General features: G+C 40.4%; 1 protein-coding gene across 4 annotated transcripts; it reads right to left on the bottom strand.

Moving 5' to 3' along the window:
• Positions 1-33,948: 33,948 nt before the first annotated feature.
• LOC148040959 (uncharacterized) lies at positions 33,949-60,245 on the bottom strand. Of its 4 annotated transcripts, none has more exons than XM_087675117.1 (8): positions 59,535-60,245; positions 59,161-59,428; positions 58,862-59,048; positions 51,042-51,209; positions 50,591-50,818; positions 38,357-38,587; positions 34,707-34,935; positions 33,949-34,279 (listed from the first exon to the last, which is right to left on the bottom strand). In XM_087675117.1, the coding sequence occupies exons 2-8, from the start codon at positions 59,415-59,417 to the stop codon at positions 34,101-34,103; spliced, it is 1,479 nt and encodes a 492-aa protein (XP_087531243.1). In that variant the 5' UTR covers positions 59,418-59,428; positions 59,535-60,245; the 3' UTR covers positions 33,949-34,100. The 4 variants fall into 4 exon arrangements, 3 of the variants coding, with proteins under 3 accessions (XP_087531243.1, XP_087531263.1, XP_087531257.1); XR_015690379.1 differs by adding an exon at positions 34,365-34,577 and having other exon boundaries at positions 34,142-34,279; positions 59,161-60,239; XM_087675137.1 differs by lacking the exon at positions 59,535-60,245 and having other exon boundaries at positions 58,862-59,014; positions 59,161-59,299.
• Between the last annotated feature and the right edge of the window lie 11,844 nt (positions 60,246-72,089).

Raw genomic sequence — 72,089 nt, 5'->3', positions numbered from 1 at the left:
TAGAGTAGGATCAAAAAAATTAAGTGGTATACAAAAATCTTGATCATATGGTGCCTGAAATGAAGTCATCTGAATACTTCGATGATAGGAGGCATTATAAGCAAATCCCACTAAGGGTAGATACTGAGGATCTACCTTTTAGGTTCCTTGCTACAATCTACACGAAGAATATCCTCAATCACTTGATTAACTCATTCTGTCTGCCCATCAGTTTGTGGATGATAAGCAGTACTAAAACAAAGTTGGGTTCCAATGGCTTCAAATAAACTCTTCCAGAAATGTGATGTGAAAAGAGAATCATGATCATCACTGATGATCCTTTTAGGTAACCCATGTGACCTAAAATTTTCTTTTACAAAAATTCTTGCAATATCTGAAGCTTTGTAATTGGTTTTTGTTGGAATAAGATGAGTGACCTTTGTTAGCATGTCTACTAACACCATTATTGAGTTATATTCTCCTTGTATAAAAGGTAACCCAACTACAAAGTCCATGCTAATAAATTTCCATTTCATCTGGGGAATGCCAAGTGGTTGTTTTCTTGGTAATTTGACACGCTAGATTTTACCCTTTGGCAATTTAGACATTCAGTGACATACTTAAGTGCATCACCCTTGAGTTTTTGCCAATAATAACTTTTCTTGAATAACATTAAGAGCTTTTGCATATTCGGGGTGTCCTGAAAAAGGAGAATCGTGTGCTTCCCAAAGTATCCTTCTCTTGAGAGCTTGACTTGAAGGAATGCATAGTCTCATTCTGAAATAAACAAGTCCTTTGTCTTCATTTGTAGAGAATTTTTGATACTTAGTCTTGAGTTTGGGGTCTTGTTCTTTATTCTGAACTTCCCAAAACAATTGTTGATAGTTTGGGTCCTTATTTGCTTCATTCTTAGTTAACTCGATGTATGATAGGATTGGTTGGCATTGATACCATTGTAGCCAGAGTTTCTGCCCTAGATGGTTCTTCAACGATAAGAGAATTAAGGAAGGCTTTACGAGTAAGGGTATCTACTACTACATTTTCTTTACCAAGTCTGAACTTAATTTCAAAGTCATACTCCTACAAAATTTTGATCCACCGTCGTTGCCTCATATTAAGATTAGGCCGAGTAAAAATCCACTTAAGACTTTTATGATCCGTGACTAAGGAAAACTTATTTCCAAGCAAGTAATGTCTCCATAATTTGAGAGCATGAATCACGACTAACAACTCCATGTCGTAAGTAGCATATCTCTTTTCATGGGCTTTCAACTTTCTTGAAGAGTAAGCTACAGGATGACCTTCCTACATTAGTACACATCCCAATGCAAGAGAGTTGGCACCTGTGACAACTTCAAATTCCTTGCTTAAGTCAAATAGCCTTAAGATAGGAGCAGTTATATCAAACTATGGTTTAGTTGTTCAAAGCTAGACTGTTCAATTGGCGTCCAGTTAATGGCAACTTGCTTTTTGAGTAGGTCTATAAGAGGTGCTGCAATTTGGGCATAGTTTCTTATGAATATCCTATACCATCCTGTTAGACCTAGAAAACTTCTCACTTCCTTGATAGTGGTTGGGGGTGGCCAATCTTGAATATCTTTGACCTTGGCAAGATCAACTCATATACCTTCAACACACACTATGAATCCCAAGTATTCAATTTTCCCTTTGAAGAAGGCACACTTCTTCTTCTTGGCATACAACTTGTGTATTCTCATTGTCTCCAGGACAATGTGAAGATGCGGTTCATGATCTTCTTCCTCCTTAGAATAAGTTAGGACGTCATCAAAGAATACAAGAACAAAAGTCATCAAGATGAGGTCTAAAAATATCTCGCATTAACCTATTGAAGATAGCTAGAGCATTTGTCAACCCAAATGACATCACAATGAATTTGAAATGACCGTATCTTGTGTTGAAGGCAGTTTTAGGAATATCTTCATTCTTGACTCTGATCTGGTAATATCCTGACTGAAGATCGATCCTAGAAAATATCCTTGCTCCTTGTAGACGATCAAGAAGCTTGTCTATCCTCGAGATCAGGTACTTATTCTTTATTGTTACCTAGTTTAGCCCTCAGTAGTCAATACAAAGATGGAGAGTTCCATCTTTCTTCTTTTGGAATAATACTGGGACTCCCCATGGTGAACTACTTAGCCGAATATACCCTTGTTCTAGCAATTGTTTGAGTTGCTCTTTTAGTTCGATGGCTTCAAGAATAGACATTTTGTAAGGTATTTTTGTAACTGGAGCGAGTCCTGGAACAATTTTGATCTCAATATCAACTTCTCTTTCCGGAGGTAACTCAGTTAGCTCTTTGAGAAATATATCGACAGACCCTTTTAACCAGGATGCTTCTTCTTCTATCTGACCATCTTGATTGACCTTGTTAAGCTTGATCAAATAAATAGATAATCCTTTCTTCAAGCCTTTCACAATTTGAGAAGCTTTTGCTAATCGAACTTTAGGTTTCCCTATTTCACCTTGTGTAGTTGCTATTTCACCATTCAAATCCTGAAATGTGACTTGACCTTTTCCATAATGGATATGACCATCATTGGGAATCAGCCAATCCATTCCCAGTAAACATTCATAAGCTCCTAAGTTCATTATTCTGAACCTCATACTTGAAAGGTTTTCTCCTAGGTTAGACTCTACCTTGGCAGTTTATTGTGTAGAAAGTACTTCCTTTCTATTTGCTAATTCCACAAGCAGTTTCGATGCATTTACTGCATCTATTCTTAACTTCTTTGCACACTTGGGAGAAATAAATGAGTGTGTACTTCCACAGTCAATCAAAACTTTAAATAATTTACCTTGATGACTAGCTGGTGTCTGTATTACCGAATATTGACGATTTGGACCTTTCCTGTGAAGTGCAGCATGAACAGTTTCTCTTTCAATGTCTTTTTTCATAGTAGGATCTTCCTCCCTATCAGTCTCTTTTAGGGTAATATTTGACATTCTTCCTCTTGCCATAACTACTTGATCACAGCCTTGGGCAGCTCTGCCTTGACCTTGAAATTGGCCTTGGTGATGGTTTCCACCAAGCTTTGGACAATCTCTTCTAAAATGTCCTAGCTCATTGCAATGAAAGCACCTAATACCATCCTTGTTTCCTTGGGTAGGAACAAAATTTCCAATTGCATTGGATTTTTGCCTTTTTCTTCTGACCTTGGTAAAATTGGTCTTGGGTTCTTTTTGCTTGACCTTTGAATCCTACTTTGTTCAGGTTATTGTAGTTCTAGAACTTATTATTTTTAGGCTTTAATTGTACTTCCCGCACAATAGGAGCAACTCAAATCAAAGCATATTGGAGGTCTATTGGGCACATTAATTCCAAACGAGTGTTCAGAGGATAATTTAGCCCATTGTAGAACTTGGACACTTGTTGAGCAGTATCCATGGAGGGTGCATATTTAATAAGTGAAATAAACTTGGAGTAATATGCCTCCAAGGTCAGTCCCATTTACTTCAAATTAAAGAACTCATTCATTTTTTTGGTGTGATAAGCTAGAGGTAGATATCTTCCTCTTATAGCTTCTTTCAGCAAATCCCAAGTAATGGTATTTTCAGGGACACCTTGATCTCGACACCACTACTTTCACCAGAGTTAGAGCTTCACCAATTAATTTTAGCTTAGCTATCATGGCTTGGTTGGCTGGGACAATTCCAGCAGCACTAAAATAATCTTCCATGGATTCGATCCAAATTTTTGCATCCGCTTGCACATTCTCACCTCTCCTGTCGAAGTTTGGAGGTTTGACTTGCTTCAAAAGATTCCTTTTCTCTTGAGCTTCATTGGGAATTATTACGGGTGTAAAATTTTGGGAAGTTTTCAATAATTCCCAAGTTAAATTTTACAAAATTTATATAGCATTTATATTAGAGTTTGATATTCAAATTATTTCTTAAGCTTAGGTCGTATTCTATACTAATGTGCGCTCTCATACCAACTATGAGAGGTGTCTGCCAGGCTCATTCCAAGGTGCATCTTTTTGTAGTCCATCACTAGGTTTTTCAAATGATGTCGTCCGCTCCCTTAGAACATCATGGGGTTTGTCACTTAGGCCCTACTAAGTCTACTTCACAACGGGAGAGTTCCGGCCAAAAAACACAAATAGCCAGCTAGCATCAGTAATTTGAAGTTCCCATTTCTATAGGATTCTCGATCTGAAGAGGACTTGCCATTGCACTTGGTTCAAAGAGAATGGGAGATGGAGGGGAGTACGGTACATCAACCCTCCTACCCATAAGGCAAAATCCCATTCCGGCCCCCTAAAAAAATGCAAGTTAGTTCTGCCTAATGACTAGTTGGTCAATTTATCATCTTCCTCTTTCAATTGCCAATTTAGAAAAGCTCCTAGCTAACTGGGACCACCGTACCATTCGACAAACCCATCGGGAGGTTTTTCCCACCCACTTTTCTTTGATGACAGAATCATTTTTAGTTTTTAAATTACATATAGAACATTTATTGGAACATATACAACCAGCTTCCTTAATTAGTCCATTAAATCATATGTTTCTTCATGTAATTTATCTCACGGACACACATACAATTCAAATAATCCTTCAATAAAACAAACTTCTTTATTATATTCGAAGCTTATTTCAATTTCCATCTTTCCAACCCTGCGAAAGATACACAAAATTCCACAAGGGTATTCTGCCCACCAAGATTCCACCCATGTAACTAGTATTTAGGGTTCCAGGATCCCATAATCTTGGGTCACGAAGGGGCTCGTCAAATTCTAGGAACAATGCAGGATTTACAGCCAGAGCCCCCATGGCACCCATATTTCCTACTGCCCAAGACTATCCCTACTGATAGACCTTTCACTAACAGAGCCGGTCTAAGCCTCATGAAGCGATAACCATGACCCCCTTGGAATAGGGTCTCGCAGCTAGCTTGGGGGTAGCCTAATGCGATCCTTCCTTTTATCCTGTTTGTTAATAATTTCAATCAAAGATCTAGATTCTAGCAAACACAAACAGTCCTTTCAAATGTATATCAAATGATGCAATGACAATCACACCATCATGCAATTCACAGCTTTCACAGCCAAGGTAGACCTTATCTCAAGGTAACCTTACATTCTAATGAGGATTCTCCTCCCCATAAAGAAGTGTTGAGTACATCTCTTACCACATGTTAAGCAAGGCATGAATTTTCCCTTTGGGCTATCTTATCCAACATAAGTGAAATTCCTTAAAGAAATATATTGTGCCAATAACTTAATTAGATGACTTACAAAGCCTTTAAATAGAGTTTCACCTTTTAAGTGACACTTAATCTTGTCACGTTTGACAATAATCATATTAAGTTATTTTACTAATCTCGAGTGCGTATAAAGTCATATGTGCAATAATCTCTTGTAACTCTTTCCATCATGATTCCATGATTTAGAATCTCACTTAGTCTAACTATAAATCATAGCGATTAATTGTTCATGCATGTACTAGTATGATTTCTAGATGAAACTGTCAATTCATGTAAGTGTAAAATATAGAAGCTAATATTTTATGTACTTATTTTATGTGTCAAAATAATAACCTCTGGTGCAACATCATGTTTTGTGGAACAGGCCCTTTTTAGTAGCAACTCACGTTTTTCATCTCCTACAGTATATCTTCTTCATTGGGCAGCAATACAAGTACTTATACACTTGGTTTTGATGCTTGGCAGCTTGCACCAATAGCAGAGTCGATCCTCATGGATGTTAGACTGGATGTTGAATAGGTAGCACAACCTGCATCCTCCCAATCATTACGAGCCCTCCATAAATTATGTCTTGGTTATAGATGCAAGAGAGCCTCTCACATATGATGAGGCTATGCGTAGGGGTAATAGTCACCCCTGGGAGAGGGCTATATAGTCTGAGATTGAATTGTTGCATAAGAATCTTATGTGGGTTTGGTTTCCTTCTACTACTGGCAAGCAGGCTTTGCCTTGCAAGTGTGTGTACAAGTTGAAAAGTACCCCTAGACACCCCAGGTCAGCATACAAGGCTAGATTAGTAGCAAAAGGTTTTAAGGATGAGCATGGTGTTGACTTTAATGAGGTCTTCTCTCATGTGGTTAAGATGACCACCCTACGCTTAGTCTTGGCTTTGGCTGCATAGCTTGACTGGGACTTGTATCAATTGGATGTCAATACAACTTTCTTACATGGGGACTTGCATGATGAGATATACATGGAGCATCCTAAGGGCTTTGCAGATCCTCGCAAGGAACACCTAGTCTGTAGATTGAGGAGGAGTCTTTACGAATTGAAGCAGGCACCTAGGAAATGGTACCACAAATTTGATGCATTCATGCAATCACAGGGCTGTAGCCGTAGTGCTATGGATTCGTGCTTGTACACGAAGAAAGCCAGTGATGGTTCATTACTGATTTTGGTACTCTATGTGGATGACATGCTTTTAGCAAGGAAAGCTCATGATGAACTAGATGATCTTAAGGCTCAGCTCAAGAAGATCCTTGAGATGAAAGATCTAGGATAGGCCTCTCATATACTTGGTATGTCCATTGCCTTCTCATGTGAAGGTATCACAGGCCGATTGTCCACAGACAGATGAGCACAGGGCCAAGATGGTCAAGATTCCCTATGCATCCATAATGGGCAATCTTATGTATGCCATGATAGCCACCCATCTAGTTATTGCATTTGTAGTTGGTGTTATGGCACGTTATATGGCTACACTTGGCAAGAGGCATTGGGATACCATGAAGGGTATCATGAGGTACCTGAAGGGTACTACTGATATGTGCATATGTTATGATAACCAAGATATAGGAGTCATGGGATACATTGACTCTCTCTAACTATGCAAGACATGTAGATAGTAGGAAGTCCACTTCTGGCTATGTGTTCACTTTTACTAAAGGTGATGTTTCATGGATGTCCAAGGTGCAGAAATGCATGGCCCTTTCTACTGTAGAGGCCGAGTATGTTGAAGCCACATTGAGGCTTGCAAGGAGAGCATTTGGTTGGGTCGTTTAGTTGCTGACCTTGGTATTGCAGATGCTATCCCTACATTGCATTCAGATTCTATGAGTGCTATCGAGTGAGCCAAGAATCTGGTCTTCCATGTGAAGATGAAACACATTGAGGTGAGATATCACTTCATTCGTGAGGTCAAAATCTTGCAGACTTGCTCATGAAAAGCCTCTCTACAGTGCGCTTTGCCTTCCTTAGGAGGTTGATGGGCGTTGGATGAGATAACATCTTTCCTCATCCTATTGTATCTATGTATATGTTGTACTATCTTTTTTCTTTTTTCTTTTCATTCCTCATTGAGGTAGATTCGCCTTTAAGTGGTAGCTTGTTGGGGGTAAAGGCGCCTCTGCCTAGCTGCTCGTGTATTACTACACTAACAATACCCGCACCTGCACACTATAGACAGCCAGGCGCCCATCATTGTCACTTCATTCTTTATTCTTTCAATGACATTTGAATAAAGGAAAGGCCAATCACACATTGTGATTGTTGGAGTTCCCACATTGTGTTTCTCTCTCTCTCTCTCTCTCTCTCTCTCTCTCTCTCTCTCTCTCTCTCTCTCTCTCTCTCTCTCTCTCTCTCTCTCTCTCTCTCTCGCTCTTGCTCTTGCTCCTTCCACCATAGCTCTTACTTCTACTCGTGCTTCCACTTCAGGGCTCACCTCCCTTCATGTCTTTACTTGCAACACTAGTAGATGCACCTGAAGATGTGGGAGTACTCCTTAGTCTCCCAGACCAAGGGCAGACCAAGGGCTAACTATAGATGTAGTATGAAATGATTTTTCTAGTCCACTAAAGATCCATGATTCTTGCTTTTCTTTTTGTACATAACTATCATGGCCATCTTCAATATCCAATGCATCATCATTAGATGCATACCAACTGCTCATCTCATAAAAAATAACATTCATGCTCACTTTGAACTCACCTATGATAGGGTTATAATAACAATACCCTTTTTGCTCTAAAGACTATCCAATAAAAATACATTTTTCAGCCTTTGGATCAAGCTTCTTTTGCAACTCATCTAGTACAACATGGACATATGCAATACAACCAAACACTTTCAAGTGTGACACATCGGGCTTCTTACTTGTAAAATATTTTTCAAATGTTTTGGCAAATTCTTTTTAGCCATCAATGCATGTGCAACTTCTGCAGTATGTCTATTTTTCCTTTCTGCAACCCCATTTTGCTATGGGGTATACCTACAAGTAAATTGTCTCTTTATCCCATGAGACCTTAAGAAGTCACTAAACTCATTAGAGAGGTACTCTCCCCCTCCATCTGACCTCAAGCACTTAAATTTCAAGCCTGATCTGTTTCAACAGTAGCCTTGAAAGTTTTGAAGTAATCAAACACATCACTCTTTTCCTACATAAAATACACCCACAGCTTTCTTGAACAATCATCAATAAACATGACAAAATATTTACTATCATCATCAAGAGATATGTTTTGTGTAGGCCCCTAAACATCTTTATGCACAGTATCAAGTATATTCGTGCTCACATCTCTATCATGTGAAAAACATGCTTGCTTACCAAATCAACATGCTTTACACACTTTATGAAATTTTGCAACTCTAAAGTAGGCAACCCTATAGCCAACCCTTTGGACTGCAACTCTAAAATAGCCAACCCTTTGGACTATATTAATTTCAACCTTTGCACATTTGCATGTCCAATACGCCTATGCCATATTTCAATGTCTAAAACCACTCCTTTGCCTTTTTTAGCACATCTAACATGAACATGTGTCCAACTCTACTTTCTTTTTTTACCAATATGTACTTATCATTAAAGTCTTTCACAAAATAACATTTTGCATTAATAGGCAGAAGGATAAGCTCAAAGGAAGTATATAGTTTGATTAAGCAAGAAGAAAGTCTTGGCTTATGAGGAGTGAGCTCGATAGTGAGATAAAAGAGGAGATATGATGGATTGGAGGGTTTTGATGTATTTTGGGTGAACTTAGGATAGAGAGTAGGAGATATATCAAAATTAGAGGTGGTAATTGGACAAGATAGCAATAGGGAATGGAGAGAGGGTTGCACTAGATAGTTGGGAGTCACTTGCATTAAATTGGGAGTTTACAGATGGAGTGAGGAGAGTGGCTTGTAGAGGATGAGGAAATCTATGAGTAGCTTGATCTTTCAAGACTTGGGTATAATCCTCATCTCCTTCCATATCTTGGATAGCTCTCTTTTCCTTTAATCTCCCTCTCTCTCTCCTCTCTTACTCTCCATCTCTATCTCCCTTCTCTCTCTCTCTCTCTCTCTCTCTCTCTCTCTCTCTCTCTCTCTCTCTCTCTCTCTCTCTCTCTCTCTCTCTCTCTCTCAATATATTCTCTCTTTGTATCTTCACACACACACACACACACACACACACACACACACACACACACACACTCTCTCTCTCTCTCTCTCTCTCTCTCTCTCTCTCTCTCTCTCTCTCTCTATAACATACTAAAATTCACAAGTAGCCTATAAGCCTTAAGACTAAGGCTTATATAGCCTTTATATTTCTCTCTACCTCTCGTGCTTTTCAACTCCGCATCTTGGCTTTACTTGATTTCTCCTAATTGGATTGATCTCGATGGTGACAATTATAGATCTTTTTGTGGTCATGAGTAGCTTGTGGATTCTGCAGTGAGTAAGAGGTAAAGTTTTTCTCTGTGACATCAATGATGATAATCAAGGTGACAATGGTGATGGTGACATTAACGATTGACCCTACATAAATCTTCTCAAGATTTTTTTTGAATTTAGATTATTACATCCTCTCACTCTTAGACAAATTCAAATGTTCTCATCTTGAGAGAAACTAGGAATATTTTTTACATAATCCAAGTAGCATCCTCTTCAGGATAGTCCTTTCACTGGATACGGTATTCGTTTAAATTTCTAGTTCTAAGGATTCTCTCATTCACATCAAGTATTCTCTCAAGCTAGAGATCAAGGACCCCTTAACTCAGCATCACAATTTGTTAATCATCTAGTACATGATTAGGGTTAGATACATAAGCCTTTAGAAAACTAACATGAAAACCATTGTGAAACTTTAATTGTTCAAGGAGTTTCATTGTATGCATTGGCCCCTATGTTCATCCATCTCCCCTAGCATCTTCTTCAAGGCTTTTATCTTTAATGTTAGATCAAAGAAGTTGAGCAGGGTGAGACAATCTTGCCAATACAAGGCTAGAATGGCGTCATCTTGATGCTTTGGTAGTAAGAGGTATTGTAATAAAATTCCACTAAGGGCAAATATTGCATCCACTACTTAGGTTCTTCTCAACAATATTCCCTTAGGGTGTCCTCTATGACTTGATTGACTCACTATGTTTGGCCATTGGTTTGTGGATGATATGATGTACTAAAGCATAATTATGTACCAATAGCTTCAAATAAGCTCTTCCAAATTTGAGAAATAAAGAGGGAATCTAAATCACTGAAGCTTAAATATTTCTTTGACAAAATTCCTTCTGATGTCTGAAACCTTGTAGTTTGTGTTGACAAGAATGAGATGATGAACAATCTTCATTAACATATACACAATCACCATTATAGAGTTGTATCCTTCCTTGATTGAAGGAAATCTTATGACAAAATATATGCTAATGAATTCCCACTTCATCTAAGGAATGTCAAGGGGTTGAAGTTTTCCTAACATTTTAACATGCTCTGCTTTCACCCTTTGGTAGTTTAGGCATTCAGTGACATACTTAAGTATATCACCTTTAAGCTTTTTCCATGACAACTTTTTTTGACTGCATTGGATGTCTTGGCATAGCTAGGATATCCTTAAAATAAAGAGTCACGTGCTTCCCAAAGTATTGGTTAACTTTGTTCTTCATGACTAGGAGTGCATAATCTATTCTTAAAGAACACAAGCTCTTCCTCAATGGAGAAGTCTCGGTACTTAAGTTATAACTTAGGATCTTGATCCTTAATTTGAACATCCCTTCTAAACTATTGATATTTAGGGTCCTTTGTAGCTTTTAATTTTGTCATTTGGATGATGGGGCTTGTAGCTTCTTCTTTTGTCCTTTGGATAATGGGGCTATTTTAGCATTGGTACTAGATTAGCTAATGGTTTTTCCCTTGAGGGTTCTTCTACAATTAGAATATTGAGGAATGCCTTGCCACTTAAAGCATCCACCACTACATTTTCCTTGTTTGGTGTGTATTTAATCTCGAAGCCATGCTCTTGTAAGAATTCAACCCACCTTTATTGTCTCATGTATAGATCCAATTGGGTAATGATCCATTTGAGGCTTTCATGATTTGTTACCAAGGTGAATTTATTTCCAAGCAAGTAATGTGTTCACAACTTGAGAGGATGGATCTTGATGTATGATAGCAAGGTGACAAGTATCTCTGTCTTATGGCCTTCTTGTCATCTTCCCAACTTACAAGGGTTTCGGTAGTAGCATTGTCTCGCTACCAGTGCTTCCACCATAAGTATGCTCCACCTGTCAGCTTCGCCTTGGCAATCATAGCCTTGTTATCTATGCTTATTCTTGTCACATCAAAAGAATCTTCAAGGGTTTTAATCCAAACTTTTGCATTAGTCTCAACATTGGATCCTCTTCTCATGAACTCAAGCGGCTTGATTTGCTTCAAGATAAATTACTTTTATTGGAGATCAATGTTTATGGTTGTAAAAGGTAACTATTGGCAACCAAGAGTATAATGTTTAGAATATTCCTTTAGGGTATCTTTAGCTCTCTTTTCCTCAAATTTGTAAAACACATAGTTCTTTACTCCTCCACTCATAATTTTTTGCTCTAATACCACGTGTAACATGCGTGACTGAGAAGCCATCAGTGATACAATTTAGTGGCCCATCAAGAGATATTCCTAAGTGAGATCGCCTACTAATCCTTAGAATAACACAAGGTTTGTCACCTAGTTTTGTTTGAGTCCACTTCACAACAGAAGGTTCTAGCAGTAACCCACAAGGATCAACCTAAATCTAAGTTCTTAGAGTAGAGTAAGGTCACCTATCGGTTCATCTTGTATTGGCTTTCAAGCGTCCACTTGCACTAGATCATCTGAATCAAAGCCAACCCATATCACACTTGGTTCAAAGAGAGTGAGAAACAAGGGGGAGTGCAAGACATCAACCCCTCCACCCATAAGGCATAATATCACTTCAATCCCCCTAAAATGACACACAGCCAAGGTTTTATTTAATCTCCTAATTGGATCAATGCATAATTTCTATTTAGTGCATTTTAAAGAAGCTCTCATCTAATCAAGACCAACCTACCTTAGGATGGGCTCGTCAAAGATCTTCCCCTCCCACTTCCCTCTTTGGATCATCTTTAATTGTCTAATTATGTACCATGCTTATGTTTCAAGACATAAAGATAACTTTCTTAATTAACCTTTAAGGATATTGGGTTCATTCACTAATTTATATCATAATGCTCAAACAAGATAAAACAATCCTTTATCAAGTAGTTCCAAATAGTTCATTTATTCATCTTCTTATTATAGTTTCTTCTCTTACCCATACATGAGAATATTACAATTTCTCCTTTTGTCTATATAGAAGCAACAACCCAAAGGTTCAATCCCACCAAGATTCCATCCTTAACTAGTATCAGGGCTTGCCAGACTAAGAGTGGAAAAGCCCAAAAGTGGCCTAGGAGGCGTAAAAGAGGCAATTTTAGTACAAAATGAAACGGTTGTAGATCAAGGAGCTAGAGTTCTCCTAAATGCATTTCGACGCAAGGAATCCAACGCAAGCATCTGCTCATCAATTGTTTTCCATTTGACGCCCCATTTAATGGTCGCAAGGTTTGGCGTTATGAACCAACTATTGGATCCGAAAGCCGAAAAGCATGTGACCGAGGCTAGGGTAATAGATTTCCATGCCAAAAAGTCGCCCATCCAATTGGATCACAATTCCGAGATTGTTTGTCCCCTCAACCAAGCCAGAATCACTTCGGGTCATGTATGAAAAGGCCAAAATGAACTAGATAATTTAAAGCATATAGTTAAGCTTGATTAGGAAGAGACAACTTCAAGAAATCAAATGACAGGGGGAGCCTCCTTCTTTCCCCCTAAAAAATGGATTTTTCAGCTGTTAGCAATTTCTCTTCTCCCTCCTTGGCATTAGTTGCATCAATTTTTCACTCTTCAATGCTTTGATTCTTCTCGCGAGAAATGATGTAGTATTCAACAAGATCAAAAACCAATCTTTCTCTCTCCTCTTTCTCTCTTGCCATAAACGCGGTTTAAGTACAAGTCTTTTTGCCATATTCCCATAGATAAACACAATAACCTAGATTTGAAGTTTATCAAATGCATCCTTCTTGGATATGGTGATGCAGGTGAGATGGGTTATCGCCTTTGGGATCTACATGCTAGGAAGGTTATCTTTAGCCATGATGTCATATTCCATGAGAAAAAGATACATATGAGATAAGAGTAGGTAGTTGAGATGTACAAGGTCATCTTTCAGGAGGAGTCTCCACTTAAAGTATAGCTAGCCCTAATTAGACAATGTCTTGTATCTATTAATGATATAGTAGCCCAAGATCTGCATGTTGTGTAGGATCATGATGTTAGATCTGCAAATGTGATTCTTGTCAACTAGGGTAGCCATAGACTACCTCTTTCCCAATTCTTCCGTTTGGAATAATTTCAAAAGTGGGGCCTTGATTTCGTCAATTTGATCAATTCGGCAGCAAGCTGCACTAAGAATAGTTATATTTAGATAGCATATATTATTATACAAAGTGGGTGGAGGCATGGGCTTTAAAGGATAATTTGGCCAATTCCATAGCCTCCTATCTTTTAAGGATATTCTAACCTAGTATGGATGTCCGGTGGAGATGATGAGTGATAGGGGTAGTCATTTCATTAATAAGATGATTAAATGTTTGATTACCTTTTTCTTGGTGATCTATAAGAAATCCTCCCCTTATTACCCTCACTCAAGACAATGGATCAGTTGAATCTATTAATAAAACTTTGTGCAATGGATCATCATCGAAAGGATTGGGATAGTAAACTTTTGGTCGCATTATGGGCTTATCGGACTTCATGTAAAGTGGTCACTAGTCTTTTTCTATATAAATAGGCTTTCGAGATAGAAACAATTACTCTCTGAAATTTCAAGTTCCTAGCATACAAATTGCGGACTTGAATTGGCTCCTTCTAGAGGAGCCTCTCCCTTTCCATCTAGAAGTTCTGGCCCAATTGGATCAAGACTAGATATGGAGTTCTTATCTTCTATCTGAGATGCAACTATAATAGACATACCAGAAGTACTGTCTACTATCCAAGAAGCGGCTCTTCAAATGGAGTCAGACAATCCTAGTTTCCAAAAGTCAGATAGGGACACTTCTATGGAAACTCAAATTCTAATGGATTGGACCATTGTAGGTTTTTTGTAGCACTGGGTCCAATGCCTTTTACCTCATTAATCTTCAAGGAAATTTTATTTCTCATACAATTAATGCATTATGGAATTACCTTGCGAATGGACTACTCTATCATTTTCCCTTATCAGATGGTTTTGAAGAGTCTTTGGACTCTCTGGTTCTTCAATCTATGGATACATCACTTGATATCACATTTCCAATGATCGGCTATTTAGGTCCAAATGGCCCATCTTACAAACTGTGTAGTCTATGTGATATGCATCAACATCAATTACTCATTACTTTGGGTGGTCATTAATTTGCCACAACAATGGAAACATAAAGAGACCAATAGGTACTTAATGAATTTCTTTGTTTTTGGTTGAAATATAAGGAGTTCAATTTGAAGTGTTGCATTTTTATTGAGAGCTAGGGTACATGATGACTTTATTGAACCCTTGATACATTTACCTTCATGGGAGAGTCTTGATAGAGGTTTATTTGTAAGCATTTCCTATGATTGTCTAGTATAATGCTCTCTTCTTTTGGAATTATTCTTTTCTCTTTTACTTCTACAAGGGACTAGTCTATACACCTTGTACATCTTGTCGTGTGCCCCTTGCATACTCTCTTGCACATGCAAGTCAAAATTGTGATCTTGCTCTCTATTCATTTGGGTCGGTGATTATATATCTATGGGTAAAGATTTTGCATCTTCTATTATAAATGAGGATTTTGGCAAGATTCATAGCTTCTTTTTAGGCATAGATAAGCTTAGCATTGAGTATAAGAAGAGAAGAAGTTTTATGGCTTGGGCTGCTGATTTCAATCCTCCTAGATCTTTCTACGAATGCATTTTTAGTTAGAGATGGTATTCCAACATGGAATAAATGACTAAGGACCACATTTGTCACTTCAAATTATGGAACCAAAGTGACAAGACTCTAGCTAAATCATTTTGAGAGATACAACGTACTTGTGGAGGTATGGCGTGGGGTCGAGTTTGCTTCAGCATGTTTGGCAGACTCAATATGGGTCATTTGTCTTGCATCTATCTTAAGTGGGCTTTGGGTGGTTTGGAATGCTTGCCTTAAGTGCTATTATTAGTTAGTGTTCACCTTGTTATTTTGTACTGATTTCCTTTGGTCTTCTATGATGTGCATCGAAGGATCTTCACTTTCATGGATAGAAAGGCATGCAACCCCCTCAGATATGGAGATTGTGCATAGATTCATAATGGAGGACATTGTTTATATAGGGGTGATGGTGGTTGATGGCATCTCCATTCAGGTGATTTTTAGATGTTTGATTTATTTCTCAATTGTGTCACTAGACATACATACAAGAATCATATATGAGGCAATGGCTATTTGATACCTTGGTCACTCCAGCTTTCATGCCTAGCAACATTAGTCTGGACATAGATAGAGAGGTCCCATATTATCTTATTATCACAAATGGTACACAGAAAACCCTTGGTGTTAATGAGATTATTAGAGTAGAGTTTGTTGTACCACCCATGGAGGTAGGGCTCTCCTTCATATCATTACTTTTATATAGAGGCTGCAAAGCATAACACCTAACAAATTACCATGGAGAGAACTAGTGGCTTCCTGATGTATGGCGTGTGAGGGATGTGAGAGCTCATGGTACTTTTTCCAAGTGGAGGTGCTACTTGCCAAATATGATATTGACATGATGAGCCTCCCCCCTTCCAACATTACCTCAACTCACATCAGCACAAAAGAACATGATCATCATGTAGCATGACCTGTGTCAGAGACATATATATAGGAGCTGGGTGGCACACCCATCCCCTCTTCCCACAAAGATACAATACTAAAAATATCATTTCATGAGCCTCATCAAGGATGAATTTATAATCCTAATACATGGATTGTTACACATGCAAGTTGCCATAGGCTGCCTTTGAGTTTCATCACACCACTGAAGATAGAGAGAGGTAGAGTTGCACATTTCCCTAGGGAGGAGAGGATATGTAGATTGTCCCATGAGGAGGTAAAGGAGCATTTCTTATGTAAATGAGTCCATGTGCCTAGACATGAGAGAGATATCACACATTGTTCCAAGGGCAGCAAATTGATTGTTGGGGGTTAAAGGCCACCTCTGCCTAGCTGCCTATATTTATTCTATACAGAATTGCACACCTATACATTGCAGGTGGCGAGCACCCATCACTATCACTTTATTCTTTATTCTTCTAGTAACAAATAGAATAAGGGAATACATGACACACATTGTGACTATTGGAGTTCCCATACTTGTCTATCTTCTTCTTGATTGAATCTCCATAGCCCTTACACTGTTCTTGCTTCCTCTCATGCTTCCACCATCCACTCACCTTTCAATTGGTATCAGAGAAAGCATTCAAGGATCCTCATCTTCATTTTCTTTAGCCTAGATTCAAAGCTTTAGCTCAAAGTTTCATGGCAACCATTGCTTCTTCCTTCCAAGGTATGCATTGATCATTTTCCTTCTCCCAGCTTGTTCCACACTTGTCAACCTTGTTTTAAGGATCTAAGAAGCTTCATTGAGTCTTGCTTGAGGCTCAATAGTAGCCAGCATGAGTACCAAAGATGCTAGCTAGCTTAGTGTGTTTTGTGCCTAATTTTTAGGCCTCTTTCCTTCATCTGCAGTAACCATCAATCACTCCCCATAGCTTATACTTGAGCTCAACACTTGGCAAGTACTTTGGATTTATCCATGCATCATTTGCCTCCATTTGGTTGTCATTAGGAGTGTTCTCATCGTCTCAGAGCTATTGGCTGGAATATACAGTAGACCTACTATAGATAGATTTGGAACAGCCATTCCTTCATTGTTTGAGCTTCATTGATCCATGTATGCTCATGTATTGGTGTTGAATCATTTGTGGATGCATTGGGGTGATATTTGTGATGTTTTGAGCTTGCATTAGCTTAGTTTTGACAAGATATTCACTATTCTAATAGTATGGACAACAAGTTTTTTACTGAGAAGGTTTATACCTCTTGTGTCTACTAGTCTTTCAGGTGTACTACCTATCTACGGTGGTGTCTAGAGTTTATGTATGCACTTGGATATGCTTGTGACGTACTTTGGTACTTGGATTTGAGGTATACTTCATGTACTTTGTCTTTGTTAATTTCTTTGAGATTCTGTGCTTACTCACTTATGGGCATTGAAACTTCATTGGATAGTTATGCTCCCATATGTATTTTTAATACACTTGGGCTTCCTGAATGCTTTGATGTATATATCTTGAGATTTGCTTGCTCACTTTGCATTCTAGATTCACTTCTAGTGGGAGACGCTTGTACTTTCTTGGTAGAGCTTGGTTCTTTGAGACAGTGAGACTCTTGATTCATGTATATGTTCTCATATATGCCATTGGATGTAGTCACTTCTACTTGTGGGCTCATTCGATTCCATATGCTTTGGACATCGACACTTATCTCTATTTGAAACTTGTCAATGATGTATACATGAATATTGGCTATGTACTGAGTGTCATTGCTCTTTCCTTAGTCAATTGTGCATTTGGAATATCTTGCAGCTACTATTGTTGAGATCTTCTACATGCATAATGGATATGCTTATGGGATGTATGGTTTATTGAAACTTTGAGTTCGTGATAGTCTTTGGTACCAATGGTTTGTGGTCATTTACTACGAGCTACAGTTTTTATATATTGGTTGCTACTTGGATATCCTTGACAGTGGGAGCTTGCTTTCTTGTCTATTTGTCTTGACATACACTATTGCATTTATTTTTAGCATTGTTGTAATTATTTTTTACGCATTCTTTTTGGAGATAGACACTTTGATGGATAGTTATATACTCTTGTATTTTCTCATGTCTACACTTGTTCTTGGGTTAGTTTTGGGACTTTTTTGCAATAATATAGCAGCCCATATTCTTGTACTTTGTAATTATCTACTATCATAATGGCTGGTGGTTTTCATGACAATGCTATCTTTAATATTAAGAAGCTTGATGGCACAAATTTCAACTATTGGAAGATACAGATATGGCAGGTGTTAGTACAAAAGGTTCAAATTAAGCCATTGAAAACCAAGAGTGTAAAGCATGAAGGCATAGATCATGATCATTGGGATGAGTTGGATGAGCGATGTAAATCCACCATTATACTATCATTATCTAAACATGTCTATTTTAATGTTGTTACACCTGAAGATGATGCCTAGAAATTATGGGAGAAAATATGCAATCTTTATGACAAGTAAAGTCCTATATCACAAATGTATTGGTTGAAATAACTCATGGACCTTTGCATGAAGGAAGGGACTTCTGTGTCCACTTATTTGAATGAATTCCATGTGATTTTCAGCTAGTTGAACTCATAGGGTATTAAGTTCAAAGAAAACCTATCCCCATTGTTCTTGCTTGTTACACTTCCAAAGTCATGGGATACCTTTCATATAGCCATGTATGCCAATACTCCTAAAGATGACTCGAAACTTTAGGACATTGAGGGTACTTTACTCATAGAGGAGATAAACAGAAAGAATGTAGATACCTCCCATACTTCTCATGCATTGACTACTAGAGGCAAACATGATGGCAAGAGCGGTTAATGATTGCCATGGTAGAGACTTTCAGTCTCAATCTCGCAAGCTATCACACAATAAGTTCCACACTCATAAGTCCTCCTTGACATGTCACCATTGTGGGAAGTAGGGTCATATAAGACTGCAATGTCATAATATGCGTGATGATAAGTGCAAGGAGGAAGGCAGAGGAAAAGTACAAGACAATGCAAAGTCTAACAATTGTAGCATTGTCCCTACTAATAAGTCCAATATGAAGATTGAAGTGATCAATGTAGTGCAATGCCTAAGTTTGATGATGACTATATCTCTTAATTTCTTTGTTTCTTGATGCTACTCAGTTTGTTGACAAATGCTTTGTCTACTTAGCCTTAGTGTTAGCTGCTTGATTCAAGGGTTTCTTTCTATGTTACCCTGTTTGGGATTAGTTTCATACCTATCATAGCATTAGAGGTTTTATGAGACTAGGAAATGACACTACATTGGATATCATTGGTATTGGGGATGTTAGAATGCAATTTGCTTTAGGCAGCTCTTTTGTTTTGCATAATGCACATCATGTATCGTCTTTTACCAAAGGTATACTCTCTGCTAGACAATTGGATGATGCATGGTATCATGTCTCTTTTTGTGATGTGCAATCACTATAAGGGACTTCTCTACTTGTCCTAGAAGGAATGCATGCATAGAGTATTTGAGTGATTTCATATGCAAGATGGTAAGCCTATTTCCTCTTCTTTACCTTTTCATGTGAAGGTTAGTTAGACTAATTATCTACAGTCAAATGATGAGATGGCCAAGATTTTGTATACATCGATAGTGGGGAGATTGATATTGACATAGCATTTGTAGTGGAAGTTGTGGCACATTATATGGCTACACTTGGTAGGAAACATTAGGATGTTGTGAAGTGAAAATAGACAAGAGGGGAAAGGGTCAAGCATCCAAGAGCACACACACACAAAAGCAATGGAGACTTGAACACATAGAGAGATAGGGTTGAAATCTTCTTCTTCTTCTTTCTTCTTCTTCCATACAAAAGAACTAAGTCTATAGCATGATAAAATACTAATATGAAAGTACCAAAATGTATATACACATGGTCACTAAGTGTGAACCTGCTAGGAGAGAAGAGGTGAAACAATAAATGTCCCATAACCAAGGATGGACTACGCAGGTGCTAGCTATAGAATCACTGGCATATCCTCATGCCGGTCATTTAACATGCTAGTGGATGTAGTCCAGCTATAGAATCACTAGCGTATCCTCATGTCAGCCACCTAACATGCTAGTGAATAATACCATGCCACATCACCAAGGGTACATAGTGGATACCAACTCATGTAGAGCTCAACATCTCAACACTCCACCTTAAGCTCAACATGAGCTCATGAACTCCAAGCATAGTCCTAAATTCTTGAAGCTTCTTAACTCCCAAGCCTGTAAAAATATTAGGAGTTTCATCCTCTGTGCTGACATACCCAAGTCAATATCACCTACTAGAACCCGCTCTCAAATGAAATGATAATGGACCTCTATGTGTTTGGTTTGCACATGATACACTGGGTTCCTAGCCAATTGAATGCTACTAAGGTTATTGTAGTAGATGATAAACTTTTTATCCACCTGCTGCATCCCCAAATCACCAAGTAGCTTGCATAACCAAGCTACCTCATGGTGCAATTCCAGCATCTTTGTACTCTACCTCTATACTAGACAAGGCAATTATCAGTTGTTTCTTGGTACTCCAAGTAACATCACTACTACCAAAAGAAAACATAAAACCACTAATAGATCTCCTATTTGCAATACTATCATCCCAGTCTATATCTGTGTAATCATGCAAGTCCAATGGTATACGTGTACCATAGAATAAGGCATAGTCCAATGTGAACTTGACATAGTGTAATGTGCATCGCATTGCATCCAAATGTAGCTTCCATGGAAGTTGCATAAACCGACTCTCCAAATCAACTGTGTAGTTTAGGTTTGGCATAGTAATCATCAAATAGATAAGGTTGCCCACAAACTTCTGATACATGGTGACATCCTCAATCAAGTCACCCTCATGTATACTAAGCTTAGCATTAATGTCAAAAGGTATAGAAATAGGCTTGCAATCAACCATATCATACTTTTTTAACATATACAATGCATATTTTCTCTGTGATAACCATATACCCTCTGGAGTCCTAATTATCTCTATGGCAAGAAAATAGCGTAGCTCTCCCAAATCCTTCATCTCAAATTCAGTCTTAAGGAGACCCTTCACATGGTCAATCTCTATCTCACTATCACCTACAATGATCAAATCATCCACACATATAGTAATGACCACAATATTTGCATCACTCTCACATACATAGAGTGAGTGATCAACTTGTGCTCTGTGAAATCCAATGTTGACAAGGTCTTCTGCAATCTTATAATGCCATACCCTAGGTACTTGCTTCAGCCCCTATACTAGGCCTTACAAAGCCTGTAGACATAATCTGGATGATTCTCATTCACATAACTAGGTGACTTCTCTACATAACCTTCCTTTTGCAACTCCCCCTGTGAAAATGCATTCTTAACATCCATTTGATGCATGATCCAATATTTTGTTGCAACTACTACTATGACAGACCTTATAGTAGTCATTTTAGTCATTGGAGCAAAAGTCTCCTCATAATCAAAACCATGAGTTTGCACATACTCTTTGTTGAGATGGCAAGCTCAACACATGCGAACATTGATGTGATGGATTGCCTAGCTAGATGGGTACATACATCTATACTTAGCATATCGGTAGTCATTATGATCTTCACATAGCCACTAACTTATCACTTATTATATTTAGCTTGTTGCACCTACCTACAGCTGGTGGCATAATTATAGCCTCAGTTGATTAGTATAGTCAATTAGCCATGTTTGACTTAGTAGGCTACTTTTCTTTATGTTGTATCTTATCTATACTTTATTTACATTGTATTGTGTGAGAAAAGAAGAAGAAAAAACTAATAAGAAAACATTTTGGTCTCCATCTCTCTTCTTGTATTCTTTTTTTGAGTGAGCTTCCTCTTGTGTGTATTGTGTGTGTTTGGCTAGTGGATCAAGCAAGTCCCCCTACCATGTGATTCATGACATGGTATCAAAGCAACACCACTAAGAAAGGCTAGTTTTGAAGGATAAAATAAAGGAGAAGAAGCAAGGATTTGAGCAAGTAAGAAACAAGTAAGAAGCTCTCCCATTCTTTAGCTCTTTCTCTAATATAGTGTTTGTCGAGGCACTGGAAGTAGGGCGAAGCAAAAATCTTAAATTGCTATGAGATTTGGCATGCAAGCAAAGCCCATATGAGGCTATTTAAGGCCTCGTTTTAGAGCTACAAGGTTACACATATTAGTTTCAGGGTATATTACAATTTAGATTGTGTTGATCGACAGTGGATGCACAGGTTACAGATTTCAAATATGTAAGTCTTGAGGTATTTATCAGGGAGAAAGTACAAGTATTATTTGTAAACAAGTTGTAGATTACATGTACTATTGAGCAATCAGTGAAAAAGATTGCTTGGTGTATTGTTGTGCACTTGTTGTGAAAGAGTGCAAAAGACTTGCCTGTTGTTTTGCATCGATAGTGTGACAATGGTAAAGAATAGTGAAAACAAAAGGCCTCTAAGACCATAACACACAAATATCACACAGAAAGGACAGCTGGAGTGGAGCGAACAATATCCAGGCAAGGAGCAGCAATGTCAGGAAGAACCAGGTCAGTTTAAACCATAGAGGAGATCTGCCATAATAATAAACCACGAACATGGGCCACATGACCATGGATACCAGAGGTAGAATAAAAAATGAAGGCATTCCAAGTATATCAAATATACCACAGAGCTATCCAACTAAGGAAATGGAAAAGGTAGGAATGATTTGATTGCAAGGTGGACATAAAAGGCATCCCCTCCTATAATTCACAAACGAGTTGATATTTGTTGTTGGGTCACTGAGGACCACATGGGAAACAAAACTCCAAATTTGTCAAGCAACAGGACAAGAGACGAAGAGATGAAGCAATGTCTCATCGTATGTAGTGCAAAATACACAACAACCATGGGAGATCTTGTGAGCATGCAACACATCCCTAGTTGGAAGATCCCCAATAAGCAACTTTCATATGAAAACTTTACCTTGATAAGGAATCCTGTACTTTTAGAGTTGGAGAAATCTTTCTTGCCACTTCTTTTCGTTGTCTCAAATATGCTATATTTTATTGGCCTTTCTAGTGATCCATCTCTTGACCTTGACTATTTGATGATAGATTTGATTAGCTGACTTGTTCTCGAAATCATCAGGTAGCACAAACATCCAATCTTGCCAAGGAGATGAGGGTTGTAAAGTAGATAATGGAGAGTACCTCAGTAGTTGCTTTTGTAAGGACGATTAAATGTCATGATAGCCACAAGGCACCTGAAAGTGCGAACGAATGCATCTGAAAGAATAAAGATGGGGCTACCAGGAATGATACCATCATGGGCTGTTTGCAACCCTAAGTGAGCCATCTGATTAAACTTATCTCGTTGCAAGTCTTTATCAGGCCAGTCCAACAACTTGGAGGTAGCCAACATTTCTCCTTGCAATGAATTCTCCTCCTTACGAAGATTAGGAGGGTGCCAAACTGTGAAATGTAACATCATGTGCTAGGATGCAATCAAATGACAAAGGAGAAAAGATTGGGAGACCTTAATAGGCCTCGTGCAATTCAGTACATGCTACCAAGAAACTTGAATAACCATACAACCATGCGAGATACTAGTTTTTTCAAGGAAAACGTTTGCAATATACACACATAAAGCCTGCAAAAGTGCCAATCTCAAAGCAACTATATGGAAATTAATATCCAATAAAGTTGCTTCCCCATCCTTTTAGGAGTAGTTACATGCTGCCAAGAAATCCACACCTGGCCCAAACAATTCTTTTTCTTTTTTCACAATATGATGCGGATAGGCTAAACCAGTTTCAAAAAGCATAACAACCTGCTAGCCAGAGGCTTTGGTATAACCAATCCCTAGTTGAATACTCAAAATGTTATGCATGATATCTTGTCCCTTAATGAAACCATACTAATGTGGGTGAACCAAGTGTAGGAATACTTTTTGCAATCTATTGGTAACGATTTGAGAAAAGTATAAAGAACCCATAATAGAAATGGATCTCCATTGTTTCAAGAAAGTCCGAGAAGGAACCTTGGGCAATAACTGAATCACTGCAATCTTCCAATCTGAAGGCATTAAACCAGAGTTCTAGACTTGCTGACACAGGCGAGTTAACGGGTCCTTAAGCTACTCAACATGGGAGGAAAACAACTCATTAGGAAGCCCATCCTAGCTAGGGCTTTTCCTACGTGGTAAATGAGACATCACATCCTCCACTTCAACCTCTGAGATATCAACCTCCATCAAATCAACCCATTTAGGCTTAAACCTGATTACTAACCAAGCCACAAATGTATTGACGAGAGCAGAGAGAACAACATAAAAAAGAATCTCCTGTGGACCCAACAAAGATTTATAATGCTTTTCCTACGTGGTAAATGAGACACAACATCCTCCACTTCAACCTCTGCGATATCAACTTCCATCAAATCAACCCATTTAGGCTTAAACCTGATTACTAACCAAGCCACAAATGTATTGACGAACAGAGAGAACAACATCAGAAAGAATCTCCTGTGGACCCAACAAAGTTGATGCACATTTGAATGATGGAGATAGATTCAGTAACCATATCACCTTGCTCATCCAACAAACACAATATTTTTTCAAGCGTATTTCTGGCGTAAACAAGCAAAGAACTGACGAGATTGACAGTTTATTATCATGCAAAGCTTTCGTTTAGGCTAGAAATTTGTATTTAGCATATTCCTCCTCTTGAAGAGATTGAACTCTACATTTCAACCATTCAATGCATGTAACCAAGTCATTACTACTATCCCCTGACTGATACAAAGATGAGTGAGCCAAAAAAGTTTGTCAATGTTGCTATTCAACTTGAAAAGAAGAGCATGGTGAATACCATACTATCAGGACAATGCACGTGCATTATCCCTTAAAAAAACCCATGCTTCCATACCCCTAGATAGAACCCTCAAGCTAAAAGAAGCAATCAATTGCTGGATACACTCCAAAGACCGATTTTGGAGGAAAAACGATTGATTAAAACGTAGATACAAACAAGCAAGCAGAGCCTTAAAGGCATGAACCAGCCTATGAGTCAATTCCAAAACCAAGGGATAGTGATCTGACAAGACATACTGTCGCTCCACCCATATATCAATCACTGTTGGAAGAAAAGAATCACTCTGATCCTATCAAGTTTGGCCCAAGTATTTGGATGTTGAAGAGAGTGATAAGTATATCCAGATTATGAAGGATGCATTCAAGACCATGTCTTGTTTCAAAGACACAGCTGCTAGTGCATCCCAAGCTTGGCGCTTAGGACTATCCATGATCGAGTGAGGTGAAGTTGCATGATCCTTAGATATGCATGCATTAAAATCACCCATAACAAAACCTTGATGAGCCATGAAAAGGAAATGCAAGTCATCCCAAAGCTGACTGCGTTCTCGAACAGTAGGAGCATACACGTCCACTAGCCACAAAACCTCACCCTCATACATGATTTCCAGCATCTGAAATTTGTCACGAGCATCTTAAGAAACGAAGGATGGTTGCAAGGAAGATCGAACAACCAACATAACTCTAGATTTATATGGAACCTGCCCACTAAAAAACAATGTATAATCCTTATATACATAAGAAAAACCTGCCAAAGCATGGCATTTCAAAAACAATTCTCCACAATCAATATTGCTTACTGCCAGAAGAAATGCCTTTATCATTCCATAAAGCAAGTCTCATGATAAACAAAAAGAGAGAGAACTACTAAATCATTGCTTTTCCTTTATCATCCGTAGCTTTAGCAGCTTGAAATCTCTCCATCTCACTATAGATCACATCCACAGGATTTGCCTTCCGCAAACTAGCAATCGAAGCACGAGAAGGGAATTGTTGTTGCTGAGAACGGAAAACATCACGAGGGGGCAAAAGCCTCCCACGAGCATCAAAGCGCAAAGCAGAATTGGAAGCACTTTTATCAACCATACCAACTATAGGTACACATAAAGATTGAGGTTTCATGTAAAAACCCCTACCTCTGCATTGAAAAGTAACAGGATGAGGAGATGAGTGAGGAGCAGGAGTCGAACGAGATTCTTTCAAGCATTGCATCTAACCACGTTGATCTAGGAATCATCCTGAGGAGGCAGATCTTGACTAGCTGAATGTGACTCATGCTCAATACCAACCTGGGAAAACATCCTTATTTCCATTATCATGTCCATGCAAGGCAAGAGACACAGGAGCAACATCTTGCTGCTAAGACAAAGGTTGGGATCACGCTCTTGCATATCCATGTCACGGTGTAAAGAACACAGCAAAACCTTAGGGCTACTATAACATTTAGAAATAAAATGGTCCAATTGGCCACATCAAAAGCAGTGTCCAACAAATGTCCCCCATTTGAGCTCAAAACCAACATTGCAACCCAGGGACCTCAAAATGAATTTTAGTAGGCCGAGATTTCCTAGTGTCTCAAAGCATACGAGCCCTATTCCTATTATGAGAGGCCAAACAAGGCTCCACCAACACCTCCCCAAGGGATCCCAAAACCAAAGGAAAAAGTCTCCAACGGTGTGTAGGAAAATTAACTACCTCCACCCAGATTGGGCATGCCTGCCTAAGAACCTCCTAAAAATCAACCATAGGCCTCCATGGGACTAGATGGACCAGTTGACCATCCAAAAACCAAAGGAATATGTTACATAATGCAAGCATGCACATTCGGAGTACAAAAAAGGACCTCAAAAAACCCCTTTGGCCCATCATAAATCTCTTCCATGAGAGGAGCTTGCACTTGCCCAAGAACATCATCATGACGCACATCATCACTCACAAGCATGGACTACATCATCATGACACGCATCATCACTCACAATCATGGCCCATCATAAATCTCTTCCACGAGAGGAGCTTGCACTTGCCCAAGAACATCATCATGATGCACATCATCACTCACAAGCATGGACTACATCATCATGAAACCATCATCACTCACAATCATGGACTGCAGCCAAGCGCAAATTCAAGCAATCAAAAGAGTTCTATTTGTAAAATAAAGAATGGCTGCCCTCTCATGAAAGACATCAATCTACTGTAATACTAGGTTAGTTCCCATGACAGCAGTCACATGATCCCCTTTCGGTAAAGAGCTCACTTTATCATCATTAGCATGAACATAATCAAACATACGATTGTTGGCAATGGCAAGCATGAACTGGAAAGACTCATCAGTTTGTGAGAAAGAAACACAAACACCTTGCTGAGGCAAATCTAGAGCACACAAAACTGATTCATCAACCATAATCTTACAACGTTTTTCCATCTCATCCCCTTCCATCAACAATTGACCAGAATCCTCAGCCAAAGAGTCACCATCCGACTCAACTGATTCTTTCTCATCCCCATGCCCAATATGCTGGTCAAGAAAAGCCACATCAATACCACTTGATGCTTGCATATTAGCCATAATAAAAGCCCAACCTTTGTGAGTGCTACACAGAATAGCAGATCTGATGGTGGAGCCATTGATTAGTTGCTCTAGGATGGATTGGGTGTCGGGGTGGACAGGGGTAGAGCTCCATGAGAGGTTGGCAAACTAGGTGAGCTGTAGGGACTCAATCCATGCTTAAGCATCTTTGAGAACTATAGGGTTGATGGGCGTAACCTCCTTAGTAGTGATCTAGAAGGACACCGTGACAAAGGAGAGGAAAGGAGGGCTAGAGACACAGAAGGCAAAAAGAGGCAAAGAAGAGATGTGCACAAGTGTGGGCGAAACATAAGGGTGGTGAGGAAGAGATTATTTCTTAAGGGATGGTGTGATTAATGCGAATAGACATTGATCAATGCATTTGCACCACATTAGCAAAGTAGACCATGACTAAACATGATTAGAATGGGTTTTCCGACAAGGCATCGTCAACTACATGAGCTAATGAGCGGGTTCCATAAATGAGCACCACATCAGCAAAGGTGGGGATATCTGAAAGCCATTTAATGTGGAGATGGGCAACTAGTGGGAAAGGAATGCTGGAATTCGATAGCGAAAGGGAAGGAAGGCAATCCAGTTTGATAGGGAATGGGCACTGGAGGTCGTTAGCATGCTAGTTACAGAGTCAGAATCTGTATATAGACTTCGAAAGGAGCAGCTTGCCATGTAAATCAGTTAGATAGAATGAATTAGTGTCGCAATCATGAAATGCCCAATAAGGATCACTCCACCGAAACTTGAGCTTTTTAGAAAGTTTTCCCATCCGGGTCTTAAGATAGGATGAGTTGGCCCTTCTAGAACAATGGTTTCTTGGACAGTCGGTCAACTTGGTGCTTTTGTTGAGCTTGGACCTAGGATAGAATATGGGTGTTGCGGATCCAATATTCTTCTAGTTGGACAATGGATTCTATCTGGAATGGGAGTGATTCTTCTGGAATGAGTCGGTCCTTTACTGCAAGTTGGAAACTCCTACTAAAAACTCCAAGGGGGTAATGGGTTCTAGGCCAAATACTTTATGCAGAGTCATGTCAGTGGCCACTTTGAAGAAAGTATAGTAAGCCCATAATGCTACGGGAAGCTTAGTATCCCAATCTTTTCTATTCTGATCTATAAGCTTGGTTAACATTTTACATAAGACCTTGTTAGTGGACTCAACTAAGCTATTAGCTTGTGGATAGTAAGGTGAGGATTTCTTATGAATAATTAGAAAGAATGATGTGAGCTCCTTGATTATTCTATTTACAAAGTGTGTACCTATGTCATTGACCAATTTGATTAGAGTGCCATATTTGGTGAAGGTATCCACTTTTGATCACCTCAATACTAAGAAAGTACCTTAGCTCACTCAAATCCTTCATCTCAAACTTTTTCTTCAAAATGTCCTTAACTTCAAAAATCCCACTTTCGCTGTCACTTGTAATAATCAGGTCATCCACATAGATGACTGTGATGACCAAGCCTTCATCTCCCTTTCTTACATAAAGTGAGTGATTAACATTAGAAACATAAAACCAATGTTGACAAGATATTGTTCGATCTTGTCAGACCATGCTCTAGGTGCTTGTCTCAGCCCATAGAGTACCTTCTTTAACTTACACACATATATGGGATGCTCTAGATCTTCATAACCTACTGGCTACTGCATATACACTTCCTTTTGCAATTCACCATGAAAAAAGTCATTCTTGACATCTATTTGCTGTAAACTCCAACCTTTGGTTTGCTGCCAAAGAAATCACACATCTAATAGTTACCATTCTAGCAACTTGATTGAATGTCTCTTCATAATCTATGCCATATGTTTATGTGTAGCTTTTGCAACCAGCCTAGCCTTATATACATGCTAAAAGAACTATCTGTATTATGCTTGATTTTGTAAATCCACTTACAACCAATAGCTTTCTTGCCCTTAGGCAATGGTACTAGATCCCAAGTCTTATTGTCTTCTAATGCAACCATCTACTCATCCATTGTTGCATCCCAATGAGTATGGTCAACATCATCCTTAAAACAAGTGGGCTCAATATTCTTAGCCACCTTTGCCATATAAGCATAATGGTGAGCTGCATAACCTTCAAAACCAAATCTTTTAATACGATATCTGACTCTACTAGACCTACATACCATTTGATCACTCATTGGAGCCTTTACATTACCATGTACTCTTTGTACACAAGTTGGTGTTCTAATTGAAGGAATACCAAGTTCATCATTCAAACTCTTTGAACCACTGGAATATCCATCAAAACCCAAATGACTAGTAGATGTATCATTAATATCTGACACTTTCTTCTTTTCTCTGTCTTTATTTGCAACACTACTAAATGCACCTGAAGATGCAGTACCAGATAATGTTTCTTATCCACTAAGGCTTTGAGATTATTGCTTCTCTTTTTGCATATAACTATCGTGATCATCATCATTATCCAATGTATCACCACTAGATGTATACCAACGACTCATCTCATAAAAAATAATATCCCTGCTCACTCTAAACTCACCTATGATAGGATTATAGCAATGATACTCTTTTTGCTCTAAAGAATATTCAATAAAATTATATTTTTCAACATTTGGATTAAGCTTTTTTCGTATCTCATCTGGCACATGAATATATGCAATACAACCAAACACTTTCAAGTGTGACATATTAGGCTTCTTGCCTAAAGCATTTTTCGAGGATCATTCCATGAACTACAGGTGTGAGAGTTCTGTTCATAATATGGACAGTAGTATGAATAGCTTTAGACAAAAAATATTTTGGCATATTCTTTTCAACTATCAATGCCCGTGTAACTTCTGGAATATGTTTATTTTTTCTTTTTGTAATTCCATTTTGTTGTGGGGTGGTATACCGACAAATAAACAGTCTCTTTATCCCATGAGACCTCAAAAAGCCACTAAACTCATTAGAGAGGTACTTTCCCTCTCCATTTGACCTTAAAAACTTAACTTTCAAGCCTGTTTTTATTTTAACAATAGCCTTGAAAGTTTTGAAGTGCTCAAATACATTACTCTTTTTCTTCACGAAATATATCCACAACTTTCTTGAACAATCATCAATAAACATGACAAAATATTTATTGTCACAAAGAGATATATTCTATGTAGGTCCCCAAACATCTTTATGCAAAACATCAAGTATGTTTCTGCTCACATCCCTATCATGCGAAAAATGTTATATTGCATACTTACCAAACTCACATGCTTCACACTTTATGAAATTTTACAAGTCTAAAAGTAGGCAACCTTATAACCAACCCTTTGGACTGTATTAATTTTAGCATTTGCACATTTGCATGTCCAATACATTTGTGCCATATTTCAATATCTACAACTACTTTTCCTTTAACATACATAGCAACATTCATACAAAAATTTTCAATATCTAAAGGGAATATGTGACCAACTCTACTTCCTTTTGCAACCAACTTGCACTTATCATTGAAGTCTTCTACAAAATAATCTTTTGCATTAAATCAAACCTGCAATCCTCGCTCTACCATTTGACAAAACACATACTAAATTCTTTGTGATTGTCACAACTCTATAGAAACAGAATTTGTATCCTTTTTCATTAATTTGTCTATATAATGATTTATTAAATTTATTTCCTTTGCACTAATTAGATATAAAGAAAAGTGCATTGGAGCTGGCCACTGATGAGTGGTCACAGGTTATGGTGGACCCACGCGGTGGGTTAGAGAAAAGATAGTTCACACTTCCACCTATATGACCCGATTGGGCGCCTGTGACTAGAACTCACGCATATCAGGGTTAGACTCGCACACAGAAAGGATTGATGCCTTGAAGTGTGGGCTAGATCTACCAGAACAAACAGTTACAATCAACAAGATGGCATGATCATGAAATGCTTGTATAATGTGCATGTGTGGGCTGAAAGCTTGAAATGCACATTTCTTTCCATAGAAAAGTCACATGAAGATTCGGATACCATTTTTGTGATGTACACGGAAAAAGCTTTCATATGACACCCATATTGGGAGGGTCCCTAAATTTTAGGAGGTCCCTAAAATTTAGGAGCCTCGAATTAGCCTAAAAATGCTAGTCCTAAAAAATAGGGATGTCATTCTAAAAATAGTAAGTTCTATACTCTGACTGTGCTTACTAAATTTGGTTGTTTCTATTCTTGACAGTATTCAACCCAAAAAGGAAGACCATAGAGAAGAGACAAGTGTCAAGACACTTGTCACACAAGTTTCCAAGTGTCCCACCACTTGTCACATCTCATGACATGTGACCGGACACTTGTCTTGTGCTACTCCACTTTCCCCTTTTGTACTAGCTCTTCCCTCTCCTATAAATAAGAGCTCGTTTTCCTTCATTCAGGATCATTTTTCTTTGTTGTAAACTCATATACATCACCTATAGATAGCCAGAAACTGGCCCCATCCATCCCCATCATCATCCCCCACTTCTCCATTATCAAATTCCTCCATATTCCCTCTTCTATCACTGCTGTTTTACAGGACAGCAAGCCTGTAAATTCATTACAGCACCTCCTTCTCGAGCTCTTTCTTCCATTTTAGCTACAAGAAGCAAGCCCTATCCATGTACTGCTGATCAACGATGGAGAAAGGCTGAATTTCCTTTTTTTCTTCTCTCATACTGTAAAGAAATCAGTTCTTATCATTGCATAATAGATAATGCATGTGTGTTTGTACATCTTTGCATGATCTTGTGAGAGTGAGAATTACTTCTTCTCACTCTCAGGTTGATTGTAACTGAGCTCTTCCCTAAGGGACTTGGGTTGAGCAGAAATACAATCCTTCGGGAGGGGTTGCCCATCTTCAACCCTCAATCTTGTCTCCATTACTTTTACATTTTCATGGCTCTAATTTTGTGAGTAATTTTCATTTTCAGCTTTAAGTGTTCATTCTCTTTTATATTAAATCTCGAAAACAAGCGAATATCATAATTGTTAAGCATACTACGTTGTTCGGGACGTTTACAGTGATTAATGTCATATATAATACATCTGATATACTCTTTATCTAGCCATCATACAAGAACAAGGAAACCTTTCGAATGTGTAAAATTGGATGACATGAATCATCTCTGCACATAACTTGAATTTTGTAAATCTTGCATCTCTCAAACTATAAAGTATGCTTGGTCATATGATTAGATGCACCTAAATCAACATATCATATATAATCATGTGTCCCCTTTTTTGTAACAACATTCATCATATACTGAATAATAAACAGATACTCATTTTTATTTTCATTCTATTTGAAGATGATGTATAGTTTCCTTGCTACAATTTACCATTGCAAATATAATCTTTCTTAGCATAACAATGGGCCGCAATATAACTTGTTTTGCCACAATAATGACAAACAATACCAAAATTTTCAGAACCTCTTTTGCTATCCACCTCTTCCTCTAGAAGAGCTTCCTTTGCCTCTAAAGTTTCCACAGTCTCTTGAAACCTGTATTTCACCGAATTGTTGATTTAATCTATTTTGCCGGTTATCACCAGCATGTTCCATACCACGACCTCTTGAAGAGGATTTGCCACGTCCCCTTCTTGAACTTGAGTAAAATACTTAGATATGTTCATTACTTATTTCAGATGATTCACCCTACATATTGATCTCTTTGGTGATCATGAGAGATACCAACTCATTAAAAATTAAAAACGATTTTCATATATATACAAAAGTGACAAATGATTTTAAGACCACCTCATTATTAAGGCTACCAAAAGTAGATGAAACTAAATCATCATCATCAAACATTGCATCAATAGTTGCTAAGGTATTTGCAATACTTCTCGCTTTCAAATCATACTCGCTTACAGATATCTTTCCTTTCTTTAAAGTATTCAACTCTTGCTTGAGTTGAATTTTGTGTGCCTTTGTATTTACTGAAAAAATATTCTCAAAGATTATCCAAGCTGCATGTGAAGTTTTTACATTTCTAATATGTCCCAACACAGTGTTGTCAATGACTGCAAATAGCCAATACATCACCTTTTTGTCCTTTGCATTCCATTCTTTTCATGTCTTTAATTCATCTACAGTCGTAGGGTTACTTAGCTTTGGCTCATTTCTTTCACCTATTCTGTTTTTCTTAGCTGACCTGATGGTCTGATGTAAATATTGCCATTTAATTCAATTATCTTCACGAAAAGAGAGAGAGAGAGAGAAAGCTCTACGAATTTAGGAAAAAAAAAAAGAGCTCTACGAAAGAGAGAGAGAGAGAGAGAGCGCTGCCATGGCTAATTTTGTAGACATTCAAGTCTCATCATGAGCTGTTGAAGGCCATCAGCCTTCCTCTCCGCACAAAAAATAAGGCACAAAAACCCAGACGTATGTCTCAGATTATCTATACAATGTGAATTCACATTTAAAAACCAGGAAACAGAAGGGGAATCAATGATAAATATTCATCTCAGGTGGAATCAGGCAAAGCAGCTCGTTATACAAACTTTTCCACTGAACTACAAAGCTACACAGATAACAGGTAGGAAGTCAAATAGAGCATGGGCTCTGCTCAGCTACAAAATCACCAGCAAAACAATATTACTATCTGGCACAACTGCATTGGAAAGTACAGGAGCCACATTGTAGTATGTCTCTGCCATGACTAGCTTTATAGAACACTCAAGCGTCATCATCTGATGTTGAAGGCCATCAAGCTTTCTTCTGTTCACGAAAACAACGGATATGGAACCTTCTGCAACATTTTTCCAATTATATTTCAGACTTCAGAAGCAAGACAGATGAGAATCCTTATGTGGGTATGTATAAGAAGCATGCACCTAGTGACTCCAGAAAACAGGGAATGCAGGTTCAAAGCACAGTTTCTGCTTATGAGACGAATATCACACTTCATTCTCACTAGGTCACTAGAGAGCGTCCAAGGATAAACCAGGTGGTTGTCAACAGAGCACCCACACTTGCATGTATGAAAAACCTGTCTAGAACAAACCCATACACAGAAATGCCCGCCGAGCTACAAGCGAGGAAGTTAACTGCATGCACAGATCCAATCTTTCAGTTTTGAATTAAAAGTCTATGCTAGCACATATAAGCTTTCCACAACTCACCCCAGAGACACATGAACAGAACTGTGAAATAGAGTGTGCACAGAAAGAAATTACCAAGAGCTGCACGTCGAGTCCAAGCCTCCTGAACCTGGCAAAACTTGTCTAGGCGTTCAATGCTTGTATCTCTGCTGGCTGAGCAAATGAAACTAGAATCAGTTACTTCAAATGTGCCTGTAGCATGCAGAGCTGCTGCAGCTTTTACAATCCGGCGGTGAAGATGTGAAAGTTTGGAGGATGACCTTAAACAAAGTCCAACTCCACTCAAACTTACAAGATTTAGGATCTGTTTCAGATAGCAAAAATTAGTCCTTCGCAGTTTTCAACACCCGCTTTCATTTCTGCATATTACAGCCCCTTAACCAATTCAACTTTTTTTTTTCAAAGAAACATCTCTGAGAAGTGTAGTCTAGCATCAAGAAGACAAGCTTAAATAACTGCACGTGCAAGGAGCTTCACCATCGGTATATGTAGAGAGATAAAAGGAAACTTATGTCAGTTTCCCTTGAGTGGAAAGGAAGGCGGGGGGGGGGGGGGGGGGGGGGGGGAGTGGTGTGTTATTGCGCGGTTTACAACCCAGTTATGTCTTAAGGAGGGAGGAGGAGTGCAGGAGGCAGTGTAAAGGCAAGATTTGCATGACAATCAGGATAGGATTCATATGTACAACTACAAAAAGTTCTGAAACCAGCCTTGTACTGTCTGTCAAACTCGGTGTTAAAAAGCTTTCCCAATTAGTTTTTATTCTAAATTTTCCTGGAAGCCTACAGGTGTAGAGATTTCACTAGACAGCTAGTTGGGTAGCTTGCTGCTTTAAGAATTCACTCTGCTTCCTGTGGTATCTGCTGGAAAGTAGTTTTAAGGACATAAAGCATTCCAAGAACCTTGTTGTTTATTGAACAAATACGTTGCATGCATTGCCATGAATTAGTAGATGATTATCTAAGCGCTATTCAGCTGCCTGCATTATAAATACTAAGATTTCCAGGTTCACGTGAATCTGCTAGCAGCATCCCCATGTAAACGTTTCTCTATCCCCACAAGAGAATCAGCACCAGTCTGTAAATTGTTTGGATATGGAAATCTCCGTGACCATGTAGATACAATTAGGTTTGATTAAACTAGGCACCATCATTATTCCACCAATTGCACTGTCCAACTCCTAACATCGGCTGTACTGTACTACAGGCAGTTGGATAGCAACAAACCCCAGTGGCATGCATAGTGGCTCTCCCCATTCACATATCTCCATGAAACTCAATTTACATCTATACAACCATCAATAAAGGCAAAGACAAACTAGACACTACATATCTTATACCAGTTTTACTAAACAGGCTTGAATAATTTGAAATAATTGTTAAACACTAGGATTTCCAAGGCACCTCCATGTGCAAGTCAACCAAGGAGGTGGATAACTCCCAACCCATGGGACATCACTCTGTCATAGACTGTTTTTTGGCTTTGAGACCTTCCGCTTCATTGGCCTCAGGATGGGACCCAGGCATTTTGTGGGATCTCTAGAGTTTCAATCTATTGTTACCTGTATAGAGAAGCACCTCTTGGTACATAGTTCTGTCAATGCGCATTCCACTGTTGCACATTCTTCTTGTGCATCTGTATGAGGGTGCCTCTCATTGTGCCCATTGTTCTAAAGATTCACTGCATCTGCTTTTTCTTTCATTGTATCAATGCAGGTGTGCTGAGTTGCATATGCTTTCATCTTCTTTCTTCATAATGAGCTGCTCTTTCATGGTTTCTCCTTTCTCCTTCTGTTCACTTCTTGCAGGAGCATCAAACACAAAGGGTCAGGAAGTCTGGAGGCTCCGCATTAGCAGCGAGAGCTGGAGTAGGTGGTACAGACGGTGACAGTATAGATGTCTCTTCAGCTCAAGGTGCAGGTCGCTAGCGGTTGCATGTTGACTTTCATTTCTCCTTTTCATTCTTTGAATGTTGTAGTCAATCCTCTGTGGGGCCGTATGCACTAATATTTACCAAAATATATTTAAGCATTATGGGAATCTGTCATAATGGTCTATAGGCTGAAGGCTGAAGTGCATAAATTCTGATAACTTGCAAAGCATACCACTTGGACCGTTATAAGCCAGTCTAGTCTGTGATGAAGACCTGAGAATGATAGATATACATAACTGGAGTACGTTCTACAAATGTGTTGCAAGGGGCCGGGGCTCCCCCAGTGCTAGAAAGTGTCTGATTGCAGAATCTTGTTTTCAAAGTGTCCTAAAGGCTCTGTACTAAATGATGCAGCTCCAACCATGCTGAGTTTCTCTCTCTATCTATTCCAGCCATGCTGTTGACACCATGTATTTAGAAACAAAAAACTATCATGTGTTCAGGATTACACCTTGCAGGTAGCATACATGGGGGTCATCTGTATGAAGTTGCACAAAACCCTACCGCCTTCCACACTATCAGCGGAGTTGGCACTGTTTCCTTTCTTATAGACTGTAGCGCAAGAAGTAGAATGAGGTGAAGCATTAAGATCAAGCATCTTGGAACAAATTATCCACTATTTAATTTCTTGATATGACGGCAAACACATTGTTCAGGTCATTTTGGAGAGAGATAAAGATGGCACATGGATAAAATGTTTAATAAGAAGTTACAGTGTTGTGTTAGTATTGTGCATTGTCTATTTTTGTGTGGGAGCCAGGTGCAGGTATATGCTAACAATAATTTCAAAGGCTATCGTGAGGTCCTCGCCTCACACACAAACCATGGTCCTGCTGAGAAAGCGCTTCACAAGAAAAGAGAAGCCAAAGAAAATACTTAAGGGTATGCCTGTAAAGTGTACAGAAGTAACATCACTAGGGAAAGCTCCCAGACCCTCATTTCAATTCAGCCAATTGTTACCGAGCACTTTTCCTTTTCTGGCAAAACAACTGTTCATTTGAATCATAACTGTACAAAGTAAACTTCAGAAAAGTTGTGTAGACATGTCCAATCGATATGTTGTCCACAGTTTCCACCAAGCACACTTGAAATACCATCATACTACAAGATGGCATGGTTGATAAGTGAAACATGTCCCATAAGGTGTTGTAACCACAATACTAATTTTTGATTCAGGCAAGTATGGAGACTGTGGATCAGTTGGGATCACACAACAATTGAGCAGTAGAATAAGAAGAAACTGGAAGGAAGATTGTGGCGTTTCACATGCTAACTTATTTTAAGCAAGACTATGCACGAGAATTCCCTGTAAATAACAAGACCAACAAAAAGCACGACAACAAGGTGGAGCCTCTAGTGTACTAGTTGCTGTGTTATCTGTATGTGTGTTCTTATGTACCACTATATCTGGTGTGGGACATTCACAGCCACCCACTTTGGGACATGGTTGACTGCTTAATTGAGCAGGATTCATTTTCACGCTCATGCCTAGTGATGCAAAACAACATGACATTGAGCTTACTTTTTTTAATTTAAATACTGGTGAAAATTCAAGCTTTTCTTTAGATTTGCAATAACTGATGGCAATTAGTACAGAAGCTTAGAAAAGGATTAGAAAAGGATGCTCCAACAGTTTGATAATAATGATGCTGTTATAGAGCAGTTTTTATGCATATCCAATTTGACTAGTTGAACTGTCATGTACTGCAATATAATTAGATTACCTAACATCAAACACTAAACTGCCAGTTTTTCAGATTCTACTTTTAAATTTTATATATGTGAGAAGATCTTACAATTATCTCTGCAGAGAGTAGCATGTTAATTCCAGCACGATCAGCTGCAACAATTTTGTACATTGAAGCGAGAAATGCAACAATGGATATGGTTAGGATAAGTGCCAAGAAGAGTCTGAACCGTCTGCTTGTAGCTTGCAGCCCCTTCATAATCCTGATGTATTGGTAGTAGTAAAATTCTGGATCTAGTCCCATCCCAAGAAGGTCTTTGAACTTCAACATTTTAAGTTCCTGGAAGAAACACCTAACTTATTATTGAGTGCAATTCCCTCCTTATTTAGCACGGCAATTCACCACGTATAATTCACCCTGCACATTGCTCTTGACATAATCAAGCAGAATGGAAGTTGTGACAACCTTTCAATTAACTGCGCTGGAATGACCTGAGAATCAAATTGAACATGAAAATGCAAGTTATTTGTAGTGTGACAGGTGAGCTAGCTGTAATACGGCACAATGCAGAGTCGTCACCCACTTCTTTGGTAAAGGTAATTGTCACCAACTTTTTTGCTGAAGCTGAGGGGTGCATTTCGTTTCATATTGTAAGTGTCACCTACTGTTAGCTAAAGTCATGGATCAGTTGCTTTTTAAATTGGGCGCTTAATGTTATGAAGGGTTTTCCTACCTTTAACTACACACTTTTACCATTTAACTACAGCCTCGGCTGCCCTCACCTCAGACTCAGCCATGAACCGAGTAATCAAGATCAACATTGTGAGATTAGATACAGAAAGGACTTGGGTGAGCCCCGCGCAGCAGTGAGGTATGATGGTGGCATGGTACCAGATCCATTTCTTGCACCTTTGTCACAATCATGTGCCCAATATACACAGACACACACCTCTACAGAGTCCTTTTTTTTCCCAAAAAAAGAGAATTCTATTAATAACACCTCGGAGAAATCCCCCTAACATGAATACAACATACAAGGAACTTTGTGAAGAGTAACTAAGTACATAAAAAATACAATGATTGTGTGAACAACAAATTTGGTGGGCTAAAATGCTAGACCATCTAAGGGGTGGTATGAAAGGTGTCTGAATCCCAAATCCGCAGAAAGGCCTCTCTTTTCTTCCTCGTCCTCTCAGAGATGCCCTGCATCCTCTCCCATCTCCCACGGAGAGTGTGTACTATCTCTATCCAAATCCTCGATAAAGACTCCCTCAGTGGATACATCCTGAAGATCAATGACCTGGCTACATCTTGTAGTCTATAAGTACCAAAATGTAATGCTGGAAATCAGCTCCCATTGATGACAATGTCCCCGAGTCCATTGCATCTGCACGTAGTCTGGGGTAGGGATCCTAAGAAGTGCTCCCTTGAGCATCCTCATAGTAGAGACAGGGAGATATAAGGGCATGGCATCAGAGGACTACATCTGCCGGACATGCAAGGGGGACATAGAGCCAAAGGAACATTAAATATGTTGCTGCACCTGTACTATGAGATCAAAGGGCAACACCACTATTTTTAACAAGAGGGCTTTGGATCAATACCTAGATCATAGAGTACAAGGACCAGAGATGCTTAAGGCTGTTTTCTCTTGTCCTCAGATGCCATAGAAAGATCCTCCTAAGAGACAAACTTCCTCACCATGGTCAACACCTTGACCTCAGATGCTGTAGAGAGATCCTCCTGATACCTAGATCATAGAGTACAAGGACCAGAGATGCTTAAGGCTGTTTTCTCTTGTCCTCAGATGCCATAGAAAGATCCTCCTCAAACTTCCTCACCATGGTCAACACCTTGACCTCAGATGCTGTAGAGAGATCCTCCTGATAGACAAAAGAAACACCTCCAAGCCGCCAAGACAGAGGGTGCTTACAAACTTCCTCACCAAGGTCAGCACCAGAGTTACAAACCAAACCCCCCCCGCCCACACGCGCCCCCCCCCCCGGTCCGGGGCTTTTCAATAGATGGCTACTGCTCCAGATCTAGGTGGATCATCTTCACAAGGGGTTACCTTGGAGCAAGCCGCAGCTCAAAGCTAAGCAAGGCCTCCTTACACCCCAAGGTGACAAGCCCACCTTGGAGCAAGCCGCAGCTCAAAGCTAAGCAAGGCCTCCTTACACCCCAAGGTGACAAGCCCACCGCCATCATTGTTGACAAATATGAGCTGCCACAAGATGCTTGCCAACACACTTTAACCTGCATATGCTTGAGCTGTTACAGTGCCCTGTAAGGAAGACATTTGGATGAGCAGACATTATATCCAAGTAAATGCCGAGCATACACTTGTATCCACGACCACATCTCATTCTAGGATTTTAACAATTTCTTTCATCTTTTCACTGCACTCGTAGGACTTTATAGTTCGGTTCAGTTTTTATTCATGCTTTGTAATCTATGATGAGGCACCTCTTTTTTTTCGTGAATAAGCGTATAATAATGTATGGAAACATTTACACCAGGCCTTCGGGCCAACCAAAGAGAATGGTAACAACTCACATGAAGCCATCAAGCTATCAAAACATCCTACTACATGAGCAGAAACTCTCTAAAAACTATCAAGCACCAAAACCACATGAAAAAATTGAGAGACACCTCTCTCTCTCTCTCTCTCTCTCTCTCTCATGGGCAATTATATTAATCACAAGAGAAGTACAAGAGTCACGGCAGAGTAGTAGAAGAAACCACCCAATGCCAAGAAACTAAATCTTCCCGTGGGAGAAGGCCAATGTGTTGAACAAGATCCAGCTACCGATGGAGAAGACACTTCAACCTAGCGATGTGACTATGAACCCTAGAGGTGGAATCAAAGATGAATGCATTCTAGGTGACCCAGTTGTGCCAACAGCCCCGGAATCTGAGAAAATGAAACAATATCTTCATATGTGGCTGCACAAGAGTGGGATATTTTGCTTTGCCAAAGACCCAATCAGAAGGACGGAACAAAGATCCCACCACAACTCTCCAAATGTCAAAAAGAAGGGACCAGATCTTCTTGGTTAATTGGCACAAAATAAATATGTGGCGGAAAGATTACACATGATACAAAAGAAATAGTTGCCATTAGAAATACGGTGCCTAGAAAGGGCCGAGGCAAGAGGCAAACCACTAATTAGCATTCTCCAAAGGCAAACTTTGCATTTGAATGGAGTCTTATTGATCCACCCTTCCATAGTAGTCAATTTCCACCATGCCTTGCTTTTACAAAGTCTGTAGACAGCATTGGCCTTGGTCTCCAACCTATGATGGTCTCTACTCAAGAGATGATAAATCTTGTTAATCAAAGCACCCTCCAAACACAACCAACCTGCAAGTCTCTAATCCTACCAAGGATGATATGAATCAAGGATGGGAAAGGTTTGTTGATCTACAAATTGCTGAGATCATGTCCCACAAATCACAGTACTTGCAGGGGATCCGGAAAATCCATCTAGCTATGCAAAAAGACATTGACACACTATGAGTGGACAAAGTCACATTTGCAATAGAAACCAAGCCTAGACGTGCCATCCAATTGAACTTGGAGCGATCATCTTGTTTTCCTTCCCAAGAGAGCAATCGAGACACAACCAACAAATCAACCTGCGAGGAATTAGCATGTAATCTATCCTCCACTTGTTGGATGCCAATTCACCTTCTGAAGGACAACCTTCCATGGAGCATACCATATGGGTCAAGAGAACAAAAGAAGGAACTGAGAGCTAGGAGTTAGTGTTGAATGAGCACATGCCACCATGAACCCTAAATTTTAGTATTCCCATGCACAACTTCCCGGTCTTCAAAAGAAAAAACGAGCAATCGAGACCCAGAGATGATGATCAGCACACATGGCTTGAAATAATGACCAACGGAGAGCAACTTTGTGAGCGTCAACATCCAAAACAGCCCCATCATCCATGCTTTTTGGAGTACAAACATGGCTCCATGTAATCCAAGAAATACTAGCATGCATGGAATCCTTTTTCCATAGCTTGAAACGGATATGCTGAGTAATATCACTCAAACTACTCCTAGCCTGAGGCAAGAGGCAAATAATAGGTAAGCATTGCAAGAGTGCACAATGGAAGAGGGACACAAACAAGGAGAGAGAAAGGGAAGAGAAAGACTGCCATGAAAGAAGAGAAATCTGCATTGAACTGAATGAAAAAGGAGGATCAATCCTTGCACCCAGCCCAAGACGTCAATGAGGACACCACATCAAGCTGAAGATGGAAGACAACACCAGAAGACGAAGGAGTTTCCCTGAATATCGAAGTGTGCTAAACTTGCAAAAGACTGAATGATGACCAGCCAACTGGGGGCATCTATAAATAGCTAAATCTACCCAAAACTAGCAAACTGCATAAATGTAGGGCCAAAAATCCTGGTCGACCTGATACCATGTAAAGAACACTCAAACATAGAATACAAACACAATCATACAACAAAGCACAGACTGATAAAAGAACTTAGTGGGGTTAGGGTAACTCAGAGACAATGAACATTGACGATGAATGAATAAGTACAATGCTCAACGTAGCTAATACACTATGCAAGGTGAATACCAAACCTCAAACTCTTGCGTCTCTAGAGGACCGAAGCAAGGGATATGAGATGGAGAGCATGTCGTCACAAAAATGTCACCAACAATGACTATACCCTCTGATGGACAAAGATCATATAGAAAATCTCCTCAAGGAGTCATATGACTCGAAGCCCTGCTGTCAATAAGCCAAGGCCTTGCTAAAGACAAGACTACTGATGAAGAAGGCTCCTCCATCTCATGGATGTGAAGGAACATGGACTCATGTGTAACATCTAGAGAAGAGGTAGAGGAAGGATCAGATGATTGAGCTCCATCCTTTGCTCCCAAACGAAGATCAGGCTATTTCTTTCAATACATCTCTTTGAGATAAGTGCCCTTCCCACAATGTGGATATTTGAATTGGTGTCGGAACCTGAAGAAGACCCCAAAAGTTTAACTTGCTTCTTCTTCTTGTTCTTGGCCTTCTTGTCCTTCTTGTTGTCTTTCCTGAACCTGCAATAAGAGCCTTAGTGAGGCTAGATTCACTATCACCAATCTCTTTGAGTCACTCTTCGTGCAAAATAAGCAAGAGCTAGCTCTTCCTATAGGATAGTCTCTTGAGGCTTACCTGGGAGATGGCAACTGAGTAAGAAGAACCATCGCCATGTCCTTTGATGAGATCATCCTTCCAAGGGATGGATGCTCATCCCGCATGTCCTTCATCTTGCTGATGTGATCCTGCATAGAAAGGGAAGCATCAACAAAAAGAATACGGGGTTTCTTCTCTAGGGTGATGCAATGGGCAAAGGGCTTCTCATGATAGAGAAAAGAGAGCTTCGTCCACACCTCCACTGCGGTCCAAAGCCTATGCACATGCACAAGGATAGAATCCTGCACACTCATAAAGAGAGAGGATCAAGCTCTAAAGTTGAGTCGATCCCAAAGGGCAACTTGGTCCAACATGGAGCCAAGGTGGGGATCCTCCACTGGATGGGGGATTGGGGGTAGTAACAAAGCCCCATAAGTGGAAGGTTCTCTTTTTTTTTCATAATGAGTAGTCATATTATGTCGAATCACAAGAGAAATACAAAAGTCATGGCAAAGAAACAAAAGAAATTGCCGTATGCCAAGGAACCAAATCCTCCCTAAGGAGAAGACCAACATGTTGAATGAGATCTAACTGCCAATGTAGAAAACCCTTGAACCTAGCAATATGGCCTTGGACACCAGTAGTAGAGTAAAAAACAAATGCATTCTGAGTGTCCCAATTATGCCAACAGCCCCAAATTTTGAGAAAGTGGAACAAAATCTTTATATGTCACTCAGCCAGAGTGGGATACTTTGCCTTATCAAAGACCCCATCGGAGGGGGCACAGTGACAGGCCTCTCTCTCTCTCTCTCTCTCTCTCTCTCTCTCTCATAAAGGGTAATTTTATTAATTACCAAAAAAGTACAAGATTACATGATTACAAAATGCAGGATGGCTCTAGGCCATTGTGCAGAGTCACAATGAAGGTACAAAGGAAGCAAAGTAACTAAAGGGAGTCTCTCTCTCTCTCTCTCTCTCTCTCTCTCTCTCTCTCTCTCTCTCTCTCTCTCTCTCTTTTTTTCGTAAAAGGTAATTGTATTAATTACGAAAAAAGTACAAGATTACATGATTACATGATTACACGAGGGCCCTAGGCCAACGTGTGGGAAATCCCCGGACTAATATACTAAAAAGGTTACACCAATCACGGCAAGGACCCAGAGGCAATTGCCAAATGCCAGGAATGCAAATCCTCCCGAGGGAGCAAGTCAGAGTGCCTGATGAGATCTAGCTGCCAATGCAAGAGCCCTTTAAGCCTTGCAATATGTCGCGGCACATTAGAGGCCGAATCAAAGAGAAAAGCATTTCGGGTGGTCCAAATGTGCCAGCATCCCCAGTATCTGAAAAAATGAAATAAGATCTTCATATGTAACGGTGGCGGTGTGGGATACTTTGGGCGCACAAAAACCCAATCGAAAGGAGTCAGTGAGGACCCCACCACTGCGCGCCAGATTTGCGACAAGAGTGACCAGATATTCTTGGCGAGCGGGCAAGAAAGAAAACGATGTCGGGCCGATTCCGGCGTAGTGGTGCAGAAGAAACAATTGCCGTTGGAGATTCGACGCTTGGAAAGGGCCGAGGCAAGAGGAAGGCCACCAATCAGTACCCGCCACAGAAAGACCTTGCATTTGAAAGGTGTCTTATTCTGCCATCCCTCCATCAGCGTTGCCTGCCACCAGGACAGTGATTTCCGCAAGCCCCAAACAGTATTAGCTTTCACACCCAGCCATTGGTGATCTTGAATGAGAAGATGATACACTTGATTAGTGGCGGCCTTTTCCAGACTCAACCGGCCTGCAAGGTCCCAGTCCTGCCAAGGGCGATCCATAGCTAGGGCAGGAAAGGGTTGCCTATCCTGAAGTTCCGACGAAAGCTTCCCCCATAAATCACGGTATCCGCCGGGATCCGGAAAAGTCTCCTAGCAGTCCGAAACGATGCTAGGACATTGCGAGTAGCAAGGGTGGCATCCGCAATCGAAGTCACACCCAAACGGGCCATACGGTTAAATCTTGGTCTGAGCTGTTGTTTATCTTCCCATGAAAGCAATCTGGATACTGCCAACAATTCCATCTGAAAAGAATTAGCCTGCAAGCGGTCCCCTACCGGATGCCAGCGGGCCTTTTGGAGCACCACTTTCCAAGAGCCGACAAAATGCAGTAGCAAAGAGGAAGAGGGACTGGAAAGTCGAGAGTCAGCATTAATGACATGCCACCACGAGGCCCGAAGCCGTGTGTTACCCTGACGGAGCCCGCTGTCCTCAAGAAGATAACGGGCTATGATGGTCCACGGTGGTGATCCACACACATGGCACGAAAAAGAGACCAACGAAGAGCCAACATATGAGTTTCCGCATCCAAAAGAGCTCCACCACCCAAGCGCTTAGGGGTACATGCATGTGACCACGAAATCCAGGAAATGCCTGCCTTCAGGGAATCCTTCTTCCATAGCATGAAACGAATGGGATGAGTGAGAGCCTTCAAAGTAGTGGGCGTCCATGGCAGTAATGGCAGGAAATACGTCAGCATTGGTAGCATAATTGTCTGAGCCACTTTGAGGCGGACATGGAAGGGCCAGGCTTGCGACTTCCAATACATAAATTTCGCAGCCAGTTTTTGTGAAATCCACTGCAACAGGTCCTTTGGCCGCACATCCACCCCCAATGGGTATCCAAGATGCCTGACAATGGAGCCACGGGAAACCACCTGACCCTGCCAGCCTAATGACTGTAAATCAGGCTCCGTGCAACTGAGCATGGCTGACTTAAAGGCATTGATGCGAAGACCAGAGGCTTGACCAAAGAGCGTCCAAACCTCTAATGCCTTGCGAATGTTATCCCTGTCCGCCTGTAAAATCATAAAGGAGTCATCAGCCAACGATTGGCTAATGAAATGCTGCCCCAAAGGAAGAGATAACCCTGCCAGCTGAGCAGAAGCCGCCATGGAGGATAACATTGAAAGGACCGGATGAGTCGCCAAGGCAAAGAAGAGAGGACTCAAAGGGCAACCTTGTCGAACCGAGCGTGCAAGGACAAATGGCTCTGTAACTCCACCATTAAGCATAACTCTTGAAGAAGCCTCAGTACTAATGGTGTAATCTGGACATCCGGATACCAAAGCCCATAGCAGACATAAGATCCGCAAGGAAAGACCAGTCCACACAATCAAACGCCTTTTCCAGGTCCAATTGAATCAAGACCACTTGCTGATTTGAGTGACGCGCATAGTCAATAGCCATTTGCACATTTAAGATATTATGCAAAATGTTGCGGCCTTTAATGAAACCATATTGGAGAGGGTGCACAATAGCTGGAAGGTGCTTATGAAGCCGATTTGCCAGCACTTTGGAAAAGATTTTATACATTGTGCCCATCAACGAAATCGGTCTCCAGTGTTGCAGCTTTGACGGCGAAGGCACCTTGGGAATCAGTTTGATAAGGCCTTCTTTCCATGCAGAAGGCATGACCCCTGTTTCCCAGACCTGCTGAAACATGACCACCAATGGCTTTACCAACTGCGTGGCCGAGTGCTCAAAAAATTCATTAGTGAGACCATCCCAACCAGGACTTTTATCCTTAGGCAGGTGCAACAAAACATCCATAACCTCCTCTTCGCAAATATCTGCCTCGAGAGTGGCTTGCATATCAAATGGAACCTGCTGCTGGACCAGATGATAGAAGACCGAGCGGGCTTGCGTAACCTGGCGAGAGGGCAAGGGAGAAGAACCAAAAAGATCCATAAAATAATTTCTGCACATATTGATGATGGTCTGCAGATCAGTGACCATGCGACCTTCCGAATCCTGGAGTCGAGTCATATTTTCGCGGGCCGGAGAAGCATGCAAGGCGCGAAAAAACTTATGACTCTGACAGGCACTATCTTGCAATGTGTCAGTCAAGTTATGCAGCTTGGCCTGCTGATAAGATTTCAAGCTAAATACTTGAATAAGATGGGCCAAACGCCGCTCCAGTGATAGCAGAAAATCATCATCTGGGGAGTCCAGGAGCAGGGAACGGACCAAGGCCAATAAGTCCTCTGCTGCATGTTGACGGCGACGACAAAGAGAGGCATTATGAATCCCATACTGCCGAGCCACCCGCTGCACATTAGAGAGCAGGCGTGCATACGAAGCCAAGCCCTCGGAGGCGAAGTCCAATAAGAACCTGTCAATCAATTGCTGCATATAACCCTGAAAAATTGGATGCTTTAAATAAGAGGAGTTGAAGCGTAAAGGGAGCTTTTCCAGCAACTGTATAAAAGGTGCAATAGATTGTGCCCGCATCTCCAGCTGGAGGGGGAAATGATCCGACAACGCATATTGCTGCAAGACCTTCATCTCCAGCATTTCGGGAAGAAAATCATCCCCCTGCATGATATACATTCTGTCCAACCGCGACCAAGTGGTTGCATATTGTGCGGAATGAAAAGTAAAACCTGAAACAGAAGGGTGAAGCCACGACCAAAGATCTTGCTTAAGGACGTGCAAAGCAAAGGAGTTCCACACCCGGCTTTCCGGCGTATCCATTACCGAATGTCCTGAGGTGGACTGAGAAGGGTCAAGACACATATTGAAATCTCCCATCAAAAACCCCCTGCGGCCAAGTGACATGGAGCCCTGCAAAGTCGACCATAGATCCCGTCGGGATGTGGAATCATTCGGAGCATAGAGTCCCAACAGCCATAAAATTTCCCCTTCAAATAAAACTTCAATTACCAGAAAGCGGCCCTGCACATCATTTTTAACAAGAACAGGCTGGTATTTCTCATGGACAATCATCAGCACGCCCGAATAGTGCTTAGCATGTGTCCCTGCATAAAACAGACGGAATCCATGACAATCTACAACTTTTCCTGCCTCACCGTGACTTTTGTGCTCCACTGCACACAACACATCCCACTGGTTCTCATGCAAGACAGACCACATGGTATGTTGCTTATGGCGAGAGCAAATGCCTCGCACATTCCACGTGGCAATCTTCATATATTTTCAAAGAAGGAAGTCAGGAACGAGGCGCCTGTTGCCTCGATTGCACCTTTTCCGCGAGAGCATCCAGAACACCCTCATCCAGAAAATCGGCCAATACTGCAAACGAATTCGGGCGACCTGCTTTAGAGGTAGAAGGGAAATCCACTGCCTTGGGAGTAGGGCGGGGATAACGCCTATCCCAAGGGGTAATCACATTACCTTTTGCATCAAACGCTAGCTTGGCAGGTGGGCCTTTGGGGCCCTCTGAATAGACTTTCCTTGAAGCCGGATAACGGGGGGCAGACGGGGCCATAGTACGCGCAGCCTGCTGCGAGGTGACCAGGTCTTTCCTGCGCGTGTACGTGCGCACAGAATCCGGGGAAGCATTAGGCCCAGGATCTGCCAGGCCTGCGTCCAACTTTTTACCTTTTTTTTGTCGTGCCTCAATCCAGTCAGTGGTAGGGAAATCCAAACCCCGGACCTGTTGTTGGCCTTTATCTATGGCAGTTGGTGGCTGAAGGGTCGCCTGCATCGGGGCATCAAGTACCATGTCATCCTTGGGCTGCACCACCTGCGGCGCCTCAGGGGACGGTTGCCGGTCCGGGCATTCGGCCATAAAATGCCCTAATTTACCACAGGAAAAGCAGTGGCCGGCAAAATTGCCCCATTTCAGGCGAAAATGCAAAGGATGCATGCCGGAACAATTGAGGCGAAGCCACGCAGGCCTTTTCCTGGCCGTATCCCATAACATGCATAAACGGTTTCGGTTCATAGCCCTGAGGCTTGGGGGAACCAGCACTGTGCCCACAACCGCCATCGCATCCTTCAACAATGGCCAATATACCGCTGGACAATTTTCCACTTCCACCCACACCGGGCATTCTCGTTGAAGCAGACGCTGGAAGTCAGCCATAGGGCGCCATGGTACCACATGGACCAGGCGGCGATCAAAGAACAGTGGCAATCTAGACAGGAGCTCAGCTCGATGCGATTCCGATTTCAACAGCACCTCATAAAAACCTCGAGGTCCAAGGAAGATCTCCTCAACACACTCCCCTTGCAATAAATGGTGCATCCACTGGCGAATATGTGAGAGCACTGGGATCCTGCCGGTGAAAAAAAGTATAACTGCCCGGTCATAAAACACCGAGAAGGACCGCAAGACTGATTTTGGGTCCACCGTGGCGTCCAGCACATCATCCGCAGCCGCAGCAGAGAAAGTTTCATTATTATGCTGGACATAATCGCCAAGCAGAGTATTGGCAAATTCCAGCAAATGTTCCCAGTCAATTTCCTGCGAATCTTGAGGTTCAGAGGCAACCTGCGCATAGGAACGGTCCTGAGGACCCATTGGCTCGTCTGAAGTATGCTTGGAGCGTTTGCCTACAGGCGGCAATTCAGAACCCGGAGGCGGCTCCTCCGTGCATGGCACCATGTCCTCGGACTCCTCTGCATCAGAATCAGGGCCAAGGGCTGCCACCGTCTGGTCGAGAAAATCCATATCCAGGCCAGCCATACTGCTGGCTTCTCGCTTTCACTCGTTCCCTTACTTTCTCTCTTTCTCTCGCTATGCAAGTCCCGCAGGCCTGCAAAAACAGGGAACCACCCGGCTGCAGCAACAGGACAGTGAGACTTCAACGCGGCTGCAACAGGCTTCCACGCTGGCGCAGTGCAGCCGACCACAAACAGAGGGCTCTGCACCGGGCAAACGTTGAAAGGGCAGGCGAGGCGCGAAAGGGTCAGGCACAGACCAGGCGTCGCGGGGACAGCGTGGAAGGGGGCAGAGAGACAGGCGTAGGCCAGGCGTCGAGGGGCAGCTTGGAGGGGCGCTGCTCGCTGGCGCAGCACCAGCGACCAGCAGCGGCGCTGACGCAGATCAGCAGTTCAGGGTGACGGCAGGGGTCTCTGTCGTTCAGAGCAGGCGGGGAGAAGGGGCCTCGTGTCCAGTCCCTGAACGTCGTGGCGGGACAGGCGAGCTGCGACCTGGAATGCGACGGGAGTCTCCTGCGAGTAGCGCGCGAAGAGTCCTGCCTGCTCCGTCCGACGGTGGCTGTGGCGACGAATCCTTTCTCTCGCTCTTCTCTCGCGGTCTGTGGCGTCGACGGGGTCAACGGACAGGCTCAGGGCGCCATCGCGCGATCATCTCTCTCTCTCTCTCTCTCTCTCTCTCTCTCTCTCTCTCTCTCAAAATACACATTAAATTCCCTTGTATTTATAAAAGCACTATTACCTGCAAGGCACATACTGTGGCAAAAAGGATGCAAGTGTATAAGAATGTAGTTGTTTGGAATATCCACGATAGCGAAGTTAACACAATAACTACAACAAGGCTTGTTGTATCCATGGTTTGCTGATAAGGTAGCGGCTGCAGAGATACCTCCGTAAAGAACCAAATTTTGAAAGCAATATAAACAACAAATGATGGGATGAAGAGTTTTGCCAATAGTATCCTGCCTTTCTACACAGATTCAAGAACATTGTCAGTAATTCTCACTAAAATTTAAAACATGATAATCCAACACATATAGTGCATGTTCACATTAAACAGGTTGCACAAGTCAATTTGCAACTGCAACATGCTTTTCTTGAGTAGTAGAATATGCAAATGCTTCTATCTGAAATTTTACAGTAAAGCAAAAGACAAAAGACATGCATCAAGGTATCATTGTAAATGCATGCACCTCAATTATGGCATCATATTCTTTTTGCACTTCCATCACTTCTTCTTCAGCAGCATCTAAGAAAAGAACGCCTCGAAGTCCATGTCTCCGAATGGCTTGACTTAGAAAGATAAATGCGATCAATGACTGAGCAATTCCAACTATCACAACCAAGGGTTGGAATACCAACTGCCATAACCGAAATCAATGTATGATCAGCTTTATGTCTGTCAATAAAACTATTAAGCAGAAAGACATCCACACCACTTTCTATGCATGCATGGATACATCCATGCACAGGTGTACACATTGCATCTAAAAATGCATGCTGAATGCATGTATCAGTATTGCCAACCATTTGAACTAGAAATTAAACTAATCTCTATTTAACCAACTAGACATACAAAATAATAATTTACTTGAACCTACAAGAAAAGGCCACTTGGATTAACATGAAACCCTTTTCTAGGACACCTCACCTATCAGATTCACCTACAATGTCTCATAGTACTCAAGCCCACTATTAATCATATTTAACATGGCATCTCCACGTCCCTTTGAAGAGCAAACATTGGCAAAGGAGGCATCATAGACCCTCTAAGAGACAAACTACACATAGAAACAGTGCAGCTGAAAAAAATTCTTCCAATGATTTCGATGGTACAAACACTTCAAATGATTTCACTGTGGATGGATGTGGAGCAATTTGAGTGTGTGCATTTGTGTTATTTGAGTAGAGTCACGAGTGAGAGATAAGCCTTCAATTTGCATCTGTTGCACCAAGTTACAGCCTTTATTTCTCTGCATCAACAGTAGATCTGATCTCTCAATCACTCTTCATCGCTGCTGTGTCCTCATATGCAGCTTCAGTTCTGTATATACAACTCATCTATTTCAGCTTGCTATGAATACTCAACCCTATTCTAGCATCACGGATCTTCACGACCGAGCTTGCAAGCTAACAGAAGTGACTAAAGCAAGTATATACTCTGCAAGAGAGGAGCAAACCCTTGCAACAAAGCACTAGCAAAGCAGCTACAAGCTTGCTGGAACCCTAGTTATACATCTCTAAGCAGCCGCACAACAAGCACGACCGTCCTCCCACGGATGAATTAGTCAATGGCCACTCACTGGATTTGCAGTCAGTTCATTACTGCGTGCTGCTCCAACCTAATGGTCAATGCACTGACAAAGATCACCATCACAAAATTTGGCAACTGTTCATGGCAAGTCTTTTTTAAAGTCTTGTTTTTAATAACCCTTGTTTTTAAGGTTAATATTCCCTTCTCTAAACCCTATTCATGCCTTGTCTTACCCATTAAACCTCTTTCACACTCGTATTCTCAAACCGGTTCTATCCAGCCCTTGTTCCCACTGCTTTCTACTCCAAACTCATTCCTGAGGTACAAAGGGAATAAGAGTGATCTTATATACTGATTTTCTTGATCTTTGACAATTCCTACAAACACTTGATTGTAAAACCAAGTTTGCATTATCCTCTGTAATTCCCACAAAGCACTCTGTAAAAGAGCTTAGACACTGCCACATTGAGCGGAAAGCCAATCAGTAAGACCTTCTCGCACTTGAAATGATTTGCCTACACCATGCTCAAATGTCCAATGCCATGTCAAGCCATGTACTCCAAAACCGAGAGCTATACAAGGAGAAATGTGTTCATCGTGCATGCCCAACTGCAATGACTCAAAAGCCACCAGAATCCTAAATCCTATGTATTCCAAGATCTATGTAATAACAAGCTACAACAATGTATCTATCTCAGACTCACTAAGAAAAATGACCTCACAAAGAAGACTAGAGCACAAGTCAAAGAGCATTATGAAGACCAAGAAGATCGAGGACATCACCAAAGGATGCCAAAGAAGCAAAAGGAAGATGAAGAAGATACTTTCCACTGCTGACAACAAAAAAAATTTCCCATAGTAGATCTTTGTTTTCCATAGTGGATGTAAAAGCCCTTGCCAAAGATGTAAAGTTTCAAGCCTTAACTTGACTAGACTGCCAAAGAGCTAGTCCCCCGGGCCATGTCAACATGTAGGAGGGGCAAAAGCCAACAAGGGTAGAGACTCATCATTTGAGGGGGGGTGTTGAGAATAGCAAATGATGCTTGGCCATAAAGGCCAGATGTATGCCCAAAAGAGGCTTGCCCATATGTGGCTTTGTATGGAAGATAGACGAATGATGAATGCTCTAGGAAGAGATGTTCAAAATCCCATATGCACAGTGAGGAGAATGATACTATCCAAAAAGCTATAAAGGCATGTACTTGGTTGACACTCATAACAAGGCAATGGAACAATCAGTTTGAGTTACTCAACACCTGTATTTATGAGTCCAAGCTAATCTATCTTGGAACCTAATTCACTTGAGTTACAATCTCTCATTCTAATAATGTATCGTGTGTTTCATTTGCATCCACCATAGCTAACTAGCTCTAGATCCATGTTTCTCAACATAGGCACCAACTATCACATGCAATTCTCGCTCAATGGCCTCTAGTTCCTGCTCCATGGTGTTGTGCTAAGAAATGCACTTAGCCACTTAAACAGCCCCAAAACATGCTTATTTTAGGCTTATTTTAGCCAAAACTCTATAAAGGGGAGCGGATCGAGAAAGGTAAGTGGGAGAGGATCTAGCATCCTAATTTTCTATAAATTGGTAACCAACCCTCCACTCTTTCACATCTAGTTTTTGCAAGTTTCAAGTGTTACCAGCTTGCTGCCCACACCCCGGTCACGGAGGAAATCTCAGCCCTTGCTGTCCATCACTGTTTCCTACAGTCTGGCGCCTGTTTCCAGCCCTCCACACGCTGATTGCTGCTGTTTCTACCTGGCGACTGACTGTTGTTCATCCACAATGCTATCGTACAACCTACCACGCCAACAAACTGCTACGTTTGCAGGCTCCAACTGCCGCCCTGACAGTTTTCTCTCTCCTGTCTGCAGTCACTGCAGTCTTTCTCTTGCAAGCTCCACTTTTAGTCTTTCTCTCTCCTGCAAGCTGTCCTGCCTGCGTTTTCAGTCTTTCTCTCTCCTGCAGGCTCCGTTTTTAGTATTTCTCTCTCCTCACTGCTGTCTGCATCAGATCCGGCTTCTCACTGCTACGTTTGCTGGTGTTCGACATCCGGAGGCTGCCTTGCTGTGATTCGGGATCCGTTTGGAGTACGACACACTTTCCAACTCAGTACCCCTGCCCTGATCCTAGAGATACACGAGTTCGAGATTCAGTATTCATTCACCGATAGTATGTTTGCTGCATGAGCATCGTATTATTAGTAGTCATATCATTTCATTTATTCACTATGTTCATTGTCTCTAAGTTACTCTAAACCCTAACCCTAACTGTGTTCTTTTTATCAGTTTGTGCTTTGTCGTACGGTTTCTATTTATGTTTCTGTGTCAGGGTATTTTTCTTTACACATGGCTCTCCACCAATGGTCATGCTACATAGCTTCTCCAACAAATGTTAGGTCCCTATCTAGCCCATGCCATGGGTCATCAACCCATAGTTTGTGTGCAAGTTCTCCAATATGTGCCTAAGCCAACAAGATCATCATAGTGGACAATCCCACCACTCTCAACTCTCTAGGAAACCCTCAATGCCAACATCTATGAGGGCCTAACTATTAGCCTACTTGTGTTAGTTCTATCAATCTATCATCTCTTGGTTGTGAGCTCCTGTCAAATTTTGATGGAGACATAGGAGCTATGGCAGTTTAGGTGCATTTTCTTTATTTGTCAACTTCTTGTGTGCATTCCTAGGCCAGTTATTGCTTTCCCTAATCTGCCTACACCTACCGGACATTGTCATTGTCATGTGGGATTTTGTCAGGGTCACCCCTATTTTTCTGGCATTTTTCCCTTTGGTGACCAACATTAAATGCTGGTCGGCCAGCATTTATGGCCCCTACAAGAGCAGGTCAGCCTGTTTTTTGGTGATTTGGTTATTTATAGCCAGCCCCCCACTTGGCAGATACACACACTCTTCAATCTTCAATCTTCCCTTTGCAGGTGCACACTCCAACACTCTGACTCTTCATGCTTGGTGCTGCCATCATCATCAGCCTGATCTAGTGCAATCACTGATTCTTTGGGCTACATGCAAGGACTAATCAATCCATCATTTCCAAATGCAGCCATAATTTGCCTAGCACCCGTCATATGCTTCACATGAGCAATGATTGTCGGTGTACAAGAGAGAAAAGTGAACGAGCAAATGCAAGCATTCAACTTATCCCACTGCACCTGTGTCTATCCATGTCCACTTTGATAGACATTCTTCTATAGAATATAGCAATTCATAGGTCGCCACTCTCTAGCTCTGAAAATGCAGCCAGCTAGAATTTCCTCCACTTGATCATAGGGCCTTCTTCACTACCAGAGGTAATGAAAACACAAAATGTATGCAGCTCTGCTGAAATTGAAAATTCTTCAGCACTCCTAGCAATTTCCCATATAAACAAGTCCATGAGCCTCTCGGCAAAACACAGTCTAGGTCATCTTCCTGGTGTGGAAAAATAATTGTTCTATTCACACGATCTCCAATGCGCTCCAACAAGTGACAATTGCACACACCTCTACTACCCACACTTAGATGCTGAAACGTTGCTCCTTTAACATGTTGAAACTCCAAATAGATCTACACAAACCTGTACTACTTTGATACCATGTCAAAGCGCAATGATGTGCAAGTGGATGCACCAACTGAAACAAAAGATGAAACATGAGAGAAAAAGAGTGTGTGTGCATGTGTCAAAAAGTGAATGCTGAATACTGAATAATGAAGGCAGGATATAACAAGGGTGTGTGGCAATATCTCTCTTAAAGAACCTCACACTGACCAACTTTGTATCTCACAGAATGACTGCACGTCTAAACCACACGGCCACAGGCAATAAATGCAGCAATCCAAGAATCAAATTGGACATATAAAATGGGCCAACCTGCTGCAAAATAATATTATATTAATAAAATAGTGACAAAACGGCTACGCACTGACTATACACCCTACCATCAGCCTGACCCACTGCCCTAAAACAACTTATAGGAGCTGATCCTCTCACATGGGCAGCACAATCTGGGGATAGCAACAACAGCAGGAACTCCTCTATCAAGCTATGTGACACCTTCTAGATGTAGGCAATAGGGGTGGCGGCAACTAAAGCACAGTGACAGCTGATGATGAGGGTAATGGTGATAATGGAGTGTTTGAATGAACCAGGATGAAGGATGGATGCCCATATGTCCTTATAAAGGGGAATTTTGAGTATCTGTCCTATCGCCAAAACAAAATGCCAGTTTAATGGCTAATAGTTTTGGGGCTGTTTTTGTGAAGCAATAATAGGACTTCATCTCATAATAATTTTGTGTTAATGTTGCCCTTTATTTTGGTTTGCTCAACAAGCTGGATCCCCTACCTCTTCATAAATTCAAGATTGCTCTTCCTAGTGTTTAGCAAGGTTAAAGTGATTCTCTGACTCAGCATTGATCATTTTCTTCCATATTAAAGTAACCATTGTTCCAGAAGTGGGGCAATGGTCGCAAAACATTTCAGAGAGACCATATCTGCAAAAATTTACTCTTGCTCAGCATGCCTTTTTCGATTGCTTCTTCTAGATGCATCACAAAAACAAATTGTTTTTGAAAAATCTTCTTTGATGTTTGGTCATCAGCTGGTTCATGTGCTTCCATGGTCTCACACAAAAGACTAATAATCTTATATGCCACAGATGTCCAGTTTGGATGGAGATTCAGGATTTTTCAGATTAACTTCAAGAGTACCTGAGGACATGGATAAGGATATCAGAGTGCAATGTTGCATAAGGGGATGCATGGGGTAAAAGAGAGAGTGGAATGAGAAAGAGAGAGTAGAAATGGGACAACAAGCCAACATCTCAAAGGGAGACAAGAGCTCATGAACATAGCACTATTGAGAGAGAAGATCCCTGGTCTTCTACACCATCTACGTGTGGTCACTTGTCAGTATGGCATCGTCCATGTAAAGCGAGGGCACTGCTCAAGTGCACCTGTTGCATTCATGCATCACATTATGGATTACACCTCACATTACCAGATGCATTGCACTGTGTTTATGTGAAATAGTGCCTTTTGAATGGATGAAAACCTACGAGAGCAGGCTGCCTTAAATGAACATCCTTGCATTGTGTATCTTCCTTTTAACTTGTCAAGGAGTGGTCGACTTGCATTCCCATATGCAGCGGTCACATTTGCAACATTGGCAGCTTTTTTTCCTCTTCTGTACCTTGACGGTCCTTTTACTAAGAAAGCATGATTTTACTCTGACATCATGATTGATCCAAGAACTCTAGGACATGGGAGCTCTGGTCATGATGCTAAACCAGATAATTGAATAGGATGAAGAAACCTCAGCATTAGACCCACCTCTTTAGACATTCAAGTATGAAAAGGAGACACGAATCTTATGAAAAATTTCCAGCAGATGCCCTATAATTAGTTTAAGCTAGGCAGCTGAGGAAAGTCAATTTTCTTTATGTGAACGCATGAAAAACCAATCAGAGCACAACGCACCTATGGCCTATCACATTGCCCAAGGTAAGATTATTCCGGCTAAGAACAGGTATGCAAAATCAAAGGCCGTTCTTCATCACGCCAAACTCCAATATGGCCTTGAGCCTAAACAGCATAGACATCATTATCAACACCATCCCTCCAAATGGCATGAGAAAAATTCCAAAGACACATACCAAAGATTCCAACATAGCAGGAACCATGAGACTTGTACCTTCCAAACAGCTTCTGACTCCTGAACCTGGAAGGTCCTAGATCAATTAATACTTCCACAATTGAGCCCATAGACCTACAACTGTACAAAATAGGACACCTAGAGCTGAAAGGTCAGAGATAATGTTGATGCTTCCCAGAACTGAACCAATCTCACGGACCCACAATATACATGGAATCCCCAACCTATGCAAAGGTGGTCTGACAACTCGAGAACATATTACTGCCCATTGAGAAGCTCAGTTGCATAAGGTTGCCAAGTGTTTTTGGACATCAAAGTCTGCCTACTCTGTTTAAAAGATGCCTGCTTTCTAGAGGAGCCACTTGTTCCTTTCAGAAAATACATGACTTTTGAAATTTCCTGCTCTTGTATAATGGTTTCCTAATGCTCCATGCTAGGTTTGGATTGGGAAATATGAGGACAACAAGAGAATCAGGAGTCTTTGGCTTCAGTAAGATAATGTAACACTTGGGCTAATTTTACGACACAGTTAAACACTCAAAATGATGGGCAGAATTTAGCATGACAAGATCGAAAGATCCCTTGGCTAATAGAGGACAGAGGTGCCACAATGATACTTATACTTTTCCTCAACAATGGTCCAAATGGATGTTTACCAAACTGGTGAGATAAATTAATAAGGACTTAATGCATAAATTGAGTTTTTGATTCAACAGCAAAACCCTTACAGTTCCAAGTATCAATCCCAGCTAAAAATCTGTAGTTTCGACCTTCTAAATTAATTTCTGACCACCAAGCTATTAAACTTTGGCAGATCCCTCACAAGATGTAACTCATTGCTTAAAATAGCTTGATCGCCAACTGCAAACCTATTTCAATCTGGTGGATCCCTTGCAAGAAGAGTACTGACAGGTCATTACCTACACTACTCCTTTCAGGATTCGGCATCGGTCGTTCTCCTACAGGCAAGCTTGGGGAGATCTTGAACATGGTTGGCAAATTCTTTACATCCTACTCAGGCTATATGTATATGTACAAGAACATAGATCTAAACCCTTCGAGCAGAACCTTCTGGGAGAGTATCTATAAAATGCAGATACCTGGTGACTGGGGCTGCTAGATACAGCTTTCATGAAGAAGAGTCTTAGTATTGGAATTATGACCAGCAGCAAAAGCCCTAAACTCCAAGATAGTAAACTTGTACAAGCTTGGGAGTGATCCAATTGTAAAACCCTCACGGTCCTCCTGAAACTCTGCACGCGTTGCCCAGATAAATGAGGTACACGTCTGGAACATAAAGCAAATGAAAACAACCAAGGTGAAACCATGTCACTAAAGAAAAATACCGATCAGCCGAAGGACTATATTGTGATGGAAGATACGGCCACTGTGGATGTACCTTGCATGGGTGGCTAGGCAGAAGGAGTTAACTTTGAGCGAGATGTCTATTTTCTTCTTGCGTTTGTTGCTGCGGGGCTGATGATGATCATCTTGGCCATTGGAGGAGTTGGGCTGATGCTGATCACCTAATTGGCCATTGGAGGGGTCGGGCTGCCGCTGCAGTGGCGGGTGATTGACTCGCCCATCGGAGGTAGGCTGTGGCTCCGGCTGTGAGTGATTGAGAAGGGGGACAATGATGCTGTCCGGATTGCTCATTGAGGATTGCTGGCAGCAAGATGAGTATAAGTCAGTTCAATACATCTCACACAGTAAACATGACGTAAGGCTGTATATCAATGCCTTTCAAGAGTGTTTCTTGATGTGCGTCGAATCTTTTGCAGTCTTTAGGCCTCACAGGCCTGCTGCAGAATGAACTATGGGATCTATCGTCCTTAAAAGGAAATGAAATCACAAGAATCTCTTCCTCAAAAGAAGGTGAAATCACAAGTATGTATCTCTATCTGACATAACCAAAGCTCACTAATCCAAGCTAGTAAGCCAATGTATGCGTGTATGGTTCTGTAGGAGGCGTGTGGATCTTCTGGCTTGAGAAATACATCAAGATCTTTCCCCAGTCGTCAAGGATCCTCAAGATAAGACAGGAAAGCTATAGTGGATCGCCATAGCCAAGAGCTCAAACTGCTGCCTTGATAAGATACTCTCTCTCTCTCTCTCTCTCTCTCTCTCTCTCTGTGACCTATTGACCAGTACATCAAATGGTGATCTGTCTCTCTATTAATCAATTCATCTGATCAAGAGATGTGAAGCAGCAGATGCATTGCTTTGAGCTTCTGATGATGCTTGCACTGAAACCGGATACGTGCCAACCGAGAAAGGCAAATCAACCGGAAGGAACCACGAGAGGCAAATGAGCGGAATGGATTGCCGCCATCCATTGCACCCGGCGAGACAATAATGGCCTACAATGGTGCCCTGAGATGGGGGGACACATCTGCATGCAGGTCGCCCAATCTTGTAATAATGAATAGGGAGAACATGTATCGATCGAGATTCGTACGGTGTATTAAAACGGGAGACTCGAGAGTCGAGAGAGCACGTATTTCGATCTTCGGATATTGTCCTATGATTGGCCAATGGGTGCGCACTGCGCGCCAATTAGCTTGGGTGGCCCGTGGGGTTTTAGGATCTGACTAGCCTTAACTAATAACTAGGAAAGATACAAAAAGAATCTTGTTTTATAGAGTCTTCTCTGATTATATAAACAATGCCAACCAGGCAGTGTTCCCGCAAAACCGAGGTTTAATGTAAAGTGAATTGCAATTTTTTTTTAAAAAAACCTTTAAATCTTAAAGAAGACGGTTTAAAACCTCAAACATTTGAACATTCGTAGTTATAAAAATGGTAAATATATGTAATTTGATTCAAAAATCCCTCCAAAAATTCGAGCTGGAGGTTTTTGTATCTGCTACGAAAAATGTTTTTCGTGAACACTGCAACCGGGTCATTGCATAGTGGTTTGAGTGTACGTTCAGTTATTAGAGCCAAGACACACGCAGGTCAATCTAAACGTACTCGCGTATGGCGGGGCTCTTAGTAAGGTACACTAAAACCCTGTGCTGCACATCTTCTGGGGCATATCAAATATCTATTCAAATTATTTTGTTTGATATAGTATTTCGTAATGTAGCAAATATATTAACAAAGCCAATGGATTCGTAGCCTAGTGGTTTGAATATGGGTTGAGTTTAACGGGTGCGTGAGGTAAAACACCGGGCTGCACATCTTCTATGTCAGCATATATTAAAAGAATTTTGTTCTAAATTAGAGATTGATTGATGGAACATAGTGCATTAGGGTCTTCAAAAAAACCGCACAAACTAACAGATTTGTATACTTCTTGACTTTCAGCCAACTTTTGCAAATCTAAACATTGCTGAAAATTAATCATTTTCCGTCCAAAATCATCGTATTTTGAAAACTGCTCGTATGGATAATCAACTTGAATGCTTTCAACATCGAAAACTTGCTAAATTTCTTTAATCTGAATAGTACAATGATTTGAAAGAAGGCAAGATCATTAGCTCCTTTTGTTGTCTTTGGCCCCCCCGACACCTCGAGCAGGGCTTGTGAGAAACTCTAGGGTAATGTGCTAAAAGTCAACTATAGCCTATCTATAGCTCGTTAATGGAGTGCTTGTGTCCTCAATAGGGCTCCAATTGCAAATAGTCTTGAGTCACAATACTACTTGTGGTCCTGGCTAGTTTGATAGCACTTAGACAGTGCAAGAAAGTATAATGATCGAGGTACTAGGTGTGGGATTTAGGCTCAATGATCATCCTTGTGTACTCACACTCGAACTTCTATCCTCCGTGTTAGAGAGTATTGTGGTATGCTGAGCAAGGTGTATTGCAAACTCAATTTGTTGCGTGCTCAAGACAATTGCTTGGGGTCCTTTTGTTCAAGAGGTTACACAAGATTCAAGCAACTTGATGTGCTTAGGCCATCCCTTGGTATGCTCTTGAGTTGTAGTCCTTGTCTTGCATGTCAAGAGTACCTAGATTCTCCACCCTTGCATGCCTATGAGATGACCTACGGGACCATTACTTGGGGTTCATGGATGGCCTAGGGTTTTCTTGGATGACTTGAAATGAGATGCTTCTCTAGGTTTACCCTATGCATGCGAAAGATCTATGCCTAACATGTGTGATGGAATCGATCCTAGGGATGGCACCTAACTTAATGGGATACCAAAAATGTGAGCTGTTAAGGGGAGGCTAAGTGGTGATCATTCTTACTTTGCCAATATCAGGGTTGCACCTATGCTTAGAACTAAGAGATAGTGTGTGTTTGCATGCAAGAGCAAGATGGAGTTTTCCTAAGGCATATTTGTTTACAATGGCATACTCTAATCCTAGGATCACAATGGCCTATGGGGCTATGGGTTTGCGTAAGAAGAGTGTGACATGAAATGCTTTTTGTGCGTACTCTATGAGTTTCTTGCATGGGTAGGAGTGCGATGAGTGTTGATAAAGCATGGGTAAGTGCGAGTAAGTTGTGTAGTGTGATAGGGTGTATGCTTGACTCAATGTGCACTAATAGGGTCTTGCGAATGTTGTGGCTATTATATGAGTGTGCAACTAGTGTGTATATTATGTGGCTGAGTGAAATGTGTTCATTGAATAGAAAGCTTGGTTCAAAGTGTAGTAGTGCAAGTAGACAAGTAACTTGGTGAGTCTAAAACATATGTGCATCCTTAGAAGCAAGGCGAGGCACACATTGCAAATTGTGCAAAAGCTCTACATCACTGCTATTTCACATGAAAGAGAACCATAAGCAAGCTCGATGCTAGAGGATGTAATTCATAGGCTCATAATTCACTTCTACTTGAATATAGTGTGACTGTAAATACCTCGAGGGCATCCAAATGGACTTTATGGCTATTTGAGGACCCTCGAGCACTGTAACCACATTTGGCCCATACTATCATTACCCGAGGAGCTTTAGCAAGAATGAATAGCTTCAACTAAGTGTTATGTGAAGAACATTGCTCCAAGAATTCAAAACTTCTTTTCCTTAATGGCTCAAAACACCCACATCTTGGAGTTTGCCACATCTAGTACAAAAATCATGGTAGTGCATCCACAGATTGCCCAAAATTTTGAGGTGCCTCACTTGAAAGCACAGTGCCTTAGATGCACCTACTTGTAGTCCACCATCCACTTACACATAGTTGTGCATCATGAACAAGGAACTAAAGCATATAGTAGCTTTACAACCCTAGGCTACCCCCACAACTCTAACATTGTACTTAATTTAGCCTTGTTGCTTTGACTAGTTGCACTAGGTCTTATTGTAGAGCTACATCTCAAAAGGCGCCAAAGGGATTGCAATCAAACCAAGAAAACAACATCCCTAAAACCAAAGGGAAAGGGCCACAGTGCATCGTATGTAAATTTGGTGCATGCCACTCTTTCTTGAAAAGCGAAGGATTGCTTGTGTCTGCATACACTAGACACACTATCGTAAATTAAAACAAAACATTGTTGATCATAAAGCAAAACCGACCCAACAAGGATTTAAGAAATACGAAGAGGGAAATCAAAATGCTGCTATAACAAACAAAAATTAAGATGAAGACACAAACTAAGATCATGAATTAGGGGCAAGAGAACATCAAAATCCCAATAAGTCATATGTAGTCACACAAGGGCCTACCAAATCATTAAGGGTGGTCGATGAACCAAGATACAAAAAGGCCTTGGAGGAACTAACATAGATGTGACACAAACCTAGGATCGAACATCATAGCTTAAGCGAAATGTAAAAGATTTGGGTTAGTCAAAGCACTTAGGTGACTTTGAATCACAAGCTTGAGAAAGAGACAAATAACGAAAATGAGCACCAAGAACACTCGAGTATAAGGGAATCCTACACCCAAATGTAAAATAAAAAGAGACCTTAGATCTTAAAAGTGCCTCACTAGTTGGGCAAGTAGGCCACATAAAAGTACTTGCACAACTCATTCACAAAATAGAAATGAAAATGCAAAAAGTCAACAATCGTTGAATGATCTACAGGCAACATTGCACAAATGAGTCATGATCTCAAAGTTTGGACTATGTTCACTGTGGTGCAACTAGGCACTCAAAGTTTCGCATATAAAAGGTCAGGTTTATAATGATGAATTGATACCACCTACCTAAAACTTACTACAGAGGGCATGTTGTTGATGCTCTCATCAATGAAGGAGTAGACTTTAATGTGCTAACTTACAAATGATGGATGGAAAACCATCTTGTACCATGTGCTTTCTAAACGTGAGGATATGTGATAGGAAATATTCCTCAATAGGACTTTCAAGTAGGCAACAAAATGTGAGGTTGACTAGTAGCACGAAGGGTACATATGTTGCTACAAAATGTAAGGATAATCACAACTTTCAACAAGGGCAATCTTGTTGAACCTTGAGGGAAGGCAAGCACCAAGTTCCTAATACATAATACCTAGTGAGGGAACCATGAAGGTGCTTGAGGAGTGGTTGAGAGAGAAATTTCTAGTTGATAACCAAAAATATTGGAATGACTTCTAGAACAACTACATCTAAGCAATAAAATGCTCCTAGGAAACATTGGAAAATACCGAGAGCTCATAAGCACAAACATTGACGAGGAACTAGTGTAAAGCAATGATGGGTTCCAAAGTCCCTCTTGCTTGCTCAAGGGTACTATGTGGGAAATCGCTAGTTATGGTTACTTAATCCACTTGTGGGACCACTCTCTCATCCAATACAAGAACCCAAATCCTCCCATGACAAAAAAAACTAGATTTAAATGAATAGCCAAGCCAAAAGAGGGGCCAATAGGGGTAGCGAGAATAACCAAACCACTAAAGGAGAGGCAAGCTCTTGTCCATCAAGAGGAAACCCTAGACTTTATGGTTGAACAAGAGTTGCAGCCACAACAAATCATTGAGACACCTAGAAATTTAGGAGTGGCACACTCCTCCTAGACAATAAGTTAAATCATCGTAGCCTAACGGTGCTACCTAGGCTAACCTAGAACAACCTTGCCAAAAGAGCATGAGGAGTACCTAGCATGGCCACTAACATAGGAAGGGAAGGATCACGTCCATGATGAACACTATGGTGAGCTTCTATATAACCTCGTGAGATGCATCTTTAACAAAGAAGTTGAAGAATGTTGTTTAATCTCCACATTCTATGATATGCTCTGCCAATAAACCCTATTGGAGGCACAATCATTGAAACAAAATGCAAAGGGATGAAATCAAATTGAAAATTATTGGTATAATAATCAAGCTTCAATGGCCAAACTTAGAGGACAATTGATGACCAACTTGGTGGAGATATGAGCTATATGGCAATCTCAAAGGGATCCAGCATATGTAACTCCCACTTTCCTTTGAGTACTTGCCATTATGCAAGGAATGGAGTTAGCTAGACCAATCCTACAATACCCCCTACTTGACAAGGTCCTTATTACAAAAGAGGAGCTACATGTTGCCAATAGACTTGGACAAACAAAAATACTCTTCAACATTGCATAATACTTATCCTTAAAGTTGCCACAAATCCTTGATACATGTGTCGTGCTCGGGTATAATCTTGACTTTTACCACTGGCTTCCTCCATCTCAAAGTGATGCAAAAACATAGCCTATGAATGTGTACATACATAAATGATGCATTTCAATGGTTGTACATAAATAAAATATTAAGCAAGCAAAACCCTATTGACATCATATAAGCAATGATGTCAAGATGATGCGATAGAACCAAAATTGACTCAACTCAATCCAAACATTGGTTATTCTTTTTATTTGAACTATTTTGCTTTATTCAAGATGGATCAAAGCATATACTTTCAAACCTGCACTAAGCAAATGCAGGATATAAGAGGTCACTAAATTACCACATCAAGGCTTCCCAAGCCATAAAATTCACCGCTCCTCTTGAAGAACCATTGGCATGACAACATTAGCAAGCAATGGACTAAGTAGAATACCAAACCAAGAATAAGAGTTCCAAGACCACAATTTGAAAAGACCATCCTCCTCATGCAAAGTATGACTTAGACAAGCATGTCTATCTACTTTTACTTCTTTCCATAAAGAATGCCCAATGCCCAACTCCAATTGTGAAGTCTAGCCTTCAATGACAACAAATATTTTCTCCAATGACTAGGCTTCAATCTTTAGGGTACCCTACCTCAAGTCCCAAGGACTACGAATGAATATCATTTTCAATAGTGTTAGTGTTATTCTTTCTAATGAGCCTCCTTAGTCCTTCTAATCCTATAGTACTCAACAAATGCTAGAATCCTTCTTGTATGGCATTCTAACTCAAATAAAAAAAGAAAAAAAAATAAAAAGTAAAATATGTACCCACAGAACAACAACACACCTAGGGGTCCTCAAGTTGGTATGCCCAATGGCCTCAATCAACCAGTTCTGTCCTCCCTAACCCACTCGCGCAACTTCATACTCCCACCACACAAACTCAAGACACATCAAGGGCAAGACAAACCTAGGGATTCTCAACTTAGACCTATCTCCTTGGGTCACTTGCATAATTCTCTTTGCTCCTTCTCAATTCTTTCAATGCCACTATAATAATATCAAAAGAAAGACAAATGAGCATGCCAATTAGGAATCACCTAGTGCTACAAATTCTAGTAGCCAATGATTCATAAAAGGACCTTATCTATTGAGCTCCATCACCATAAACCCACAATACACAAGATAATTCAAGGGTCCTCTTCATGATTCCCCTTTGACTTTCTTGTCTCTCAGCAACAACAATACTTTCCATCTTGTACTCACCAGCTTGTGCCTTGCTTCATCGGATTGTCATCAAGAAGCCAAGAAGCCATCTCCTAACTATGTAATGGCTTATGTAAGCACATGCACTCACATAGTAATTACACAATAACCTATACATAGATTGGCTTCTCAAGTGTGGAAGAATACTATAGTATTGCTTGGAGTTTGACCCATCTCCTAATCTAGCAAAATGTCATGTGCATAGAAAACAAACTAGCACTCCCTTAAGGAGAGAGTATGCGAGGTTTTTGCTTACACGTACAAGCACATATGGTGGCTCATAGTGTCTATCCTGAGTTAAAATTTTCCACAGCAATGACCAGCTTTGACCACCCTATTTCCAATTTAACCACCCTTAGCAACAAAGGATCCCTATCTCACTCCAATTATCACTCATGCTTGACATCCAAGGCAACTCCAACTACCACTTACCATGCCATCAAATTTCAACAAAAACCACCACTCCACCTCACAATGTCAACATGATTTTCCTCAACATTCCTTATCTAAGAGGTGAGTAATGTCAATTGCAAAGGCAAATGGAAAAAGAGAAATATTACAAATGACAGAAGGTGAATAAGAGCACATATCTACCAAATGTGTAATGTATTGGGAATGATCATCAAAATGATTAATGCTTTTGCGATACTCTAATATGGGCATAGCCGCACATGTTGCATATTATAATAGTTTCCCATTAACTATTGCGGTTGCATATTGATTTATAGTATTATTTAAGAGCTAAGCTAAACTCTTGTGCAAGTTGAAATATTTTTTAGTCTTGGAGAGGAAGATCCACAGCTAGGCAAGGTTGCAGGTACTAGCTTTCTACCCAGTTTCGAGAGGTCGATCCAAATTAATATGCAGTTGTATGCATAGGGTAAGAAGGGCCGGCCAAGAGCCAAAAAGAAGGGTAGGATGCCCAACATGAATAAGCTCATTCTTATGTGTGTGCAAACTTGAGAGTTCTCTTCTTCTCCTTTCTTCCATTCTATCTACTTATGCATCAACTTGAGAGTAAGGGAGAGTGAAAGTGTGAGAATGAGGGACTTGGGGAGTGAAACTTCTCTCTTTATTTGTGCTCTTCTCTTCTTCCCCTTCTTCTTGGGTGAGAGGTAGAGTGGAGGAGAGGTTGGGTTATGTCTCTTCTTCTCTACATTTTCTCTTGACATAAGGAAGCGATGCTTTTTAAAAGATATATTCTCATGTTGCACTAGTAGATGCTCCACATGGTGATTTCCAAGTTGCTTATTTGAAGATTAAGCCACATTAAACTTTATTATAGAATCTCATATGGCTACTATATGAATACACTGCACTTCATGTTTATATATATATATATATAACAAGGATGCATCATGTATGTTGTAGTAATAAAGACATGATGATTTAGAATCTATGCAACAAGACTATAACAATCTTGGACTAGTTGCCTTTAGCTTGCCATAGGTAGATGATAAAGAAAACTCTTGTGTGTAGGATATGCTTATTGCAAGCGTAATAATCATTGTAATATATTATTTTTTATCCCTCCATTTCTTCTCCTCTCTCAAACACAAAGAGACATGGAGCCCAAAAGGTGTGAGTACTACACACCATAGGGTACAACCTCCCCCCATACACATTCTTGTGTGTAGGATATGCTTATTGCAAGCGTAATAATCATTGTAATATATTATTTTTTATCTCTCCATTTCTTCTCCTCTCTTAAACACAAAGAGACATGGAGCCCAAAAGGTATGAGCACTACACACCATAGGGTACAACCTCCCCCCATGCACATTCTTGTGTGTAGGATATGCTTATTGCAAGTGTAGTAATTGTTGTAAGATATTATTTTTTATCTCTCCATTTCTTCTCCTCTCTTAAACACAAAGAGACATGGAGCCCAAAAGGTATGAGCACTACACACCAAAGGGTACAACCTCCCCCCAATGCACATTGAGAGGACCCTCTTCAATGCACATATTTGGTTGGATTAAAAAGCTTGTGCTCAAGTTAGCCCACACAAAAAATAGAAAGCATGCTATTATTGCATGCATTCTTGTCATGCTAAGGTTTTGGGACTTAATATGAAATATTAATCAACTAATTAGGTTGTTGAGGCTATGCATCTTTAAAATATTGTAATCCATGTTTAGATGCCTCATGCCACCAAAATAAATAATCTCAATTATGGCATAAAATTATCAAGAATTGGTTGAAACCTCAAGTCAACTCCACAACACATCCATCATCTATCTCTACACAATAATTGTGTCTAACCACAAATAAAGTTAGTGCAAGAATCAATTAACAACATCATTCTCATCAACACTGAGGATATCAATAATAGACAATGGCTGGTCACAATAATAAAGAGCCAAAGGATAACCCACATGCACCCAACTATAAATAAGTGTGCATAATGATCCTTAAAATATGTAAACACTAGTACTAGTTGATGTGTTTATAATGGAAGCACCCACTAATGGTATCACCCATGTACAAAAGAGCAAATGTCACACTTGAAAAGGATATTGGTCCTTATTAACTTTTTGTCAAAGAGAGAACCATCTAAGGCCATCATTCCCTTGAATAAAATAGATAAAAAATTCAAATGTGTCCACCAACATTTAACAATGTCAAACTATGTAAATTTCATTGAGGAAGTAATCGCACGTCTAACTCATAGGAAGCTCTAGTAGTGGCATTACATACAAGCAAATTTGCAACTTTTTCACTTTTGAGTGTGTAGAAAATGTCTTATCTTTTAATTTGTGTTCTTTGATTATGAAAAACTCTAGTATGTCATCCAGTAACAATCTCCTCATAGCCCATATAAACCAACTAAGGGCGTGCCATTTACAAGTGAAGTAAAAAATTATGAACAAAAATACATGTCAAATAACTATAGGGTTTGTTTGTCATGGTGCATGGACATGTAGTGGGGGCACTCAAGAACCCCCATCTAACATAAAATTGCTTGGACATGATCATCTTTTTTGAAATTATGTTTCTCATTCTTGCCCTTTTAGGGTAAGTTTGTAAACTTGTGCTTACAAGTGTTGTGAGAATGGCATTAAAAATCAAACCTTTTAGTGCAAAGGGCCTTGAGCTCGTGAGTTTGCTATGCAATTTAATGCTCCAAGTACGTGGACAACTCCAATTTACTGTTTTGATAATGTAGGTGTTTGTATGTGTAAACAAAAACACCCATAACAAATTTTAAAAAATTAGCCATGGCTTGGGATACTCAATATGTAATTTCCTAATAAAATATAAAAGCATCATATTTCTTTAACATATATGAGGGTTCTTCCTTAAAATGTTTGCACTAAAACATACATTTCAATTGTCATGCTAGTAAATTTTTACTACCATGGTCATTACTCAAGTGTTTTCTCATCTATTTGTGTCAAAATATAAAGAGCATAGCATTGGAACATTGCGCTCCATTTAAGGGTGGTAAAAAGTAGTAGGTCTTTGTGTGATTATTGAGTCTTAGAAAAAGAAAATTTCCCATTTCTTTAGATTTTGAAGGATAGGCACTTGCATGTGCAAGGAGTTTATGAGCACCTACACCTTTCTTTTCCTTTTTAATGTGGCCATCTTTATCCTTTCCTCTCACTTAATGTCAGATTATGTGCATCTAAGGAGCTATTCATTTTAGACACAAAACTAAACACTGGTGCTAAAGTCGGTTTCCAATCTTCATATAACAAATATGTCCATGTTAGAGGAGATTTGTAAGAATGAGATATTTATGATAATATGGCACTCTCCAAAATTAGAGTGATGATTGAAGGAGATAACCAAAACAAAGGCTTGCAAGGTCCCACAATATGTTTTCATATTGGTTATGCATGTGCTACACCACAAAAGTGGACATAATGATGGCAAAACCAGCTTGTAAAACTGCCTCATGTGAACATGGACCAGTTTGGGAAATCATGATATTGTGGAAACCAAAACCTCAAAATTGCCTTGCATTAAAAGCTCCTAGAAAGTTGGCCCATGCTATCTCACACATTTATTTTTAAGATCATCATGTCCCACATACCATTTTCATTGACACTTGGCTATAATTTTACACTTCCGTATAGCTTTACATCTTGAAAAGTGTAAATTAGTAACTTGATGAAAGTGTAAAGCTATGTTGTTATTTATTTCATGCTAGTGTAAGGTTCTAACTTGATGAAAGTGTAAAGCTATGGTGTTACTTATTTCATGCCAATGTAGTTTATATGATAAGCACCTTGAAAATATTGTACAATTGAAAATGAGAAAAATCTAAGTTTTCTTTAATCTTATTCCAATAAGGCTAATTTTCCCCTTATATGTTAATGGAAGTCACATTTTTAGTCTACCGATGCAACCTTTAAATGATTATGATTGCCATCATTTTCTCTTCAAATCGCGTAAGCTGTACTTACTTATGGTTATTAATGTCCTTGACACAATCCATTCCTACAAGACATACCACACCAAGACAAGATGATGATTTGTGAAAATGGTTTAGGAAAGGGTGAAGGAAGAAAGCATTCTCAAGTCAACTACCTCTTTAAAAACTTCTATAGCAAAGTGTGCCACGTCACCATAAGCTTCATGGAAAGGCATGCTTTCTCAATGAGCTTGACACTTGACAAAACACCAAACAAAGAAATATTTAAAAATTGCAACTTTGTGAAGCCTTTCTACATCAACTCTAAATGAGGAGATTTAAACACCTGGGACCTATCCAAATTGAGTTGAAAATGCTAGCCTTGTCTTATCGAATTTATGTTGTTTATTAAGACCTATCAACAGATGTCTAGAGATCTATAAATATTCAAACCTCAATCAGACCCTACATATCTTTGCCTAAGATATAATCCTTTTGTTGCCACTAAAATTTGAGAGGAGTCTACTAGGAAATGCAACTTATGATATTGCAAAAAGGGATACTTGTTAGGAGCTTTGTCTTGCAAAACTTGTCTAAGGCTTTATGAGCTATGGGGAAAAGTGGTGTACAAATCACAAGTCATATTCAACATTTTTTATTGTGTTCCCTTGTTAAATGTGGTTGATGAAAAATTCATAAGCAACTACTATTGCCTTTTCTTTGGCTAGAATTCCCCACAATATCATGTTTGGATAAAAACAATTGCATACATGGATTTTTGCCTTGTGTTTTCTAAATTGAAGCTCAAAAAAAAAAAAAAAATCTCAAAGGTAGGTGTCATGAAGTCAATTATCCAATTGTGGTATAGCAATGTGATCTCCTCATAAATCATCTCGAACTTATTAAGAGAATGATCTTGATTACCACCTGGTGCAACAATGAATCATGTTCATGACCTTAAAATTTATCAACCAACCATGTAATTCAACCTTAGCATATAGATAAATGTTATAAGTAGAATGAAGAAAAATTTCACAAAGCTAAACATCCCATTCACTAGATACTTGAAAACATTGTGAAGTATTTCTTAAGAGCTCTTAGATTCACTGAAACTAGGCTTCATGTTTGGCATTTTGAAGCTTTTGTGGTTTAACATCACATGGCATCTTTTATGTTTTTTAAAAACATCATGTGACATCCTTACTATTAGTTAAGGGGGAGGTG

The sequence above is a fragment of the Lygodium microphyllum genome, chromosome 1 (genome assembly GCF_053477565.2).
Source record: "Lygodium microphyllum isolate KBCC chromosome 1, Lygodium_microphyllum_v1.1.10, whole genome shotgun sequence".
NCBI lineage: Eukaryota > Viridiplantae > Streptophyta > Polypodiopsida > Schizaeales > Lygodiaceae > Lygodium > Lygodium microphyllum.
The sequence above is the reverse complement of the archived record's forward strand: the minus strand, read 5'-3'. Positions and strand labels throughout refer to the sequence as shown.

Excerpts from the sequence above, each read along its gene's own strand:
- LOC148040959 (XM_087675117.1), bottom strand. The coding sequence starts at position 59,417 with ATGAGCAATCCGGACAGCATCATTGTCCCCCTTCTCAATCACTCACAG. Across the intron at positions 59,049-59,160 it reads TGCCTAGCCACCCATGCAAG|ACGTGTACCTCATTTATCTG; the intron begins GTACATCCACAG and ends TTTATGTTCCAG. Across the intron at positions 51,210-58,861 it reads CTAGCAGCCCCAGTCACCAG|TTGGTATTCCAACCCTTGGT; the intron begins GTATCTGCATTT and ends CGGTTATGGCAG.